At 37.6% G+C, this 69,633-nt stretch overlaps 7 protein-coding genes across 10 annotated transcripts in view; 3 read left to right on the plus strand and 4 right to left on the minus strand.

The window, feature by feature from the left end:
• The window catches only part of slc5a6b (solute carrier family 5 member 6), a 10,981-nt gene extending 5,664 nt beyond the window's left edge, over positions 1-5,317 (plus strand). The window contains exons 9-15 of the mRNA XM_042500890.1: positions 819-931; positions 1,249-1,319; positions 1,404-1,490; positions 2,302-2,474; positions 2,554-2,660; positions 3,748-3,869; positions 4,619-5,317. Of these exons, the coding sequence (XP_042356824.1) occupies positions 819-931; positions 1,249-1,319; positions 1,404-1,490; positions 2,302-2,474; positions 2,554-2,660; positions 3,748-3,869; positions 4,619-4,762 (817 nt within the window). The 3' untranslated portion in view covers positions 4,763-5,317. The remainder of the gene's footprint in view (positions 1-818; positions 932-1,248; positions 1,320-1,403; positions 1,491-2,301; positions 2,475-2,553; positions 2,661-3,747; positions 3,870-4,618) is intronic.
• Positions 5,318-8,051: 2,734 nt separating this feature from the next.
• On the plus strand, positions 8,052-19,642 carry adgrf3a (adhesion G protein-coupled receptor F3a). 2 transcript variants are annotated; one of them, XM_042501292.1, is made up of 18 exons: positions 8,052-8,124; positions 9,063-9,117; positions 9,350-9,362; positions 9,481-9,609; positions 9,711-9,863; positions 9,973-10,079; positions 10,231-10,289; positions 10,373-10,497; positions 11,108-11,326; positions 13,233-13,475; positions 13,575-13,727; positions 15,158-15,272; positions 15,556-15,634; positions 15,918-16,094; positions 17,108-18,436; positions 18,522-18,563; positions 19,290-19,325; positions 19,409-19,642. In XM_042501292.1, exons 2-18 carry the CDS (start codon positions 9,070-9,072, stop codon positions 19,463-19,465), a joined length of 3,084 nt encoding a protein of 1,027 aa, XP_042357226.1. In that variant the 5' UTR covers positions 8,052-8,124; positions 9,063-9,069; the 3' UTR covers positions 19,466-19,642. The 2 variants fall into 2 exon arrangements, with proteins under 2 accessions (XP_042357226.1, XP_042357225.1); XM_042501291.1 differs by lacking the exon at positions 8,052-8,124 and having other exon boundaries at positions 8,764-9,117; positions 19,409-19,641.
• A 137-nt stretch (positions 19,643-19,779) lies between these two features.
• LOC121953994 (ankyrin repeat domain-containing protein 66) lies at positions 19,780-23,181 on the minus strand. Its single transcript, XM_042501294.1, has 3 exons — positions 23,043-23,181; positions 20,319-20,547; positions 19,780-20,130 (listed from the first exon to the last, which is right to left on the minus strand). The coding sequence occupies exons 1-3, from the start codon at positions 23,179-23,181 to the stop codon at positions 19,995-19,997; spliced, it is 504 nt and encodes a 167-aa protein (XP_042357228.1). The 3' UTR covers positions 19,780-19,994.
• smc6 (structural maintenance of chromosomes 6) lies at positions 22,530-51,055 on the plus strand. Of its 2 annotated transcripts, XM_042501289.1 has the most exons (28): positions 22,530-22,565; positions 32,674-32,828; positions 32,928-33,039; positions 33,772-33,877; positions 33,989-34,125; positions 35,485-35,546; positions 35,858-35,938; positions 36,068-36,169; positions 37,065-37,184; positions 37,403-37,498; positions 37,676-37,822; positions 37,904-37,992; positions 39,504-39,674; positions 39,789-39,967; positions 40,829-41,030; positions 41,120-41,234; positions 41,334-41,494; positions 41,890-42,025; positions 42,223-42,303; positions 42,401-42,571; positions 42,797-42,934; positions 43,172-43,317; positions 44,081-44,206; positions 44,309-44,414; positions 45,518-45,670; positions 45,778-45,875; positions 46,519-46,613; positions 49,850-51,055. In XM_042501289.1, exons 1-27 carry the CDS (start codon positions 22,547-22,549, stop codon positions 46,604-46,606), a joined length of 3,297 nt encoding a protein of 1,098 aa, XP_042357223.1. In that variant the 5' UTR covers positions 22,530-22,546; the 3' UTR covers positions 46,607-46,613; positions 49,850-51,055. The 2 variants fall into 2 exon arrangements, with proteins under 2 accessions (XP_042357223.1, XP_042357224.1); XM_042501290.1 differs by lacking the exons at positions 22,530-22,565; positions 49,850-51,055 and adding an exon at positions 31,421-31,509 and having other exon boundaries at positions 46,519-48,939.
• Positions 24,479-30,743, minus strand: LOC121953990 (tudor domain-containing 6). Its single transcript, XM_042501288.1, has 4 exons — positions 30,713-30,743; positions 24,940-28,856; positions 24,781-24,839; positions 24,479-24,620 (listed from the first exon to the last, which is right to left on the minus strand). The coding sequence occupies exons 2-3, from the start codon at positions 28,829-28,831 to the stop codon at positions 24,808-24,810; spliced, it is 3,924 nt and encodes a 1,307-aa protein (XP_042357222.1). The 5' UTR covers positions 28,832-28,856; positions 30,713-30,743; the 3' UTR covers positions 24,479-24,620; positions 24,781-24,807.
• Positions 51,056-51,146: 91 nt separating the features above from the next.
• vsnl1b (visinin-like 1b) lies at positions 51,147-58,887 on the minus strand. Its single transcript, XM_042501293.1, has 4 exons — positions 58,560-58,887; positions 55,357-55,523; positions 54,186-54,401; positions 51,147-51,891 (listed from the first exon to the last, which is right to left on the minus strand). Exons 2-4 carry the CDS (start codon positions 55,516-55,518, stop codon positions 51,694-51,696), a joined length of 576 nt encoding a protein of 191 aa, XP_042357227.1. The 5' UTR covers positions 55,519-55,523; positions 58,560-58,887; the 3' UTR covers positions 51,147-51,693.
• Positions 58,888-63,173: 4,286 nt separating this feature from the next.
• LOC121953775 (sex comb on midleg-like protein 4) lies at positions 63,174-69,268 on the minus strand. Of its 2 annotated transcripts, none has more exons than XM_042500992.1 (8): positions 69,133-69,268; positions 68,129-68,365; positions 67,633-67,762; positions 65,463-65,663; positions 65,149-65,310; positions 64,110-64,334; positions 63,885-64,033; positions 63,174-63,794 (listed from the first exon to the last, which is right to left on the minus strand). In XM_042500992.1, the coding sequence occupies exons 1-8, from the start codon at positions 69,133-69,135 to the stop codon at positions 63,669-63,671; spliced, it is 1,233 nt and encodes a 410-aa protein (XP_042356926.1). In that variant the 5' UTR covers positions 69,136-69,268; the 3' UTR covers positions 63,174-63,668. The 2 variants fall into 2 exon arrangements, with proteins under 2 accessions (XP_042356926.1, XP_042356927.1); XM_042500993.1 differs by lacking the exon at positions 69,133-69,268 and adding an exon at positions 68,659-68,859.
• Positions 69,269-69,633: the final 365 nt, after the last annotated feature.

The raw sequence follows: 69,633 nt of genomic DNA on the forward strand, positions 1-69,633 counted from the left end.
CCACGTTGATAAATGCAGAACTTTGCATGGAAATGACCGTACCCGCAGTTTTCTGCTGTACATTTGTTTCATTAAAAGAGGGCCAACATTTGCTGTTTCAGAGCTGATAATCCTGCAACAGAATAAAGATCATTTTGGTATAAAACAGAAAACAAACAAACAAATGACAGAGTGAGTAGCTCATGTTTTGATAAGTAATATATTAAATATATTGGAAATATTATATTTCCAATATTATAATATTTATTATTATCCAATATTATATAATTTATTATAAATATGGGAATAATATATTGGAATATTTGATTTAGATGATGTTCCACTTTAGTACTACACGTGTACACCCAATGCACAATGCAGTGCACAATCAATCTGCAACTTTCTACAAACACTGAACGTCATAACTTTCATCATGGTGGGATTTACTGCAGGACTGTTGATATCATAATGTATGATTCGTTATAAATTAAATCCACATCAATTTTTTCACAGTCCTGGTTATCCTTAAACAGGAAAATGTGCAGTGCATCTGTAATCTGTAATCGCAGTTTGTGAGAAAGATTTTATTCAAAGCTGCCCGTTCCCTTCTTGCTCGTCTGGGTGTAATATAAACATTTTTAATGCAGCAATATTCAAATAAAATATTTTTCCTATCTTTGACATTGAATCTGAAACTGCAACAATGTGGTAGTTTGAATGAGTTCAGAAGGTGAAATAATTTACATTTGATAGTTAAACCTTTTTTGATTGTGTGCATGTATTTCAAAGATGACAGTTATGATATTAAAATTATATATTTTTTGCCTTTTCCTGCACAGCACCATCTCTTCTGCTTTTAACTCTTTGGCCACTGTGACAATGGAAGATCTCATCAAACCGCATTTCCCCGCCATGTCGGAGGCAAAAGCGACCCTGCTGTCCAAAGCTTTAGGTGAGCTCTTTGACGCTCATCACAACAGAACGACACACAGCTGCATAATAATGTTGGCTTTATATTATTTTTTTTCATTTTATTAGCACACTCAATTAGATAAAACAAGTAGATAATAACAAACAAAATATATTGAAATACACTGAAATCCAATAGGTAATTCTCTCACTAATGTGAAAATATAATAAAACAACAAGCAGTTATAATAAACATAAATGGAGCAGACACAATACATATCAATACAGCTGATGCATAAATTACAGCACAGGTGTTTTTTTCACGTTAGACTGAAGTTTATCTCATGTCGTCTCTGTCAGCTATGTCCTACGGGCTGCTGTGTCTGGTCATGGCCTTTCTCACTCACCTGATGGGTGATTCAGTTCTACAGGTGAGCTCGCAGGTGGTCGATTCCATTGATAACCAACAGTTCTCACTAAATTTGGACTGACTGTATTTTATCATTGAACTCCAGGTGGCTTTGAAAATCTTCGGGATGGTTGGCGGTCCTATTCTTGGTGTGTTTTGTCTCGGGATGTTTTTCCCGTGGGCAAACTCCACTGTAAGTCGAACCACATCAATGATATCTGTCGTGCAGTTAGTTAAGAAAAATTTTAGGAATAAATGCCGTATGTTTATTGTCTGAGTTTGTTTTGCGCTTTGCGTTGAGTCAAGATTTTCTGTCACAACAGACAAAGTTTTCTGAAACTGACTTTGGTGGAACTGTCACAGCAGGAAATGCAGCCCAGCTGGTGGTCGCGGTCCTTAATTTGGAAGACTCATAGCGCTTCATTGAATCATAACGTGTTTCACTTTGTAGATACAGGCTTTTTGTCATTGGGGGATGAAGTTTTCCTTCAACCGGGCAGCATCCTGTTTTATCCAGTTTGTATGTATGAACAAGGGGTTATGAATGCAAACATTTTGGGATCCCTCAGACTCATTTTGGACCTTGTGTGAGATTCTGAACTACACTTTACTTTATTTTTATTAATAAATGTAATCCAATAGAAATCATCCCTGTAACAAAGTAACCTTGTGATTAAGTCTGTCTGTTTTATCCTACATCATCTTTATTTTTTTCTTTTATTCAACCTTTATTTACACAAGTAATCTTACTGAGACACAAAGTCTCAAGAGAGACCTGTTTCGGACAACATACAATATAACAATTGACAGATTTATCAATACAGTGCATATGACATTTAGGTGAAAGTGGAAGCTGATTAAAACACTAAAAATTTTCAAAGATGCCACTTTTGCTCCTCTTTTATCTCCTGAAGTGACAATATAAACCTCCGGCAACTTTAGTGAGATAGCTAAGATCAGTTATCGTCTGTATGTGTGTAAAGATCTTGTTTTCCTGTCATCAGGGGGCGGTGACAGGTCTGGGAGCTGGTCTTGCTATGGCTTTCTGGGTCGGCATCGGAAGCATCGTCACTCGCAGCTCCGGCACGAGACCGCTGCCGCCCGAATGCAGAGCCGTCCTGCTGTCTGACAACACGACTGCTGCCATTCACACTGCACTCAGCAACGTCACTCTGAGGTACGCAGACAGACGGCACAATGTGTTTTTTGTTTTTACTGTCACCATTTAACAAGTTAATTATCTCTCTGTTCTTCAGCCGACCCTCTGGACTGAGGAGATTTTATTCTCTGTCCTACATGTGGTACAGCGCATTCAGCTGCGTCACAGTCATTGTCACAGGCCTCATCATCAGCTTCCTCACAGGTAACTTTATTCATATAGCACCTTTAAAAACAGAGTTTACAGAGTGCTTTGACAAATTAGGCAAAGCAGAAGCAAGAAAGGTTTTCTTGCAGAGGTGACATAACTGTAAGAGCTAAGCAATAACACCGAACTAAGGCCAGACAAAATTTAAAGTAGAATCAAACAAAAGAGAACCAACTGACAAAACAAAAATAACAATAAAAGCCCATACCAAGAAGAGTAAATACAATTTAAAGAATATCAGCATTAAACACAGAAATAGTAGTACAAATAAAAATAATTAAACACGATAAAGACAGGAAAAAAGAATACATTAAAAGGCAAGCAAAACTATGTTAATTAAAATAGAAGATGTAATTTTATTGATAATTTCAGCCACATCACATCTTCTGGGAAGAATCAGAGTGGTCCTTTAGCGTTCTGTAGCATCTCCCCCCCAAAAAACGGTTTCATTTTTACGATTATTATTTTATTTTACCCCTGTTTGTTTTCTTTGTTGTTTTTTGTTTGTTTACTGTATATATGTGTATGGGTCTAGATGTTTGAGTTGATTGTAATGCATTAAGTTATTTGTTAAAAAAGTCAGTAAATACAGTAAAAAAAGATAGAAGACATACCATAAAATGAAGTCCTATAAATGGGTTGTAAGGTTGATTTAAAAGACGTCACTTATTCTGCCAGAATTATCTCCTCGGGTCGTTCAAAGCCAAGGGGCCCTGATGGCGAAGGCACGATCACCTTTAGATTCAAGCCTCGACTTTTGGACGGCCAGAAGGATCCAAGGCTGCGAACTGCTCCTAAGGGGTCATCAATTCTGTTACGTAGCTTGAGGCTAGACCCAAACAAGCTTTGAAAGTGATCACTAAAATCTTGACATCAATTCTAAAGTGAGCAGGGAGGCAATGAAGGGAGGTCAGGATTTGGGGGATGTTATGTTAAAACCAGGTAGAAGCCGAGATGCTGCACTCAGAACTAGTTGGAGGCAGGAGAGCGATTTTTGATTAATACATTGCTTACATCTACACATGCTGTCTTTAAATTTACAATTAAATTTTAAAATGTTTAATTATGCTTGTTTTCTTTTTAGGCCCTATGAAAGAAGAGGATGTTACACCAGGAACAATCTATCCCTTGTTACGGAAACTGCTTTGTTTTCTACCTGAACGCCTCAAAAAAAAGCTCTGCTGTGTGACTCCACTGGGACACACGGTCAGTGTCGGTTAGGGCAGCAGAGATGGTGGAAAGTATGGAAACAGTGTCAACAATTGACAGTAAAAAATTGAAATATTTTGCTATTTTGTTCCTAGTATATTTCATTTACTTTTAGTAGTTACACATTTTAGTATATGCATCTATTAGCTATTGCAAGCAAGCAAACTTTTATGCATGCCTGGCGAATATACTAACATTGATAACAATGTTATTTTTATAACACGGGTTGTCGACTCATAAATCCAGAAACATGGCAGGCAAAAGTGAATGTTTGGTCAGTGTTAAGACTTTTTTTTTTTATTAATTCAGGTTTTAAATATCAAATTTTTAACACATGTAAAGTGGAGCATGGAATGGTATTAATGTTAACTGCTGTCCATGAAACAGATTGAATACAAAAATATATAAAAACATAATATATAAAAAATAAAAGTTTTTAAAAATGTAAATAAACTGAAAACAGCTATCAGCCTCTGGTTGAAGAAGCATTAAAATGCCATCCATATTCTTCGTAGCTTCCAAGGTTTTCCAACTTTACTACCTTTCAGCACGTGAACACAAAAAAGTTCGGATCGACTTCCCAACTTGGAAACTTCGACCTTCTGACGTCACATAAATGCAGCATAAGAGCCGCCTCTAATACAGCATCTTCATAGCCTGATGTTGTCATTACATGCTTCCTCCTGTGTTACAAAATCAGTCCTTCTGTATTTACCTTTTAATTCTCTTTTTAACTGTTCTCTTAGCTGTCAGCACAACGAAGGCCTCCACAACACAAAGAAAGTAACGGACTGGCCTTCCCACAAGAGGACGGACCGTCACTTGAAGAGACGGACAGATTTCTCCCTGAAGTTCACACACCTTTAGTGGAACATGAAACATCTGTGTAATATCACAGTTTCATGTCTGACTGGAAAACGGTGAAGTCTTTGCACAAAGCGCTCGGACAAAAAAGTTTTTTTGTTAATTTTGTTGCCTTTGCTTTAAGATGGACGTAATGTGAATTTGCACTGTAAAATGCTGCAGTGAGGTCAAAGCTAAACAAAGTTTAGTCAATGTGAATTTCATTTTCTCTAGAAAAGACTCGAAATATAATTTTGCAGACAAGTTTGATTAACATTCAGTATTTGTCAACTTCTGGTGCTTGATCATTCATTTACATTTGGTCAGTCCCTTCAGTTTGTATATGTGAAAAAATAATGCAACATACTGTTTAATGAGACTTATTTGAAGGCTTTTGAACTTAAGAGTAAAAACATTGTTTTATACCGGTTTTGATTCTATATTTGACGATTATTTAGTACTTCTGCAGCTGTATGAAAGGTTCTGGTGAGATGATGGTGCCTCACTTTTTAAGAATGTATGACTGACAATTGTCTATATTGCAGCTGTGACACTAAACAAATCGTTTTCTAAAAAAGATTAAAGATTTTGTATTTATCTTTTTTTGTATTGTTTTGTCCTTCTTATTTACATATTTTGGTAAATATCTAATCTAATCTAAGCACCCATTTAGGGAGCATTATCACTGACCCTGTGAAATACTTCACAAAGCCAGCTGACAAACTCGAGGTGTGGAATGACAAATTGGGTCATAAAGTTAAGCATAGAGGCTCTTTATTTCGTTTCAAACAAATGTGAGTTTTTATCAAAATTCTACAGAGCCCTAAAAGTCCAAAAAGGTAATATTTATAGCCTTCATGCTGGCGATAGCTGTGGCTGAAGGTTTTTGGGTTGTCTGCTTGTCGTTCTCATTCTTGTGAACACGTAGTTAATTTGAAGTTGGCACAAATGTCCGCTCTGAGTCATCAATGAACTGATTAGATTTTGGTGGTCAAAGGTCAAGGTCACTGTGACCTTGTCTTTCTCATTTTTGCGATTGCAATATATGAAGAAGGTCTTGAGGGATTTTATTTATTTTTTTCAAATTTGGCACAAACGTCCACTTGAACTCTGGTCAGAGGCAACTGTGACCTTATGTCATTCTCATTTGTGTGAGGGTAATAACTCAAGGTCAAAGGTCACAATTGCCACATCTGTCTCACTTGGACCCAAAGAAGAAGTGAATAGAATTTAGTAGTCAAAAGTCATTGTGACCTTTCCTCAGCCTCGTTTTCGTGATAACATTATCACAAAAAGGCTTTAAGTGAATTTCAAATTTGGCACAAACGTCCACCTGGACTAAGGAATGAACTGATGATGTTGATGATGATGTTTTTGACCATAACTCAAGAATTTATTGGCTAATTATGACAAAATTTCATTAAAATGTTTAGTATGATTAAATGAAGTGGTGACATTTTAAATCCAAAAGGTTAAAGGTCAAATCCATTGTGACATAATCTTGTTCGACATAAATTACTAATCTGGTCTGATATTGGATTGGTGGCATTAACCTTGGGTGTTCACCTTGAAACTTTGTTGATTGTATAGATAGTGCTGTCGGGGGGGGGAGGATAATTGCAACTTTACTGCCGTGCAGAGGCATACAAAAGCGAGGCGGTACTTCTGGTTTTATCTTGTGTACAAAAACAAACTTTTTGGCAATGTAGGGGCTCTGTGAACCTGAAAACTACCTGAGCATCTCATCAACATTTGATAAGATTTCCTCTAATATAGTGTGTATAATTTTGAACTTTTATCCCATATATAAAGTAAATAGAGCTTTCCTTTTGATACATTTCTATTCAGTGTATTTGAACAAATATGAGCTCAGAGTTTTGCACACAAATATCCAAATGGTATCAGAAAAAGGGAAAATCCTGGCTCACAAAGCTTCTCTTCTCTGTACTCTATACTTGCTTACATCAAAGGCCTGAACATAAGGGTTGTATAGTAATTCTAGCTGGCATGTAAATCATTAAGATAATATTACAGAATAAAATTGCATGCCATAGAGCATTTTTGCGTACTGTTTTGTTTGTCCCCCAACTCTGCTGCATGTGGTTTTGCATGTGTCATAAACTTCCGTATTGTTCCCCACTGCACCTGAACAAACGTGTATACACGCATACTGTAACACTCACAAAATATCAAAACTGTCTAAAATATAAACTTCAATCAATTTAAACTTTATTAATTCTGTGTTTGTTTGTTTTTTGTCTATTTCTTTGTATTATTTTGTATTGACATTTTACCTCTTGCATCTTGCATTATTTGTCCTCTGGTTTTAATTTTATTTTAACTTCACCCTAATTTCATCTTGCATGTGTTCAATAGGGCTGTTTCGTTTTCCTTTGTTGTATTGCCGTCTATGTATCCCATTTCTGCTTTACTTTGTTTGTCAAAGCACCTTGTAAATTCTGTTTTTAAAGTTGCTAAGTTTCTAACCGTAGTATAGTTAGTTTACAGCCTAATGTTAGCTTTTACTTCTGGCGATTGGTTTTTGCTTCAAAAATCCTGAAAGCTGAAAGTTGTGTTCATTTGTGAAGATTATCCTGCTGAAAAAAACATATCATTATCATTAATGTTTTTTTTTCCCACAGAGCTTATTTTCTGCAGTAATTCAAAATCCAATGGAAAAATCTCATGGGCTTTTTGTTGAGGGAACCGGGGCAAAGCTAACGTCTGCATCGGACAATCACCAAATGTCATCACTGCAGCACTCTCTGCTGGGTTTGGGGGGAAAAAAGACCAGCCCTCACAAGACAACTGTTTATCCTAAGGGGGAAAATGAATGTAAGTACCAAATGTCCATCAATATTTGTCAAGGTATTGACCCAAAACTACAAATGTGAACATCATGGTGGCACTAGAGGAAAAGTCAGGGTAATCACTAAAGTCAAAAGGATACATCCTCAGGGAACCATGAATATTTGCACACATTTCATCAAAATACCTCCAATATTCATTGAGATGTTTATATTAAAATCCACAAATGTTAACGTCCTGGAGGCAGCAGTTGGGATAGCATGTAACATGACACACTTGTCCAGGAAAATTGTGTCTGAATTATTTTTTTTTACCCAGCACCATATAGTCTCTGTAGACTTTGAAAGTCAAATTAGACCGACAGAATGGCCCTTTTTACTTTGCATGTCTATCTGCAGTAAACAGCTACTGACGAACACTGTAGACACTGGACACTGTAACTAACTGGAAACTGAATCATCTTTGTGCTTTTCACTTCCTGTTAAGCTGCTGAAAAAACACCTCTGTCAGTGTGCTGCTGTCATTTGGGAACACAGACGGGTTCCTCTGACATTGTGAGATGCTGCTGTAAGGGTTCACGGTTACACACTGAGGAAAACAGGTGAGCTTTTCCTGCTATATTGATTATCGATATACCTGTCACATGTGCCTGGAAAGCACATGAATTATGTGCCATAGCTGTGACACGGAAACATCTAATGGCATAAATCTCTGTCTCAGCAGGTTTAAAGTACTTTTCACTACTTTGTTTGCTAATTTTTGGGTCATTTCCTCTCTCGTTGCTAAATGCCTTCTTTCAATGTTTTTAGAAGACAGTTTACTCAGGTTTTTAAAGTGTCAACTGTTTTGTTTACAGACACACAAACCTGCACATATCAATAAGGGGTAGATTTGTCATTACTTAGTCTTAACGTAGAATAAGAGTACCTAAGGGAGCATTCCTACAACACTGGCTAACGTTACCTTCAAGTTACAATAATGTTTTAAAGAAAATATTTTAATCTGATGTTCAGAGAACAATTTAAGGATGTTCGTCATTCCAAGTAATGTTTCTGTTAAATGCCGACTCCGACATAACGTTTTAACTGCATCATTCTGAGGTTGTTTTGGTGATGTTCAGAGGTGACAGATCATAGATGGTCTTTTTATGAAACATTCCCACAATGTTTCCTGATAACAAAGGAAGAACATTGTCAAAGTAACATTCAGAGCGTGTTACTGAGAAACGTGATTACCGACCTGTTTTTATGACAATGTAATGTAATATGTTAATCAAAAAAAATGTTTTTTTAACATTTATTGATGTTCATAGAGAATGTTTCCCTTTACGAAGAATGTTCTGGAAACAAAAAGAAAACTTGCCGCTTAAAACGTTACTATAACATTGCATCAGTTATATTGTACCGCTCTCACAATGTTTTTAGAACCAAAAATTGCTAGCGGTGTATACAGTATATAGGCCTACGTTACATCATCAGTCAGTGAGCTCCCTGACTGTGGCCAATACAGATGTCTTGTTATGTTATGGATCATTTGCAGGAACAGGATGTGGGTCTTCATATTTCTTTATTTCGTGGGACTTAACATCTGTCAGGTGAGCCCTTATCATAACCCATCACATCTTAGAGGGACAGTTCAACCCTAAATCAAAAATACATGTGTTTCCTTTAACCTGTGGTGCTCTTTCTCAATCAAGACTGATACGTAGCACTACAAGTAAGAGATACAATATGTATTTTTGATTGTAGGGTTAATTGTCCCTTTAAAATACAAAATTCTAACACTGAATTGCATTAAATTGAATGTTTGTCTTCTGGATTTTGCAGGCTGTCAAAACAGGTAAAATGATTATGAGTTTCAAAATGAGCATAAAATTGATCTTAAAGACAAATTGTATGTGATATTTCAAAATGTACCTTATTTAAGTTGATGTCTGTTTGTTTTTTGCATGTTTCAGGAAATTCAACACAAATGTATTATGTCAAACTGACGATAGAGGAAAATGCAATCCAAAATGTAACCGAGATACTGAAACCTTTTGTGAGTGATACCAGCCTGAACGTTGACAGCCTTGAAATAACAACAGGTAAACATTTTTCTAATATTTCAATCACTGAGCACTGTGATTAATTTTAATTAGTAAAAAAAGATTGATCCCTGAGTTTAATTTTTTTTCTCTCTAATCAGTCTGTGAAAACGTCTCGGATGGCTCAAAGTGTCACTGCAAGTCTAACTTCACATGGAGTGATAAACTTTGTCAATCTGATCAGAAATGTTGTGGCAACGAAACATGCACCTTTGCCAGTAACTCAGCTCACATGTGTGTTTCAAGCAAGACAGGTATTTGGTGTTTTTATTTATTTATTTTAAACCTTTTACTTTTTGCATGTGCATATGTATGTGTACGTTTGTGTCATAAGCATACAAGAGTCTTTTTTTGAACCCACAGTTGCTATCAAAGGAATAATTCGTTTGCAAGACCTAAAGTATCATTCATGTCTGGGAGATAAAGACAGTGAGGAATTCAAGGACTGTAACGGAAAATTGTTACAGGAGGTAAAAACTAAAATTTCTGAAATATCAGCACATTACATTGTTAATTATCTGTATTAGATCAAGGATACTGTAATTCATTTAAGTTTTTTCATTCACAAATGGTAAACCAATGTGTTCAAAATTATATGAATGATTTTTTTTTTTCTTGCAGTTGAAAAAAGTGTACAGCACTTTGAAGGGATTTGACACCTTAAGAATTACTAAATACAAGTAAGTATTAAAAAGAAACCCCAAATCTGTCATTTTCCTGTTTTCAGTTTGTGACTGAAATCAGTATTATTTTTTTACTGAAGGGCTGGAAGCATCATCGCACATTTCGAATTCATCATTGCTGGCGAAGTCAAGCCACAAGATTTGATTGAAAAATCCGAACATCTGAATGCCAGTTTATCAGCAACTCTTAATTTGGAGACTAAAGGTAATTATATGTAACAGTGGGGTGGGGTGCACCCATTAGGATTCTTTGTATTCTTGGTTTTGGTTTTTCTTTAACATTTTCTATTTTCTATCACAGAAAAGCTTAATAAAACGATTATTGAAAAGAAAAGAAACCCAATAGGTTACAGATTACTAGTTACCCTGTCAATTTCAACTATTTTAATGACTGCAAAGTAATTTAAAGCATTACATTTGATCCCCGGTTCTCAGAGATAGATGTAAGGCACAGTGTCTACAAATAGAAAGTTAAAAATTATAGTAACTTACACAGGAGCTATTATCAAGTCAAGGACAGAGCTTAAGTAGCTTTTAGCCTATGCTGATTGGATGTGAAGGCATGTCAAAAAGGGCTCCCAGAGTTTATAGAATTTCTTCTCCGAGCCTCTAACTGCGAGTCGAATCTTTTCCAAGCTGAGGCACCTATAACATTTGAAAAGTAACTGTAACACTGCACACAATGCCAATATTGTTTCTGTTGACCGGATTGCATAATAAAGTTAAAGTTAAGGTACAGACTCACTGACAGACACACATCACACCTTCTGGATGAAGTTTGGATTCTGCACTGATTCAGCTCTTATGTTCCACAGGTGTTGTGGATTTAAAAATGCCGAAAAACCCTGTGTGTTACAACAAAAAGTCCACGCTGATATGCACATTAGAGGAGGACCTGAAAACTGCACCAGTGTGGAAGCTGAAGAATGTTGTTGGTGAAACATTTGAGATATTTAATGGCACAGAGTCAAAGGTGCAATCTACAACCCGTGACACCACTGTGACACTGGAGAACCTATCACAACGCTGGGCAGGTATGGTTGTTTCAGCTGCTGTACATTTTACATATTGGTCCCGACACACAGTGAGTGTGTAAATGAGTAATCGGAGGAGGAAAGTCAGTAAGTGAATCTGCTCAAGTACTGTATGTAACCCTTTGAAATCTGGAGCAATATTGTTTTTCTTGTGCTGTAAACAGCGACTTGCTTAGAAGTGTTCCACAAATTGCAAGAAATAAGAAGATTTATAAAATAATTTTTAAAATGTCTAGGGATAATTTAAAAAAAAACAAGGGAGAAACTACATTTTTAGTTATTATATATACATATTAAAGATAATGTTATGAAGTCATTTAAAATTTTAGGTACCCTTTCCGCATAACACCTTGTTTTTTAAATGGTCTTTTTTTCCTTTTCTTGTTTTTTGTTTCATACTAATTTCCAAGTACATTTTTTTTGCTAGTTTCTTGGTCATTTCTTTTTTAATTGCTCATTGCTTTCTTACAATGTTTTTGAAAAGAAATGATGCCAATTTGCTCCAGTCTCAGAGGGAAAAACTGTGGGGAAAATAGACCACATATTTTGACGAGAACAAAAGAACGTGTGGAATAAAGAAAATTATACATTTTACGTGTAACAGAGTATTTTAAGGTGTGGTATTATTAAACAAAGGTAGTAAGTAGTTGGTGAACATAGAGAAGGACTTTGCAGCTAAACAACCAGATATTTCCCTCATTCGTGAGGTGGATAGAAACACGATGCTAATGTTGCTCAGTATTTGATGGATGTGAAAAGTAATTTGCTACCAAGTTTTCCACATCAACCTAAAGATCCAGCGCAGAGTATTTAGGGGCATCTATTGGCAAAAATAGAGTATAATATTCATAATGGTTTTCATTAGATAACCACCTGAAATTAAAAATCATTGTTCTTTTGTTACATTAAAGTGAGCTGTTTAAATCCACTTACTGAGCAAAGACTGTAGATCTATATAAAGATGGACGAGGTGTCCCCACTTACCCTGCTATGTTTAAGTGAAGCCAAAATATCTGGCATGCAGCCGCAGCCATCTTGCACTAGTGATGTCATTCGGAGCCAGAGTCTGTGCAGGGGCGTTCCCACCAAAACACCTGTCCAACAAATCCCCTTTTTGAAGAATTGAATAACTCATTAAAATCAAACTTATCATGAAAACAAACACTTAAGTAAACATCAGGGTGATGGGAACTACCTTAAACGACAGAAACCATCTTTGGGAAAACTTATTTGGCATGTACTTTGAGGCCACCAGGAGGCGATCAAGAAGTTTAAGCTTCAGTTTTGGGGAGCTGTCCAAGTACCCAGGAAGTGCGCCAGGCTCTGATGCAAATTTTATATAGTGGCCAAAATTGGAATTACATCGTCCGGGTCGGTCATGTGATGCCCACAGGCCCAGAAAGAGTTTCCCCATTGACTTGCATTGGGAAAGAGACATTTGTAAATCAATAAATTATTTTTTCACTCGGCTGTGCTCAGCCGCAGTAAGTCTTCAGTGCACATGCCTTATGGGCTAGTATGTCTGGGTATTTTATACCTTTTTTTTTACTTCATGCAGCTCTCATAGGAATGAACAAGGCCCAGCCTCCATGGCTGTATCCAGATTCTTAATACATCCATGGAGCTATCATGTCGTCCATCTTTACATACAATCTATGATACAGAGCAGGTTCTCTTTCATGGAGTCCATCTTGTTGTTCTACAGTAGTCATAATGTTTAAAAAAAACTAAACACTGGCTCTAGATGGGGCCATATGCACTTTGCCTTTTTGCATCGACCCTCTGGTCATCCCACACTCCTGGCGCTCAGGAGAAGTTTCAACCACTAGATGGCACTGAATCTTCCACACTGGACCTTTAATGGGTGATAACACCTTCTAATAACTTGTCTTAATGTTTTTCTCAGGGAATTACACATGTGCCTATCATCAGATGTCAGATTTTTACACCATAACTCATCAAGCCAGCGCTGTATTGGACATATCCCTCCTGCCAAGCATTGAAATCACCACTGATCCACCATTTCCACGCTGCACTAAAAGTTCAGATTTACTGAATATAAGAGTCCAGTGTGAGATAGAGCGCAGCCATGAAAATTATATTGTGTCATGGAACAAAAAAAACGTCTTGGGAGAGATACAACCTGCTAGTGAGTACATTATCCTGTGTTCTGTTTGTTTTTCCTATTCATTTCAACGAATCCTTGTGCAAACTGAAAATGCATGATGTGTGAATGTGATCCTTGCAGGTCCTTCTGAGAAAAATGGAAAAACTGAAGTTCATGCAGTTTATACAATCCTCAAATGTAACGAACGAACGAAAATACCACAAGTAAATTGCACTTTTACAAACAGGTGCAATGAAAGCAGAACTGCATCAACTGATATCAATATCATATACGGTATGTTTAAGTATTTGATAAAAAATTGTCTTAAAACAGTGACTTGGTCTGATGTTACATCCATATTTTACAATGCATTATTTTACATTTTTACTAGGTTTCCCAGTTTCTTAATTTCATGCACTATTTATTACCTTCAAATAATCCCGCAATGTAATGAAAAATATAGTGTCCATAGGGTTGGGTATTGTTTGGGTTTATTCCAATACTGGTGCTTAAACTGTACTTTTAAAACAATACTGGTGCCTAAGCTAATACTTACAAAAAAAATAAAACTGTTAATGACAATAAACGACATCTTTTTTTAAATTGCAAATGCAGATTTAAACATGAAAGTATTTCAGCATACTGAACAGTTTAAAGTATACTTAAAACTATTGATTTGGATAAATTCAAAGCATTTAATAATTCATCTAATAAATAAAATTATAAAGAAAGAAAAATCACCAAAATTCTTAAAAGAAATAAAATCACAGAAATAATTGAAAAATCACCAAAGATTTCAAGAGGGGGAAAAAAAATCACCAAAATATTTCAACAGAAAAAAAAATGCACAAAGATTTTAGCAATCACAAAAAATCTTCAAGGAAAAAAACTGCTAATAACTGTAAACAAAAATAATAAATTCTAAAGAAAGCATGCCCTCTAAATGAATGGCCATTTTCTCTCTCTCTCTCTCTACTCAAACAGTCAAACAACAAAATGAGGCACCGAAATTTGTGTTATCATTTGATCTGGCAGGTATCAGTCATATAGGAACCGGTGCCATGTTGGCACAGACTTTGGGTACCCAACCCTACCTATATTATTTTTATCTGAAAATCCCACAACAATGCTTCGCTCTTGATAAACTACATTACCTACCTATATGTACTATACACACGCTATACCATGACAAAACAATGAAATATGTAAAATAGAGATAGAAGAGACTAGCATGATATTCAGTAGCCCTTTCCCCACTTCCACCCACTTTACTTTTGGCCACTTTCTTCAGTGCGCACCCATCTTTGAACTGTTTGCATTGATCTAAACTACACATGTATAGTTTGGTGACTGCATCCTGCACAGCCGTCATGCTAATGCATTGATAAAATCTGTAAATCCGTCTACAGACAGACAATAACATGAACACAATGTAAGATACTTAAAACCACTTCTGTGGTTTTTCCAGCTACACTAAGTGGCACCATATTTTGCCATGAAGTCTCACACACACACACACACACACACACACACACACACACACACACACACAGTAAAGATAACGCTGGAAGTTGTAACATTGTAGCAGCCGGCAAAAACAACAATATAGGCTGGTAGTAATACAGTATTATAGTGATATAAGAAATAGAACACAGTATAAAATAAGTAATACTGTTAGATATATGAATAATGAATCTAGCTTTAATTTTTCTTCTTCAAAACAGAAAATGATCGGTTCTGTGAGGCTGACGGTGATTGGAAAGAAACCAAAGCTGGATTCACTGCAGTGTTGAAATGCAAGGACTCGGCTGGAAAAGAACAAAGGCTCTGCAACAACGGGTAATGCTACAACTAATTATCATTTTTATTAGCAAATAATCTGCTGATCCCCCCCACACACACTTAATACATGAAGTGTTTTGTCTATATATTGTGAGAAAATTGTGAAAAATGCATATAAGAATTGCTTGTTCAGTACTGTATTTAATTTCCTATCACAGAAGAATGAGATAACTTATGATGTGAGGATCTGGAACCAATGAGTTTAAGATTTTTTAATTCATTTATTTTTTGCTTAAATGTGACTTATTCAATTACTTATACAACTGCTCAATCATTTCAGCTCTACAGTGGGGGATTGGAAACCCAAGATTTCACGGTGTGTGAACCAGAGATTGGACCAAGTGCTGCAGAAAGCACAGGTAAGCCTAACTTAGATAACTGATGGTTATAAAACAAGATCTCCAGTATGTGATAGGAATGTGAGTCATACCAAACTTAGAAGCTGAATATAAAAAATTATAAAATAGCCTACTGTGTGAAAGCTTTTATCTACTGTTATCTACTGTCTACTGAGTACTACATAATAATATAGAGAGGATTATCAATTACTTTTCATGCCTTTACAGCAGTTTTTGAAATAAAATATTTAGCGGCAGAAAACTTTTACATTTTGACGCCCATTAATCATTGCTGTTGTTACAGACTGCAGACACCGGACTTGGCTCACTAAATGAAAATGCTGCAAAAGTGTTTGTCCTCCTTGACAACGTCACAGCTGAACCACACAACATCAACAGTTTCTCAAATATTAATGCATCTGTTCAAGTACTCTCCAGTATGAGTCAAAAGCAAATAAGCATAAATGTTTCGACAAGGAATGTAAGTTTTACAGTGTTTGTTTACTGATTCCAATTATTCCTTTTCAACCGAAATAGAGGCAAAAAACTTTCAGTTTTCATTTAAAGCAGCAACCCTTATGATTTTCATGAATTCAAACTAACATGGAACTAAAATGTTTCAATATAAAACACTCACACCCTAAATGTGCATGCTATTGTTTGTATTGACACGATTTAAATCATAATGTTTTATAGAAAATGCATGTGTTTAGGAAGGATACAACTGGATCATACTGTACCAGTTGTGTGAGAGTTTTGATATAGTTTTGGGGTTGTTAAAAATGGTCTCCATTTACCTCAAATCACCTTTTTTCATGACCCGCAGGGTGTAATTGATAGACAAATGGTCATTTTGCAGCAAAATATTCCTTTAATAAAAATAGAAGAGTTATATAAAAATTCATCTCCCATAGAGATGTCATGAAAGGTTAAAGTTCTTTTTAATCTATGGGGATCAACTCGCTTATCGAGCCTCAGGTGGCAATTTAAGGAACTGCAGATGGCAACAACTTTGTTTAGCTTTTTTCCCCATCTTTTGAAGATGCTGGGTGATTCATTTGTTACTATGGTAACCACGGGTGTCTTCAGATTAACCAGGACTGAAATCTTAAGGGTTACAATTTAGGGCTGTCAATTATGACTACTTTGTGTCAATATCCAGTGAAAAATACACTATATGGACTTATGTATTGGGCTTTTATGACATCCCATTCTAAATTTATAGGTGTTAATATGAAGTTGGTCCCCCCTTTGCAGCTATAACAGCTTCCACTGCATGACTAGGTGGTTATTTTATACACCTGTGGCAATGGGACTGAATGAAACACCTGAATTCAGTGATTAAGAGGTGTGGCCCAATACTGTGTTCACATAGTGCAAGTCAAATAGATGTATTTTCCATCACCAGGAGGAAAAATTTTGCTTGACTTTGAGCTAACATGTTGTATTTGACCCAACTGCAATTAAAACAAGCTTCTTTGTTTGTTTTTTCAGGACTTTTTGCAGTCATCCAGCAATTTGTTGGATAGCTCTCTTAACGACTCATGGATATTAAAGACTGATGAAGACAATACTTCAGTGGCTGAGACATTCCTGAATTCTGTCGAGACCTTGATTGAAATGTCAAACTTAACAAATGCCCCTAAAAAGAAAAACATTGAGGTAGACTCATTCAACTGCAAACAGAGCTCAGAATGTAAAAACACAGTGTTTGATGTTAGCGTCAGTCTTGATAGTCCCGACCATGGCACTGTGAAAACAGCTGGGTTTAAAGAGCTAGGGAAGTATTTATCCAGAAATGATACGGCCTACGAGCCTAACAGCATTGTTGTGTCAACAACTGCTGAAAAACAATTGGATTCAGTTACGATTAATATCAACTTTAAGTTGCTCAAACCGAGGAATCGCGATGTCATCATAAAGTGTGTCGCCTGGAACAACAACACCCATGACTGGTCTGAAGATGGATGCAAATGGATGGGTCCTTCTAATGAGGGTCTTTGCATTTGCGAACATTTGTCCTCATTTGCCATCCTAATGTCGAGGTATCAGTTGACGATCCCCTGGATAGAGGAGGTGACCTACATTGGACTGTCTGTATCAATTGTTTCTCTCATTATCAGCCTCGGGGTAGAGCTGGCCGTCTGGAACGCTGTAGTTAAAACAGATAATTTATATCTACGCCATACTGCCCATGTAAACATCTCTCTTTGTTTGCTAGTTGCAGACTCCTTTTTTATAGCATCCTCTGGACCCAATATTTCGGAATTGTGGTGTAAGGTCTCTGTCCTGTTGAAGCATTTCTGTTACCTGTCCATGTTTTTTTGGATGTTTTGTCTGAGCAGCATGCTTCTTCACCAGTCAGTTTTTTTGTTCCATAAGTTGAGCAAGAAAGTCTACCTGAAGTTCTCCATAGCAATGGGCTATGTGTGTCCTTTGCTGATAGTTGTTGTCACGTTCCTTACCTATAAGGCTGGAGCAGATGGCGAGTATTTCTCTAAAGACACGTGTTGGCTGATTTATTCTGGATTTATGAAAGGGTCCATCCATACATTTGTTGTACCAGTTGCTGTGATTGTCCTCTTCAATGTATTCTCCATGGCGGTTGTAATCTTCAAGCTTTTGGACCATGCTGCTCATACAGAAAAATTGAATGAATATGACAGAAGAGCTGCTGTAACAGTCTTGAGATCGGTTATCCTTCTGACTCCGATCTTTGGGGTGACTTGGGCTTTTGGCTTCGCCGTGATGCTTCTTGACCTCACAGCTGGAATCCTGGTCTTCGTAGTCAATTATGTCTTTACCTTGCTGAACTCATTCCAGGTATTGTCGGTAAGATCTTTAAGTAAACCTTTGGCCCAGTAAAATTATTCCTTGTCTACTAACCACCTCATCATTTTCTTTGCAGGGTTTTTTCATTTTGTTAACCACATGCCTGGGGGACAAACTGGTAAGGTTGTTTTATTTCTTAAAAGAAAATGCTGACAAAATGATAATGCATCTTGTGTTTTTGGATCAATTATGCTATTTGGTACATTTGGTTTTTGGTACAGTGTTATTTCAGTGGTAGAAATAATTATAATATTTAAAAGCAAAAGAATGAAAGAGGGGAAGCATTTTACTTGAATCACCATTCTTCAGATAAATCAACCAAACATCTGTAGTCTTTCAAGCCTCCTACAGACTGTGTGATTTTAGCAATTATATAAGTTTAATGCAGCAACACAGAAAATGTGGGCACAGTCGTGGCTGAGGAAAAAAGGCCAACTTAGCATGCCAATTTTGCAGTGAGAGCTTGATGTATATATTAGCATCCACTAGCATTTAGCAGTGTCATTTCATGCTGCATTTCTACTGGTTGGTTTGTAGACGTAGGCTGTAACAGCAGCTATTTCGAACCTCTCTCACTGCGCAATGTAGGACCACCATTTTAGAACCACGACCAAAGATATCGCCACATTTCTTTCACATTGGTCATCGTTCGTCTGGGACAGCCCAGCTTTACACAGCCTGTTCAGGGCAGGCGTATTGTGCTGTTGTGCCACCACGCTGTCAGAAGTTAACTATTAAAAAAAGTTTTGTTTTTTTTTTAAGAAGTCAAATGTTTAATTACAGCAAAAACCAGAAACAAGGTAGTATAGCATCATTTACAAAAGTTTTAATCTAATTTTGACAGACCCGTGAAGCACTGCGGAATCGTCTGAGGAAAAAGGTAAATGTGCAACAACTGGGTTTACTCATGTAAATCAATACAGTGACTATTAATTTTACACATCCTTCTCTTCTGCTCTCCAGGCTCCAGCATCAACTACTGACAGCACCACAAAGCTAGATTCAATTAGGAAGAAGTGAAAATTGTCTCAAAATAAGTACACTCTTCAACAGAAAACACACTGCGTTTTAAACATAAAACTGTAGATAATAGCTTCTTAAGTTACATTTATATTGTTATGTTTTGATTAATTACCTATGATAGAAGTCCAATGCATAATGTTTGTTCGATAGATAAATATTTCCAACCTGTATTTTTGTTTGTCGCTTAAGATTTATTTAGACTATAATGTGAAATTAAATGACATAATAATGTGATATTTTATTTTAACAATACTGTATATTACACATTTTTCTTTGTTATGTTTTGATTAATTACCTATGATAGAAGTCCAATGCATAATGTTTGTTTGATAGATAAATATTTCCAACCTGTATTTTTGTTTGTCGCTTTAGATTTATTTAGACTATAATGTGAAAGTAAATGACATAATAATGTGATATGTGATTTTAACAATACTGCATATTACACATTTTTAATTTTTAATTAAAGCACTGAAACACTGTAAATTCTTGTTCACACTTTTGTTGTGCAAAGGTGAGTATAAGCCTACGTCTGAATGTTGCCAGAGATCCTGTTTTCTTCATTTTCTTTTCCATGTTCTGCCCACTCCTCGTCTGTGTCATCCAATGAAATCCCTTTCTGGGCTGCCATCTTGCGGTAGGCCTGGCACTCAATTTCTGCTCTACAACATATAAAAAACAGGTAATTACTTATTTAACTAAATCATTTAAGATTATTGGGCTGTCTATTTGAAAGAACAACTCTGTATGTAGAAGAAAAATCTAATTAAAGTGTGACAGTGTGAGAGGAGTTAAGAATGAAATAACAGTAGTGGTAGAAGAGTTGTAAAAGCTGGGCTCCATTTCATACTTTTTAAGGAATCGAACGCAATCCTTGTGTCCGTATATTTCGGCTATTCGCACTGGTTTGTCTCCACAGCAGTCCTCTTTGTCTATAGGGGCATGCAGGGAGTGCAGCAGCCGCAGCACGGCCAGTCGGCCTGACTCTGCAGCAGAGTGGGCAGGGGTCCATCCATGCTCTGTCCTCAGACACGGCCTGGCCCCATGCTCGATGAGGATCCTGACTGTTTCTGTATGTCCTGTGGAAAAAGGCCCCACAGTGTGATCTGACACCTGCATTTAAGAACCTGGTGATTTAAAAAAAAATCCTGCCTTTTAAAAACAAATTCTTATTTATTGGTGCAAAGGAAATTCATATACCAAGAAAATGGAAGCAACAGAAGAAAAAGAAAACCCCACATACATTCAGTAATGCAACAACAGCACACACAAGGTTTATCCATTACTTATTATAAGAAACCCCTGGTGAAACCTTTTTTAAATTAATCTCTTTTAAATAAGTTTCAATTAGCTGGTCATTTTTGAATTTTGGGGTTTTTGCTTCCATAATGTGTCTTCTTTCAGACTACTGGAAAGGAAATGCCCAAAATGCATATTTAGGGCTTTTTTTAAGTTCAGTTTTCTGTTCTGGAAATGTATGTAAGTACATATTTAATTGGATAATGCCTCTGTTGCGTATTTAAAACTAAAATATCAGAAAACTTGATTACGGTCATCTAACTTGAACTGAATGGATAGAATTATTTGATTGGACGTCTCGAAGCCAATCACAGTGTCCCACATCATCTAAAGTGGACTGTAGTAGAGTAATGCCCTTTTTTCACAAGCATGGGTTGGATCGGATGGCCGTGTGGGCAAGGACGAAGCACAAGGCAGGTTTCAGTCTACTAACTGTATTGTTAAAAATACATAATTTGTGTTTAAACTGTGTTTAAAGTAAAGATGAAATGTAAGATTACAGGTCCAAAAATCATAAAGATTTATAGCTCTTACACAAGATTTTTTTAAAAAAATATCTGTATCTAAATATTGGAATGGACGTTGAATCTGAGTGTCACCAGAAAACTTTATAGGGCTAATATTGTCCTGATTTGACTTTCTAACAATACAATAAGCTTATAACACTTCTTATTGATTATTTTCAAGGAATATTCATCTCAGAGTAACCCTGTGAAACTTGGGTTGACATCAGTTTTCTTGTGCTGTCTTCAGATGCCTTTTACAAAAAAAAATTTGATCCTTTTAACCTAAGTAAATTGGTTTGATTTCTTTCTAAATCATAGGAAAATAAAGGCAATGACCAACTTGGCAAGAAATGTCCCACAAATTGCAAGAAATTAGTTAAAGTTGACAAAGAAAACGATCTGTAAATTAGTTTTATAAAAGGGGGGGTGGGGTGGAAAATGATCAAAAACTAGGGGAAAATGTCCATCAAAACCGTATGTATTATCATTGTACTTGTATATGTATAACTATATTACAGACCAGTTTGCTCGGGTTGCAAGGGGTTAGATAAAAAGGGTCTGTTGAGACCATTTATTGTCATTTTCAAAATTACACATAATAAAGTACCTTAATCAAAAGAAAAACAAACATTACGACATATATATTTTTGTTTGGAATAGGCTGGGAGCCAGGTTGCAAATTCTCATTAAAACTGACAACCTTCAGCAATTTCATGTCATCTCCTGTCTTGATTGACTTCTTTATTCCAAACATGCAAAATACAACAAATACAGCAGACTTTATATGTGCTAAAAAGAGAGTAGAAAGAAGTAGCCAATAAACTTATTTAATACTGCCCATTTAATAAAAAATTAAACCATTATCAAAAGCTCCACCAAAGTAAGGCCAGACAAGGCTTGTCATAGGCTTTATGTACTGGTGTACACATATACACCTTATATCTAAATATGCATAATCCTGATCATAGTATATAGGCTACACAACTTTATGTACACTGGTATACATAGACCCTTATTTATCTTATACGAAAAATATATTAAATTATTACACACACATTTATATTCATTAAATTATGTGTGTGTGTGTGTGTGTGTGTGTGTGTGTAATAATGTAATGAATTTTGACGTAGAAACAAACTGCCACTTCAATAAATCTTACAGTAAATCTTAGATAAGTTCCCAAATGAGTAAACCTTTGGCCCAGTAAAATTATTTCTTGTCTACTAACCACCTCATCATTTTCTTTGCAGGGTTTTTTCATTTTGTTAACCACATGCCTGGGGGACAAACTGGTAAGGTTGTTTTATTTCTGAAAAGAAAATGCTGACATAAATGATAATGCATCTTGTATTTCTGGATCAATTATGCTATTTTTGGTACAGTGTTATTTCAGTGGTAGAAATAATTATAATATTTAAAAGCAAAAGAATGAAAGAGGGGAAGCATTTTACTTGAATCAGCCATTCTTCAGATAAATCAACCAAACATCTGTAGTCTTTGTGGCCCCTTTCAAGCCTCCTACAGACTGTGTGATTTTAGCAATTTTATAAGTTTAATGCAGCAACACAGAAAATGTGGGCACAGTCGTGGCTGAGGAAAAAAGGCCAACTTAGCATGCCAAAGAGTTAAATATAAAAACTGTCAACTTTCAGAGCATTTTGCACATCTACTCTCGCGACCGTTACAGGAAGCAATGGCGACAGCGAAACTGTTACCTGCAGGTGTACCAGGAGAAATGACTCGGTAAATTTCCCCTGAAACGTAACTACCTTTAGCTGCTGCCCAGTGAAGAGGTGTCTTGTAGCTCCAGTCGATGTCTCTTTGGTTGGGATTACATTCATTTCGCCTCAGAATCTCTTCAACTCGATCAAAATCCCCCGCTGCCGCCGCCTGGTGCAACTCCGTCATTTCGTTACTGTGGTTGCCTAGCAACAGTTGTGCAACACAAGAGAGCCCGGGCTCATAAACATTAAATGCTGCCACCTCCTGTATGTACTATGAAACTACGGTGTTTGTCTTACAGGTACATGACAGAGACACTCAACAGGTTCAACTTAATGAGCCTATACTTTTTAAAAGTCATTTAATAACGCGGTGGAGGAATTACGTTAGTATTTAAAGTTTGTGACTAAAGAAGTCTAGCTAAGCTAACGTTAGCAAAACAAACATGGCGGTAAAAAAAAAACCCTGCCTCATCGCTAGGTTGTCTACAGGTAATAGACACTTAAATTCAATACTTTTAAGGACCCTTTTAGTATAATTTTAACCAAATTCGAGACACTTTTTTGTTTCATTCAAACATTGGAGGTAAGTGTAAAGGTAAGTAAGTTAGTATATGTGGTTCTGTCAGTGGTGTAATGTAATGAATGTAATGCTAATGTAATGTCATTAATGTTTTTAATGTTCCTAACATTTCTTATGACTGAATAATACAATTCAGACTTAACATCGTGAAGTAATACAATATCTGGAGTACTGCAATGATAATGAATCTGTTTTGTCTTTCTAACAGCTCAAAATGAACTATGTCTTGTCTAACAAATGTTTTTGTGTGCAAGTAAGACTCTTTGTGCCTGTAATCAGTGATGAAGATTACTTGCTTAAACAGATAAATAGGTCATTGGGGAAGACAAATATTCGTGCATATCTAGAAGAATCTTCAACAGAATTTATGAATACCTTTATGTGTTGCCAACAAGTGTTTAGCAATGACAAGTCATACTCCCGCCCACCTTTAAAATGGTTAACCACAGCCTTAGAATATGATAGAATTAATGATTTATCTACAGATTTGGTAGCATTTATCCGTAATGGAAATATTGCAAAAATGTTTAATTGCCCAACTTTAAAAACCTCTTTGTAGAGTCTTTTTTATATGTAAGGTGAAGGGTGTTTAAGTTTGGTACCATTGTGAATGCAAAGATTTCTTGATGACAACACCAGAACAGCAGAATTTGAGCTCCAGTATCAAAAACGTCACCATATTCATTAAATTATATAGGCAGTGTGACTGTAAATCTTAATACAGTTATGCTAAATAGCAAGATGTCTGCTATTCCCTGGCCATTTGTAAAGATTTGCATAGCCAATGGAATGCAAAACAGCCTATTCAAATACGTGTATAATTTTTGAATAGGCTGTGTGTGTATGTGTCCATGTGTATAATTCACTAAAAATTAAGCCCCTTATTCATCCATGCAAGCACTGTAAGTTTATTCACAAATTAATACAAGATATATTTCATTCAGTTAGTAAAATTTCTCACAAGATAAACATCTATATTCAGTTTACAAAAGATTGTTCTTTCACAACCAGGTTTCCCCATGTGCATTCATCTTGGCCAAGAGCTGAAAAAAAAAATTAAATCACATGTTAAAATTTTAAAAGTGCGTAAATGTCTAAACATAAATAATTCACCAATCCTTTTTTCGTTAGTTTTATCAGAACCCTCTGGACATTTATTAAATGCTTGTAGAGGACAAACTGGATGAGAAAAACAAGTCTTACCTTTCACTCTGTGGCTGTTTGATTACTTTAAACCGAACACTCCTCATAATCCTGGTCCACTGAAGACATAAGATCAAACAGCAATGAATAAGCTAGTGAATATGACATTCATTAAAAAAGCATAAAACTTTAAAAAATTATTTCATCAAGTCTACTAACCTGATCCCAAACTTTCAGCCAAGGCATGGCCTGTGTCCAGTCCTTTCCAGTATTTCATCATGTGTGTATTCACAATCACTCTGTTGCACTCAACATCCACAGCATACTGAGGAACTGCAATCTCTGAATGGTAGTCCATGCTGAACACTGTCACTTTGAGTCGTTTACCAACCAAAAAATTGTAGAAGTCCTCATATATTTTGTCATCCCAGGAGCCTTTGGACACATCAAATCCATTCAGAGAGCACAAAAAGGCCTGAGGGGCCATCTCAAGCAGACTTTGAGGCAGTGATCTCACATTCTTAATGTCAATGTTAGACTCATTCCCATAGTCAATAAACATGACATCGAATGCATCTTCAACTTTGCGAATGACTTGTGCTCGATACCACTGGTTATCATCGATAAACAAAGCAAGGCATGGGCTGCCAGGACCAAGAGTCTCTGAGAACATCATGTCTTCTTGTGCCTGTCCTGCTTCTTGAGCAAGCTCTAATACTTTGCTTAGCTTCTCTTTGTTGGCGTACTGACACCAGAAGAAATGGGGTTCCACGATACAAGACGCGTATGCCTCTGTTGCGTTTTGGGAAAAGTTTGGCCACTTGTACCTACAAGTATTCATATTTCCTTTGAAAACATTGAGATGTGGCATGTTGGACTCAGTTTGACCATCTTGGATTAAAGTTTCTGTTGGAGGGTGTTTTATCGAAACATGCTCTTTGGCAACTGACCTCCAATATTTCTGCATTTCTGTATTCACAACCACTCCCTCGCACTCAATTTCCACTGCATACTGAGGAACTGCAGCCTCTGAATGGTCGTCCATGTTGAACATTGTCAGTTTTAATCGTTTATTGATCAGAAGACTGTAGAAGTCATTGTACACTTTGTCATCCCAGGAGCCTTTGGACACATCAAATCCATTCAGGCAGCACAGAAAGGCCTGAGGAGCCTTCTCCAGCAGACTCTGAGGCAGTGATCTCACATTCTTAACGTCAACCTCAGACTCGTTCCCATAGTCAATGAACATGACATTGAATGCATCTTGAACTCTGTGAATTACTTGCGCTCGATACCACTGGTTGTCATCGGAAAACAGAGCAAGGCATGGTCTGCCAGGACCAAGAGTCTCTGAGAAAATCATGTCCTCTTGTGCCTGTCCAGCTTCTTGGGCAAGCCTCGTCACTTCAATGAGCTCCTCTGTGTTGGCATACTGACACCAGAAGAAATGGGGTTCTACAATACAAGAGGCATATACCTCTGTTGTGTTTTGAGAGATGTTTGGCCACTTGAATATGTTCACATTTCCCTTTGGGCAAGAAGGAGGGGAAAGTTGTCTGATTTCTGAATCCCTGTGGCCATCTTCTATTTCTCTCTCCACAAGAAGGACATCTGGAGCTGGTTTTCCTCCTTCACCTACAGTCTTTTCTTGTTCAATCTCTCGTACAGAGGCATTAGTTATAGATTGTGAATTCATCTCGTCTCTTGCATATGTTCCATTGCCACTGTGGACTTTATTTGTTTCTGTCATCTTTGTTAATGATGATACATTCTTAAGCCCTTGTGTTGAATAGTCCTCATTTAGTGCAGTGGCATTTTCTGAGCTGTCTAAGAGCTGCTGGTCAGTCTGCTGAAAGAGACCAGTTGTCTCATGTCGCATCATCTTTGATATCCTCTCTCTGACCGTGACATTTACATTCAGAGGTCCCTCAAACAGTTCAACAATTAGTTTCCCATTTTCCTCTTTTGCTACAACTGAAATAGTGAACTTTAGGCCAATAGCACAATCTGCAAACCACTGATTGACTTCCTGGGGCACTTCTGCAGGGACTTCGAACAGTCCAAGTGGAACAGCAAGCACCGGAGTAGTTCTGGCCATAGTTGCTTCAGTGGGTAAGGGGTAAATGTCTGATTCCCTCACTGCTAAGGTGTTACCATAGTCAACGAAGTGAACTTTAAGTTCTGGAGACATTTCTACTATTTGAGCTCTGTACCACTGGTTATCAGTGTACCTAGCAAGGCAAATGCTATTAAGTCCAATTGGTTTATCTGTGCACTGTGGCTGGCTAATTAGTTGATTAACATTTTCCATTACTTTGTCAAATAACTGAGAATTCCTTTCCAGTTGGCAGTAGAATTGGTTGACATTCTCTGAATTGGTTATCCACACTTTTTCTTTTCCATTCACCTCAATATTGTGTGTGGAGTAATTGTATACATCTGATTGGACCTGTGGAGGACTTTGAAAGAGAGCTTCAGCCTGTGCATGTTTGTGGGTCAGAAGCTCGCATGCACTGTCAGATGATGTTTCAGTATCTACCCCGTGAAGCAGCAGACCTTCTTCATGTGATGCTACTTTTTCAATGCATTTCCTTTCTTCACAAGCATTTTGCGACTCATAGGAGAAACCTGTTGAAAGATGCCCATTGTTCTTCATAAGGGAGTCTGGATGTTCCGAACTCTCTTTGTCATCAACTCCAGAGGTGGGTTCATCTCTCCTGCCATTCACTTCTAGGTTCTTGCTGCAAGACAAACTTTCCTCTGCTAAATCATGAGTATTAACGATGACTTTGCTCTGTAAACATTCATCTCTGAGAAATGACGAGGGACTGGATTCATTCAGGGCATTTCTTGAATCTCGTTCAGTCTGGGGGGATGAAAAAAGCTCTGCCATCTCTATAAAACATGTGTTTATGCAAACAGCATCATCTGCATAGAGAATGACATGATAGACATCTTTAGGTATGTTGTGGTGGGTAAACTTTGCCATGACTGTGTGCTTCAGGGGCAGTGATTTCAAATAATCAGTCTGGTCTGTAGTCCACCCTGTGCCATTATCTTTTACACCTTCAAGTGTGCAAGGATACGTTACAACTGGCATTCTCAGAAATTTTTCATGGAGAGGTCTGATGTCTCTAATTGGGACAAATTCCGTTTTTCCTTCATCCACATGCAGAACTTCAGCAGCGCCATCGCTAGTCATGGCTTGCTTTAGTAAGGAGCGATGCCATCTGCCATCCATCCCTTTAGCAGCACATGCATCCCCGCAGGTCAAAGGTCGTGTCTCTCCTAAATCTGAGCTCCCTTCATAGTGTTTCTTCATCTGTTCTGATAAAACCTTCAGTGCCTTGGAAAAAATCTGGAGCTTGCAAAATATGTTACATGGGTTAGTTGCCTCTGTCACGTCAACAGTTACAAACGTATCAGTTAATAGTTCTGGGTAAAAGTACTGGTCATGCTTCTCAAGTTGCTTCTCATTCAGATTCTGTTCCTGCGTTATGTTGTCAGCCTCAAGACATTTCTGTACAAGACATTTAAAATCATCAACTGGAATCTTCTTTGCAACTCCAAGCTGGCACATATGCTTGGAAACAACTGGTATGTCAAGAACAATGGTCCTGTCTGGCATCAGCACATGTTGAACCAGTCCCTTAAACTTCTTGCCAGGAAGAGACACCAAAAACTTTGTAGCTTTTTCAGGCCAGTTTTTCTCAGGGGAGAGGATATTTGCAACTATGCATGATTCAGTTTCAGGAGGAAGGAGAAAACTGTCGTTCTGGCCCCATGCTAAAGCTTCACTTGTGGTGCTATGAGGCTGCCCCTGATCAATAAGAAAAACATTGCAAGCTTCACTTTGAATGGATACAATCCGAGCTCTGTGCCATGTGTCACTAATACAAACCAGACAGAGGTCCCCTGGTTTTCCCTCTGATCCATAAAACTTCCTTTTAGGAGTCTGAATTTCCTCTCTCATCTTCTTGTAAACATGCTTCCTCCTATCATCCAGGTTAACCCATAATTCCACAAGACCATAAGTGTAGTTTAGGTTCACCCTTGTGATGAGGAAAGGCACCTCCGATCCTGGCGTTGGAAGGCCGGGAATTGAACACATTATGAAGGTCAGAAGTCAAATACAGCTGCAAATAGAAAAAATAAATGTGTCAATATTGGAGAAAAACAGGCATTTTTAACGAACAATTCACTTGCAAAATGACCATTTATATATAAACTACCCAACATATTTCACCTTGAAATCATGAAGATTTTTTTTTTTGCATGCCTCCACTGAACTGTTTTCATGCTTTAAAGTCATTGGGGACCAGGTAAACTGATGTTTTGATATACTTTTGCTAGTAATAACTGACTTTCTTATTGATAGTAATAATGAGTGTGCAACAGTGTGCTATTGGCAAGACAGCATGGAGGTATTAAAAAACATTTGTTTGTTTTTTATTTAAACTTTAACAAATTGATGACCTCCCAGTTTGAGCTATCAAAAAATGGTGAAAAATGTTGATCAGTTATCCAAAACCTAAGATGACTTGCTCAAATGTCCACAACCCCCAAAACAATTTTGTCAAGGAGGATTAAAAAAGACTGAAAATATTCATATTTAAGGAGCTGGAATAAGAGAATTTATGACATCTTTTGTTGAAAAATGACCTACACAGATTAATAGACTGCCAAATTAGTTGGCAATTAATTTAATAGTTGGCAAATGAAAGATTAGAGACCTTTATTTTACTTAAATATTGTCACTTCAATTTATCCAGTATATTTTAGAAATGTCAGGAGTAGATTTGGTGGAGTTTATAGTTTACTTTTTTCAGTAAGACTTTTGGACACACTTATTTGTAAGGAATTTTAGCACTTTTTCCATTTTTAAATAAATATTTGTAAAAATCTTTTTTTTTTGTCAGTAACTTCCATTGTAAAAATTAGTTTCATTCATATTCACAAATATCATTGCAAGGTCTGGTAATCATGAAAAGTTTGTATTTTAATTGTAGAGCGCTGGTTCCAAACCTGTGGGTCGCCAGGGCTTCATGTGGGGTTAATAAGGCCTTCTTTTAAGGGGTGTTAGGAAAGCTGACAAATAGGCCTTCTTTGTGTGTGTGTGTATATATATATCTCCGTTAAGTAATACTTAACGGTATAGTGTGTGTGTGTATATATATATATATATATATTATATATGTATATATACACACATAAACGCACACACATACACACACAAAGGAGGCCTATTTGTCACCATTTCATTGATTTCTCTGATGAAAATTAAATTATATATAAGTTTCACCATGCAAGATATAAAAATAAAAAAATGAACACCAAATTAATTGTTATTAATTTTGGAGTCAACCAAATTAAACACATTCACAAAATCCATCCAATGAAAATCTACTCTGTCCACTGAGGCTGTGGTCTTTGGTCACAGGTCTGTAATCCCTCTGATGGCCAAAAGCTGTTTTATTTCTATGCTAATTCTTAATGTTGGGGTAAGGATACGAAGTTATGAAACTGGGACAATGGCTGTTAACAGATGTGTTTATTTATTTAAATCACAAAAATGAATAAAAAGAAATGTCTTTGGCCCTAAAAGACGCTCATCTTCCCTCTAGTCTTAATCAAAGGTTATCGGGCATTCCTGAAATAATGCAACTAATCAGGAAAACATCATTGTCCGTGTTTAGCATGCTTATTAATGATAATATAAGTTATTTTGCGCTTGAATTTACACAAATTCTCCTAAACGTAGGGCGGCAGGTTTCCGTGATTCCTTTCGAGCTTTTCATCATTCACTTCCAGCTCCTCATGCAAAATCACTGGCAATAAAAATAACAATAAAAAACATAACATCCCACGATCCACACACACTTTACGTGGCTTTTCAAAGTGTGTTATAGATAAATATCTTTATGTTAAGCATTCGGCTCTGACACTCACACCATATTGCGGACATTATTATATACAAGTCGATTTTCCTCACCGTTTTTGGTGCAGGCATCTCATCATCATTGGAATTTAGCAGTAGGTAGAAGAGGCGGGCACTCAAATGGGTTATAAAGGCCTCTTCTTCTTTTTTGGTTTCAGTGGCAGACTACAAACAAATGTTAAAGGTGTGTGCCGCCACCTACTGTAGCCAATTGTTTTAAAATAAAACAAATGATTATTAATATTATTATTATTCTACATTAAAAATTAGATATAGGTTTTTTAAATTTAACGCAAGATAAATATACAAAACAAGTCAGGGAACAGGTTACCAAAAACAAGGGATGGAATTAAGCAACAATGGTAAGAATAACGCTAATATATGAATTATAAGGCAAAACCCCGAACGGATTGTGTAACATTATGATTTAAAAACTTTATATTATGTCTTTTTCATTGTTTGTAAATAACATTGTGTCCTTTATGCATTATATGGGTAATGAATAATAATAATAATAATAATACGTCAAAAAATACATGCAAAATATTAAAAAAAACTCTGGGTGTGTTTAAAAACTCCAAATGCTGCACGATTAAAATCTACATCGTGATGATTTCATTAAAAAAACAAACAAACAAAAAACACGTCCGATTTTAATCCTAGACGCGCGCACAGGTAGCCCCGCAGAGCCAATCACGCAGCACGCTCTCGGTTCGGTGTATGGAAATGAAGCACACCCACAACTGTCAGCGCTACAGTTCAGTTTGCAACACTCTGACCAGGAAGTCTTAAAATAACACTGTGCTCGCTCCCCGTGTCATTTTTTGCAGGCTGCTCACAATCGCACAATGGTAGGAGAATAACAAGCTTGTCATATTTGTTCTGATCCAAAGAAAGCTAAAGTTTACCTGAAGTTTGAAGTGTTTGAAATTCACCTGTTGCTGTCTCGTGCCTGTGCTTTGTTGTGTGGTCTTGCCAAAACGTCGTCACAGACTACAGTGTTTTTTGAATGCTGCACAGTTGAGGGAAAACACAACACGTCCAGATAACATAAAATACAAGATATGTCGGAAATGAATTGACTGAGAATAGTTATTTAGAGCAATATCATATCTATTCCCACACGCAGAACCTTTTGAAATAGGTTTATCAGAGTCTAACATGTCTTTATCTCAGTTTGCTCAGTTAGAGAACATCTGGAAACACAATATCTGGAATAAATGTTTAACTGCAGAGCTGTGTTACAAAACTACACCTGTTGCTGTTCATACTGCTGGTTCAGACTGTTGCTTCCTGGCTTCAAGAGAAAAGGCACAGGTTTCTTTTTTTGTCACATGCTAACACTTTGAAACCAGTGTTTGCATTGTTCATAAGCTATTTAGTATCTTCAATATACCCTGCTGTGGGTCTGATGTCACATCTTTACGATCTAAACATAGTTTCAGAAGTGTCTCAAAGTTTCAGAAAAGGAGGAACTTGAATAACTTGCTTAGGGCAGTAATGGACATTATGAATGCCTGCCAACACCATATTTGTCCAAAAAATAAGTTAGAAAATGATGCTGTAGGCCATTTGATGTCTGCATCTTTCAATGTTCTTTGCCAAACATGAAAACCTCATTCATTCATTTGCATTTTCCTGACACACTGACAACCAGAGATGGAAAGTATTCAAATATTTTAACTCGATGGGTTCTAAGTAGCAAAAACTGTGTAAAGTGTAAAAATACTCGCAAATGCTGCAAAAATCATGCATTCAAAATCTTGCTCAAATGTTCTTCACATGGCATTCAGAACAGTAATGTAGCAGGAAACCACAATTGGCTGAGTGAAGATATGGTGGAGTAATGAAATGATGTCCTCAGCAGATAATGAAATCACCTCCCTCTGTGTGTGTTTTAATTTTAGTTTCTCCGGCCACATGTGCATATTAGTGCATGCAAGTCATTTTCTGTGTATCCCACAGCTAGCTTATAATATCTGACATTTATGTCTTCCTGTTAATTCTATTTCCAGAGAGTTGTTTCAAAATGAGTAAGAGGAAAGGCACAGAAATCAGTGATGCGACAGCTGTCAAGAGCCGCAGAGTGACAGCTGCAGGTATCGAGGATGCTCCAGATGATACCAATCATCACAGACCGTCTTACAGCAGCTACACTCCCTCCACCACAGTGAGCCATTTCCCCTCATAAAGTACCAATTCTTAGTCTTTTTCTTCTAACGGGCTCATAAATGGTTAAATATTTTCCTGTGTGTGTGTGTGTGTTCAGGGAGAAATCGGCCTCATCGAGAGCATCACTCTGAAGAATTTTATGTGTCACCATTTGCTTGGTCCGTTCCAGTTTGGGCCCAATGTGAATTTCATTGTTGGCAACAATGGAAGTAAGAACCGCATTTCTGAACTTTGCGTGATCTACTGTTGTCTTTGGCTTGTGTTTTTAACACATCCCAATCCAGTCAGAGTGACAGATCCACAGTGTTTACACCCTCTAAACAAAGTCAACGTGATAATAAACATATAAAACATATTAACATTAATGTAAAAGAAAACACAAAATTCAGGCTCCAGGTGACAATTCAAAATGTAAAAATATCATATAATATATTGCAGTAAGGCTCACGGGCACTGTGAATTTCTTTCAAAATGATTTCTCCTCTTACTCGCTTTTCTCGTGTAATGTTTTCCCTGTTGAATCAATATTTGTATTGCCATGATTCACTCTTCTTTCTCGCTCCGTCATGACACACAAAAAACTGTTTCAAGAATTTGTTACAGTTACTGATAGGCACATGCACATTTATGAATCATTTTTAGAGTTGATAAGCTTTTTTTGTCAGCAAACATAACCCTTTTTCACATTTGTGTCTGTTTTTTCATACTCTATATTTACTTTGTGTTGTATTTTTTTCTTATTGTGCAAATTAATATTTCTCAGACTTGGTGCAAACTTCTTTTAAAAACATTTTTGATTAATTGCGCTTTTAAAAAGTGACGGGGACAAAATTGGCAATTTCAAAAAGTGGAGAGGACATGGTCCCAGCTTCTTCGGTGATTGTTAAATGACACCCATGATTTAATTCCTCGTCTTCATTGTCTTCCAATTGAATTCTCAGGTGGAAAAAGTGCAATCCTGACTGCTCTGATGGTAGGCCTCGGGGGAAAGGCCACAGTCACAAACAGAGGAGTGTCTCTGAAGGATTTTGTGAAAACCAATGAGAAGTAAGTAAGACTACATAATGTTATACCTTATCCCTTCAATGTTGTTGGAAACACTGTAATTTTCCTTACTGTTGATCCTAGAATACCATTACAGTATAATCTGCTCTCCAGTGCTGCAGATATAACAATAAAGCTGAGAAACAGAGGACCAGATGCTTATAAAAGGGACGTCTATGGCGACTGCATCTCCATCGAGCACCGGATCTTCAGTGATGGATCTCGGACCTGCAGACTGAAAAGCAAATCAGGTAAGTTATATTTGATGTCCACATCCCTAAATATCCCTAAATGTCAGATAAACCAGGCACACTTGAGAGTGAGTGAAAGCTCTTTGATCAGACCTTCATCCCTCCGAGCTGTATACATTCTTTATGCTCCCTCAGGAAGTTTTCTGTATAAACTCGCTTGTGTACATTTGGCACTGTTTCACTGTTTTGTACCATCTGTCCAAATGTGAATATAATGTGAGATATACTTACATTCACACTTGAACCGAGTTTTTCTCAAGTGCTAAATGTCACCAAGTTATTTTTGTAAAAAAAAACAAAAAAACAACTTAAAACCTGCTAGCATGCCTCTTAGGAGAAGTTTTCCGCCTGAGAAATGTATTGAACTGTCCACAAGATTTCTTTTGTACAGATACTGGTTATAGCAAATGAATGTTTGAATGTTGCACAGCAGCTGTTGTGCTTCATAAAAACTGCTTCATACAGTTTTTGAAGAAGAATCAGTAGTGTAGTCATGAATGCGCTGGTGATTTGTGTTTATGATGTTTATTTTCCTCCATTTATCTGGCTCCGGATAAGCAAAATAAAATGGATGGATGAATGTTTATTGTTTTGTATTATAGTCTGTGTTTTAAATTGTGTCAAATTATGTTTGTGCAGTAATCTTTGTAGTTCAGGTTCAGGTTCAGGTTCCTTTATTTGTACCAGTAGGTAGATTTGGTTTGCAGTATAGGGTGAAAGACATCCATTCGACACGGTTTTCAGACACCACAGACGTTCACTTGGACTAAAGAATGAACTGATTATAATTTGGTGGTCAAAGGTCATGGTCACTGTGACGTCACAAAACACGTCACATTTGGTCTGATACTGAATTGGTGACACTAATCTTGGATGCCGTTCTGTGCTGATTGTTCGGGTATTATGTGCTGCGGGGCTGACGATGTGTGAGTCTTTGCAGAAACATGCATATTTGAGGGCTGCAGCTTGCAATGATTCATGAACATTCAACACTCTCATGAATGTATTTTTTGTGTAATTGTTTTGCCCATGCATAACAGCACTGGGGCAACAACATGACTGAATTTAACACACAACATTAGCTACAGTAGCTGTATGGGTAGTCAACTCATCTAATGAGTAAGTTAGCAAGTTAATGTTACAGTATGTTACCTGTGGCCTGTCTTTTGTTATTGGTTTGATTGAGGGCATCATAGCAGCAGAAATTACATATTGTGCATTAAAAAGACAAAATATTTTTTTGTTATTTTTCGATGAGTTAGTCGACCAAGTGATGCTGCTCCGCTCATGTTGAGCCATTAAGTGTCATGCAGGTAATATTCTCATCTCAAAATTATTTTACTTCTGTTTGTATTTCAGAGCAACTTATCTCAAGCAAGAAGGAGGAGCTGACTGCCATTTTGGACCACTTCAACATCCAGGTACAAAAACACTGTACTGCACAACTCTTTTCATTTTAAAACATATTTTTTATTGTAAATTTCTTTTTTTTATAAATTTTTGATTCTTGACTTTTACTGTGCTTGTTTTTTTGTTTCTCTGTTTCGCTGTTTTGCAACAAAATATTGACGCAATTTTTAAAAAACTTTTTAACTTCCAGTAAATGCACAAATTCTATTTTCAGACCTTTTAAATATAGATTTTTTTTTTTCGTTGTTGTGAACCTCTCCTCCTTGTTGTAACATAATTATACCCGAAGGCCTCAGCAGCACATTTGTTATGTGTGTTCCAGTTAGATAACCCGGTGTCCATTCTCAGCCAAGAAATGAGTAAACAGTTCCTGCATTCGAAAAGTGAATCGGACAAGTATAAGGTACATCACCGCCATGTTATTTCTGAGCTTTGAATTTTAAGATTACATCTGTATTGAGAGGTGCTGATATAATATTAATATTTCTTCATGCTTAAAATTATGTTTTCTGCCCCTTTTCTGCCTTTGTAGTTCTTCATGAAAGCAACTCTGCTGGAACAGATGAAGAGGGATTACATCCACATCAAACACACTAAAACAGTGACACGGCAGCAGGTTGAGAGACAGGAGGAGGTACTGTGTTTATGATCTAACACATCCAGCTTTTAAGCATCAGTTCAGTGATTTGTAGATAAAGTCTTGATGTTGTCAACCAGGACATTTTATCAAGATTTAAAAATGATAATATTTGCTTAATGAAAGGTATTTATTATGAGCTTAAAGGGATAGTTCAGATTTTTTAAGGTGGTGTTTTATAAGGTACTTATCCATCCAACTTTACCTATTTATTTATTGACTACTTATTTATACATTTTAGTTTGTTACTGTTTCACTAGATGGTATATAATTTTAGAATTTTCAAAATTTCCATCTCTTATTATGCTTTGTGTTGTTATCCCTTTCATTCTGTGTCTAATATTTAGAGTATTTTAATAATTTATAATACTACTACTTCTACTACTACTACTAATACTTCCAATAATAATAACATTAACATGACACAAATTCACAATGCACAAACTCAAGACTTCAAAACAAGAGTCCACAAACCAATGGGTGACGTCAGTTTATTTATAGCCATTTTATAGTCACAGGTGATACAATTAGTATGGACAAGATCCTCATACAACCCTAATACAAAAAGTCTGAACCAGTCTTTTTAAGTGTTAAGTTTTTAGTGTGGTATTGTTTGGATTCTGATAAACATATCAGTGCAAATATTTAAAAAGCATCTGAAAAAACTCTTGATTTCTTTGGTTTTCTCTCGGTTTTATATTTGGGGCTCTACACTCAGACCTGCTTGCTTTATAAAGTGTCTGGTTCTTCTTTCCATAAAGCATTTTGGAACTCCTGCTATAAATTGTGCTACACAGATATGCTTGCTGATATGCTGGATAGCAGAATATGTTCTGTATATTGTTCTTGATAAAGAAAATGTAATTAAGATCTCACACATGTTTGTGTTCAGTCTCTGAAGGACCTGAAACAAGAGTTCCTGCAGAAGAAGGAGAGGTATGAAAATCTGCCGTCCTTCAGTGAGATGAAGGAGGAATTGGAGAATCTAAAGAAAAAGATGGCATGGTGTTTGGTAAGAGTTCATCTCTGTATAAAAAAAACAACCCTAAATTAAAAATGAATTTCATCTGCTTTTTTTATAATGTATTATGAATTCATAAGAGTGTGTAGGAAGCATGAAAAGAAAGAAATGAAATAAAAGAAAAGTGGAAAAAATACTTTGCCACAAATTTTCTTTAGGCTCATGATTTTCAATGAGATGAATGTGATAATTTTTTTCATCACTTTCAGGTCAGAGAAAAGGAGCAGCTTGTACAGCAGTTAAAGGAGGATATTGAAAAGGAAGCAAATAATTTCAAACAACAGGACAACCTTCAGCACTGTCAGGTGAGTCACTATTATTCCTCTTCATGTCTGTTTATAAAGCGCTACCTCAAAGCTTCACCACCATACATACTGACGTTCTTTACTTCAGTTTTACAGTAGATTCTGAAATGCGCTTACTTAATTTAAAGGTGTTTGCCTTGTGAAGATACGTCACTCTTTTTCTGATCTTTCACACAGAATAAGGTCACACAAGTAGAGAGGAGGCTTCAGTGCGTCCAAAGCAGAGTTGAAAGCCTGAGACAGGAACAAGAGTCTCTATCAGAGGACAGTCACAAGTTGAAAGAGCAAATGAAGGTCATCAGCAAAGTTCACAAGGAACAGGAGGTACTTATATATAATATGAAAACCTAATATATCAGGTGTACATCATTTATATCAGTTAACGTGACAAATTTCTTCCTGTAGCTTGTTTATTTTCGGGCTCTGAACAAACTCAAACAGTCGGAGCAGGAGCAGAACCTTCTTCAGGAGAAAATTAACAAAGCAAAAATAAGGTAGGGGAGTAGAAACATTAAAGGAGAACACCAGCACTTTTCAACCTGGCACCTATTTTCCCATGATTTTTTTTTCCAAGTGACTCGTGGGAACAACAATTTTTGAAATTAGTTAAATATTGAGAAAGACTGCTGCAACTTGCAGTGCAAAAACAGGCTGCTATGTAACCACTTTATAAGACATCTCTTGTGAGATTTCAGAATGAGACTTCTCGACAGTGAGACTTGGACACAAAACAAACCAGAACAAACAAAAGCTACAAAAACATGTTTTGATTTCTCTGTAGGGTCCTTTCCTTTCCTCACCTTTCCAAGCTTCACTAGAGAGAAGTTCTGAAATCTCACAAAAGGGGACTTGTTACAGGAAGAAAACAGTGAAAACAAGTTGGAAAAATGACAACTGGTAGCAGTTTGTTGTGATGGAGCACAGAAAGTGTATCCTCAATATGTGAAAGATTTATCAATGTTATGGCTGAATAGAAAGGAAAGGAAAATGAAAGACTTTTTGGGGGTTTTTTTGGTACATTTCCCTTATTCTGGTCTGTCTTGTGTCTAAGTGTCACGTTCTCTCACACTAACAAGTCTCATACTAAAATCTCACAAGAGGAGACTCGTTGCAGAAGAAAACAGCGAAAACAAGGGCTAGAGTTGGAAAGACAAGTGCCGATAACAGTTTGTTGTGATGAGGCACAGAAGTGTATCTTCAATATGTGAGATATTTATCAGTGTTGTGGCTGAATATTTAGCTGTTTTCAACTTTTTCTGACTTTATCATATATTGACCTTGATAAACCTTAAGATAATAAAACATACTTTTTATACTCCAACACAATAAACTATTACCAGCACTCCCTTTTCCAACCCTCACCCATGTTTTCACCGATTCTTCCTGCAACTGGTCCCCTCTTGTGAGATTTCAGGATTTCTCATTAGTGAAGCTTAGAAATGTAAGGAAAAGAAACGATCCTACAGAGAAATCAAACATTTTTTTGTACCTTTTGTTTGGTCCGGTCTGTTTAGTGTCCAATTCACAAGTCCATTTGCTGCCCTCCCACTTTCCCTTTCACTTTATATGCTGTCCTGTCTAATAAAGGGAACAAAAAAAAGATTTTCAATGTCAGAATGAGACTTTTCCTTTTGAGTGGTTTGGACAGAAAAAAGCCAGAACAAACAAAAGGAAAGGTTTCAGTTCTCTGTAGGGTCCTATCATTAATGTTGTCAGATACTCATAATAACAGTCTGAGCCTGTCGGTTGCAAAACGAGCACTGTAAGTGGACGTATATTGACGGGATGCAATGGTTAACCTGGAAATCCTAGTTTACTGCTACCTGCAGCACTCTCGCTCAATATTGGACCAATTTTAAAAAATGTTTTTCCCACGAGTACTTAGATACAAAAACATATAAAAATAGGGTTCAGGTTACAAAGGAATTCCCCTTGAAAAACTCTAGATCTCTTTATCTACACACAAACAAATTTGAAATATTACTGTTTTTTCACTGTATTTTAGTGTAAGCCTGAACAATGATGGAGAGACAGAATATACAAAACAGCAGAAGAGGATTTCCAGTCTGAAAGAGCAGCTTGCAGAGCTCGAGACAGAGTGCTCCCAGCTGAATCAAGAGATCAAAAACAAACATCAGGCACTTCTCAAAGGGAAGGAAGAACGGGATAAGCTCAGGTACAAAAAATGATATTTGTTTTCACAAACGTGCTGTCAGGGAGGTTGAGTATGAGTCCAGTTTATCTGCAGTCCAGTGAAATGTCCTGAATGAGCTCTGTTTGTATTCCCTAGAATGGAGGAGAGAAACATCCAGGGTCTGTATGAGTCCAAACTGAGGAGGAAGAATCAGGTCCTCGCCAGCCGATCAAACAAGCTGAAGCGGTTTGGAGATCTTGTACCCGACCTGCTGGGTGCAATTACTGAGGCTTACGCCACAGGACGCTTTCTAAAGAGACCTGTTGGCCCAATAGGTGACTTTCTTTTTTGTGTTTTCATTTCAGCATTATAGAGAAGATTATACCCTCTTGAGACCCAGTAGGACAAATGTTTATTAGGTGTAAGAAACAAACCATAAAGATTTTTCTTTTCTCAAAATGTGTGTGTGTGTGTGTGTGTGTGTGTGTGTGTGTGTGTGTGTTTATGCGTGTGTGCAAAAGAAAAATAACTTCCATTTACCCTTCCTTGAATGAGTCAAATTGCTAAAATTTAAGAATCCTAGTTTACGGGCGCTGGATGTCAATAATGTCTTCCTGAGGCTCCTCTTCATCTGATATGCCCTCCTCTGAGCATTTACAACCCTGCTCTGTTCTCTGGCTCTAAATTTTTTCCTTTTTCCTGTAAGATGGTTGAAAATGAGATGAAGCAAGTCCCAATGTCCCCTACAAATGAAATGGGTTAAAATGTGTATTTTGAAAGGCTTTAAATTAATATACACGTCTGAAATCTTTGTGTAATATTGTTAAGACGCTTCAAAGAATAAGAAACACATCCATATAAAGAATAGAAACAATATATCTGTAAATTTGATCACTTATCTCCCAGAGAGGAAAAATATATTGTTTGCTGGATGTCAGGAACATAGTGCTTAAAAGAATAGTTTGACATTTTGGAAAATGCACATATTTGCTTTCCTGCTGAGAATTTACATGAAAAGATCAAAACCACTCTCATATCTGTACGTTCATCATCATCATTTGCTTTTTTCTATGCAAAAATAGAATTTGTCCTACTGTCCTACTGTCCTAATTTACTTTAAGCTTATGCAATTGCAGTGATACAGTGAAGCAGTTAAATGGTACATGCTTCAGTTGACAGTGTGTGTTTGCTCTCAGGGGCGTGCATCAGTTTGAAGGATCCCATGTTGGCTATAGCTGTGGAGTGCTGTCTGCGCAGCTTCATGAAGGCTTTTTGCTGTGACAACTACAAGGACGAGGCGGTCCTCCAGGAGCTGATGTGTCGCTATTATCCAAAGGCCAACCGGCCGCAGATCATCGTCAGCCCTTTCTTTGATAAAGTTTACAACATTCATGGACGGTCAGCAGCAGCATTTCATGTGTTGACTTTTATTTTTTTGACGCATTTTAAAGCTGCATTTTGAGGGGTTTTATTCTGCTGTTTTACAGGAAAGCACATCATCCTGAATACCCGTCTGTGCTGGACATAATCACCGCAACGAGCCCGGTCATCATCAACTGCCTGATTGATATGAGGGGCATAGAGTCAATTCTGATAATCAAAGTTAGTTTGCCTTTAAGTGCATGTTGATGCTGATTATTGCACATAGAGTTCGGTCAGAAGTGAAGTATTATCTGACGTGTGTTTTGTGTTTTATCACAGGAGAAAGAAAAAGCGCGGAGGGTCATGCAGCAAGGCCGACCTCCTAAAAACTGCCGCGAAGCCTTCACCGCTGAGGGAGATCAGGTGTTTCCAAACCGTTATTACACATCCGACTTCAGCATAGCCAAATATCTCGGTGGGGATCTTGAGACTGAAATAAGGTGACTATTTTCTGTCAGTTTGTGTGTAAAAATAAAAAAAATAAAAACAGATCAAATGAAGGGGAGGAAAAAAGTATATATATATTTAATGCTAATTTCTCAACAGGTAAGAGAAATACAAGAGAAAATTTAAGACAGTGTTGCAGCATGAGGCCCACTGTGTGATATAACTGACATTATTTCAAACTTCATTTCCCTTTCCCAATGCTTCATGAATGCCATTTTGTGCATTTACACTGAGTGAGATACTCTATATTTTCTTTTTATATTTATATTTTTTATATTTATATTGGGTTTATGTATTTTTAAAAGAGGTGTAATGTTACTCAAATGCGGTAAATGTATGATTGTGAGGAGCTGTGAACAGAGATAAAAATCGATGCTTTCTGTCACAGTATGTTGGAGTCAGACCTGGAGAATCTCCAGGCTCAGCTGTCCAGGTTTCAGCTCCACGTGACCTCTGTGACTGAGGACATTGTGAGCATGGAGAGCAAGCTGAACAGCACCATCATGACCCTGAAGAAGAGTCTGGTCAGTGAAGCATACTCGTGCAAGATGTGCACCAGAACCTGTTTCACTGAACAATAATGCCTTTTGCTTCACATTCTTCTATTCTGCTTTCTCTCAGCCTCTTGTTGTGCTCTTTGTGAGCGAAAATGTGTGTTTTATCTCAACTTTTCAAGGTTAAATTGAATGTTATTTCACTTTCTTCTCTGTTTCCAATGCAGGCCTCTGTGAATCAAGTCAAGGCAGCATTAACTGAGCTGGAGACTGCTGACGAGGAGCAAACTGATGACATCAGCTCCTTGGTGATTATTTTTGTTTTGTTTTTTTTTTTTACCCCTTTGAAAACAGACATAAATCCGGTCACTGATAAAATCTGATGTCTTTGAATGCATCTTACAGGAAGAAGTTGCACAAGAGAACCAACAGAAAATCGAGGCAGAAAAACAGACTGTTCATGAGGCAAAAACAGAACTCGACAAACATTGGAAATCAGCCGAGGACATAGAGTCTAAGTACTCTGCTGTTAGAGAACGGATTGATCAGCTTTCTGAAGACACAGAGCCCTTAAAGGTGCAGTACTTTGTTGTATCACTTTGTTTTGAGGCCAAAAATTGTTTCAGAAACCACAAGATGCTTCTGTTGCAGGTTGTTAATTCTGTCCTCTGAATTCCCATGTGGATTGTTTGAATGTTACAACCTATTATTGATTTTTAACACTTTTATTCTCCTTGCGGATATAAAGTTGTCCTCAAGAAGTAGTTGAAGTGAAATTAATTATTAATTGTTGACCCACAGGATGAGCAGATGAAGCTGGAGGCTGAGTGCGCGAAACATGAACGAACCCTAAAGATTTTAGAAAACAAACTGACGACTCGTGAAGAAAACATTCAAGCTATGAAAAGCGACCTCACCTTCAGAGAAGAAGAATTACAGGTAACAAGAGCTGCACTGTATTTGTTCTACAGATAACATTTGGCTGTTTTGTTTACGTCATGCATATATATTGGAGACTTTTCTAGCTACAGTATAGATCAATCTGTAAATTGAATTTTTTAGCTGTACTAAGGTACACAGATCAGTTAGCAGTAAACTTGACCAAAGAGTTGGTTTACTGCCTCTAGAGTAATTCTGAGTTTTCAGACTGTCATCAGACATCTCTTGTGATGTCAGGAATATGTGGCCAAAGCCACAGAGATCAGTCCGGAGCGGCAGCAGGTGACCAGCAGCACCAAGAGCATCGACACCGAAATCACTCGGCTGAAGAGGAAACTCAAGGTCTATGAGAGCAACCATGGCGAGCAGGAGCAGGTGATTAGGTGAGGAATCGCAATGTTACTTCACACACTGACTGATTTTAATTTAATATTTCTCAGGGACGGAGCTGCTCTGGAGCAGAGCTAATGTGGTTGACTGCGAATGAAATATCATGATTGATATGTCGAGGCATTTAATATGTGTACATTAGTGATAGAATGTATCAAAGTTTATATCCTCAGTTACTATACTTAAGTAAATATCTGTATACTTGTATTTTACTTGAGTATTTCTATTTTATGCAGTTTATTTTTGACATTATCAGTAAAATACTGCTTACACATTAATGCATTAGTAATAGTTGATTATATAATATGTAACTATTACACAGGGCATTTCTGCATTGTACAGAAGCCTTGGAGGGCAAGTGAGAAAAAAAAGATCAATTTTCTAAGTCTAATCTAAATAATTTAATCTCCTGTGATCGTGATTTAAGAACAGGTGACTTTTGCCTAACTGCCCAGGTCCCCATGGTCTCCTAATCCGCCCATGCTGATGTTACATCTTTGTTTAATGTACATTTTACATTTGTTTAATTTACATTTTAAATTCTTTTACCTTATTTTTTAGTTAGAAACAGAGTTAGAGGAGCATTTTAGCTTCTGTCTTCCACAGATTTCTGTCACCACTGACAGTTTTTTTAAACGCATCAGTCCGATCTGCCCGTTGGCCATCACTAAATCATCCTCTGCCCTCGTTTTACACATGCACACTGAAGGCTGGAATCAGGAAAATTGAGGCTATGTCATTTTCTGCCCTCATTAGGGAGTATGCTGAGGCCCTCTCCCTCTACAAGGAGAAAACCAACCAAGTGAGAGATCTGCGGAGATTCATCGATCGACTCGATAACATCATGTCAGACAGGCAGAACAGATACAAAATCATGCGTAGGTAAGTAACGCTCTACTGAGTTTGAGAACCAATACAGAAATACATGATTATAGTGTTTAAATGGTCCGGCTTCTCTCTGATTCTTTCTTCTTCTTCCTTAAGGTCCCTCTCTGTCAGATGTAAGTTATACTTCAATAACTTTCTGATAAAGATGAACTGCTGTGGCTCTATGATTTTTGATCACAACAATGAGACACTTTTAATCTCGGTAAGTCTATTTCACATTTTTTTTTGCTGATACTGTAAATTATTTAGGTTTGTGTAATAGCATTTTTTGTGTTTTGTTTAATAATGGAAATAGAATCAATTAGTATTTTCACTGCGAATCACATTAACACCAAATGACATCATGCTGCGAAGAAAAAGACGATGTTTGAAGGGATACTTTACCAGCTTTGTATCATAACAATGTGGGTATTGTGTGCAAATGAACTGTGGTAAACCTCTTTCCATCTAACTAGCGCCTAGATCTCCCCTTTTCCCTCTCAGCAAATCTCCGCCAGACGATGCATTTTGCGTCATTAGGCAGAGTTTTGCTGATTCTTGGGGCTGTTGCTCGCTCTACAGGCTGTTCTTATCATTTTGGTAAACTCAGACTCTAAACCACAATGATGTGACTGCACTGCCTATTTCTCTTCTAAATGTTTTCAGAACATATGTTAGTGCACTGTTTAGCTTTAATATTGAGAGTGTGTGAACAAGAAGTGGGTGCTGTACTGCTTCCTGCATAGTGAAAACAGAGGCAGAAAAAACAGATCAAACCGTAAAACCCAGTGTCACTGAGTCGCCTATTTCTTGCCTCAAATATTTTCAGAAACATCTTTTTGCTCACCATTTAACTGTGATACGAGATTGTTTGTTACAAGCTGGTCGCCATTGTGTCAAAGAGGATGATTTTGCATTAAATCATCTACCAGCAGGAGTGTGTATTGGTCAGGTGTGGTGCAGTGCATTCTGGTTATTGTAGGTTTTCCACCTCCTGAGAAAAAGCAAATAGCACAGTCCTTTTTCTTGTTATCTCTTGTCATGTGGCAGCAATTTTAAAATCATTTGTGTCTTTCCGCTGCACGAAGAGGCCAGTTTTATGAAATGACCATCTTTGCAGTGGGGAAATACTTCTTACATGACCCAAAGACACTTTGATTTTAAAATCAGATGGGGTATACTGGTGACCGTGTAAAAGCAACAAAAAACGTCTTGAGCAAAAACTGGAACCTTAGACACACACTACCTTTTTTTTTAATTTATCAAAACAACCAACAACACTCAAGTATGCAAGTAATGCCCAAATCTGTTGTGGCACACGTGAAGGTGAAGCCTCCGGGCAGGGAGGATGACGGTGTGAGTGACATGCGGTCGCTGTCGGGTGGTGAACGCTCCTTTTCCACTGTTTGCTTCATGCTCTCCTTGTGGGAGATCACCGAATCGCCCTTCAGATGCCTCGATGAGTTCGACGTCTACATGGTGAGCACACAAAGATATCAGAAACATACACACACAATTTTTTATAAAAATAAGAATGTAAGTGTGGCTTTCACTCACTTTGATTAACCTTTGTTTTTATTACGTAGGATATGCACAATCGCAGAATCTCTCTGGATCTCCTCCTGGAGCTGTCGGAGCGGCAGCACCTTCGACAGTTTATCTTTGTCACTCCCCTCAGCACCAGGTGGCACTCTTCTCAGTTTTTGTCTCTGTTTACATGTTGTCCTTCCATGACCTGAATCTTCACATTTCACATAATTGTCACTTTTACAGCTATTATGGATTTCTTTAAAATGTGCTTAATTGCCATGAATTGCAATTATTTATTTAGCATTTAACTAAAATCTGGAAAGGTATTAAACTGATTATTAATGTAGTCAGTTTATGATTCATTTTTCAGTTTTTAAATTGTGTATTTTAATGCATTTTTATGTGATTTGTGAAATTTTTTAAGCCTTAAAATTCTAACATTTGTAACTATGTTTTTCTATCATTATAAATATTTTTAAATTATTAAATTTATATAAAATATATCATTAAAAAAACATTATTAGACCTGTACTAATATATTTAATTTCATCAGTTAAATACAAATTAAATAAATAATTTAAATAATAATGTTTTAGTTATCATAGTGTCTTGCTGCAGCTGTCATATTCCTCTGCACCTTTTGGCATTTCCTGTTGTCCCTCTTTAAATTATTATTATTATTGTTGTTGTTGTTATTATCATTATTATTATTATTATTATTTTTACTACTGCTTTATTTACTGTGACATTAATGTTTGATAACTGCTCAAATCTTACTGTTGGTTTGTGTCTTTCAGCAATTTACCTAAAACCAGCCTCATCAAAATCCACCAACTTCAGGATCCGGAAAGAGTTCGTAGTGAAACAGTGGATGAAGATGTTTAAACTAAGAGTCAGTGAGAGAAGTATAAGGAACATTTATGTGCACATTTATGTGTTTATTTTTCAGTTTTGCTGTTTGTGTTTGCAAGTTACAAATGTCATTTCATTTTTTTTTTTTCTGCAATGATTCGGAGATTTGTTATGAAACATGATAATTGTGTTGTTACTGTATGTTGCGTGGACATGGAGGTATGTAACTGTATCCCATTAAGCATGTCATTTTTGTCCTTTGACTGCCAAGTCAATTTTATTTATTATTTGGCACCAAATTATAACAAAAGTTCTCATTTTATTGCCATTTTATTAGTAGCTTTGGTCCCTGTTTACTTCCTGTCAGTTACTGCTTTAAAAAAACATTTTAACAGGAAATACTCTGGGACCCATTTTGAATATTTATGTCGTCAGGTTTCAAACAGTCCATAATGCACACAGTGGTTCTCACATGAGCATGCAGTTGGCAATGACGCCGAGGAAAAACTTCCTCTTAGGAGGCAGAAACCTCAAACAGAGCCAGGAGGGGTGTGTTAAAGGAGCCTTTGGGGTGGCTAGCTAGACTCTTGATTTTTAAGCCCTTTTTCCACTGCATGATTCTGCTAAGCTCAACTAAACTCACTTTTTGTATGAGATACTTAACGTTTTTTTGTTTGCCAATGCAGATACAACGTAGTTGTTTTTTTTTTAATTTTAGCTGGAGTGTGGAGCTGTTATGTTCCCCCTCTGGCAGTAAGAGTAATTGTGCAAACACTATTGACTTAAGACGTCTGCCGCAAGTGAGCTCGCCACATCTTCCCCATCCAAATATATTTTTTACTGAAGTTATTCATCTGAACTCTGAGTTTCTTTTTATCTAGAGTGTCCACTCCAGAAACTTTTCTTAGATGTTTCTTAGCACAGAAAAGTTGCCACAGACATTCGATGCCACTTCTGTATACTTAAAAAAAAAACAGAGCTTTCCCTGGCAGTGATGGACTTAATAAGCATTGTGTGAACTCTTTTGGAAAGGGCTTGAATGTATCGGACATTCTTTTATATGTAAAAGTCCGGCACTCCAGCTTTAACTTTTTCCCACACTGTCTGGATTTCCTTTGGTTACCGTTTGCTGCCAGCTGTTGGTAGGCTTCTGCAAAGATCTTCTAGTTGCGTGTTGCTCCATCCAAGTAGCCAAACAGAGGAACATCTGCACTGTGTGAATCAACCACAGTGTGGTTTTGTGGGCTGCCATTTTTAAAAAATCTGGGTCAAGTAAATAAAAAAATTCTGGTTATTTACGGCAGCTTTGCTTTTAAAATATGTCAGGTTTGTGCAGGATGCCCAGGGTGTTCTCTGTGACCAATCAGTGGTCTGCAGGGTTTTAACTCCACTTTCTAGTATCAGCTTAGAAACTTACAGGTATTATCCATATTTAGCTAATGGAAAACCAAAAAAAAAAAACGTGTCCCTGAGGGTCAATCCGTGCTGTACACTGTGACCACACAAAGAGGCATTAGTAACACAAATGTTGTACGTTTAGGCAATCTCATAACAGATTCTTTTAAGATTGTATTTACTGTATTGTACCTGTTGGTCAAAGAGGATGTTACTGTGACTGGGAAGTCACTGGTCTGATTCACACCACAGCACTCTTAAGAAAGAGGACAGATTTTTCAGTTCTCAGTTTAAACAAGCAGTGGTGAATGATGCAGATGAAAACAATGTTTGTGTGTCAAAAGTTGTGCACTATACCACGTTTAAGATTGCCGTGTAATAATTTGTTTAGTTGAGATGTTGGCATTTAACTTATACGTTTTTACAAAATACTGTTGCTACTACGAGCATTATATGATGATCTATTTGTTATTTTATTTTTTTGTCCTTTGTTTTTGCCTTTTCTGTTTAGATTTTTGGGGCTTGTTGTAAATTATTGACTTGATTATCGTTTACTCGGTTTTCTGAAATTAATTTTTATATTATATTTTGAGTGTCGTAGTTGATACTATGACTTTACATGTAATGTGTTTTGAACAAATTAACGGTATATTTCAAAATGTTACACTGAAAATTATTGCTAATTTTGTTTAGTTTTACCTCAGAAGTCTGGTACCAGGGAGGAAGATTTTTTCTGTATGAACCAGGACTCTACTAAACCTGTCAGTGTTAGTATTTTTACAGTTTGCTCCTAAATTGATGATATTTTGGCTCCGTGACGTAAATTTGCTCACAGTTACTCTTGAGTCCTCTCCTCTTAGCAGTAGTTAATTGTATCTTCTGCAAAGAATCATCACCATTTTTGCATTTAATTTTTGATTATCTCAACACTTTTGTATTGGTCATACTTTTCATAAATACAGGGCTCTGCATTCAAGTAATCATTCCATTCATCCACATCAACACATACGTTCAACGCCTACTTAAAGGGACAGTTCACCCCAAAATCAAAGACACATATTTTTCCTCTTAGTAGTGCTCAAGTTAGATTGTTTAGGTGTGAGTTGCTGAGTTTTGGAGATGTCAGAGATGTCAGAGACATCGGAGATGTCGGAGATATCGGAGATATCGTTGGTTTGATCTTAACAAACTACAGCTAACATAAGTGTCACTGCGCAGAGGGAAGCGTACATCTACTCATACACGAGAGGCTAATGCTCGTGGCAATGTGAGATGCGAGCATTAAAGGCGTCCTCCTTGGCTGAGCCGAAACGTTAGCTAGCTCGGTGAGCTAGCAGTCGCATTCTCACAGAGAGTTAGATGAACAGATCTCATGTCTGCAGATTTAAGAAAGTGGTAGATCAGTTAGCTTCATTTGACATAAAGACTGGAATCGAGGAAACAACTAGCAAGGCTTCAATTAAAAATACAAGATATAATGTGTTAATGCATTTAGTCTGTTTTCAAGTTTTATGCTAATCTAAGTTTACCGGCTGCTGGCTTCAGTCTTATATTTACTAAACAGACACGTAAGTGGCATCAAAACTCTAATATTTATCTCAACAAGAAACAAACATTAATGGTGTTGTCCTCCATTGAGCCGTAATGTTAGCTGGCTCAGGTGAGTTAGCAGTAGATGCACAATTCCTTCTGTCATACTTTTGGCTGGTGTTGTTATTTTAAAAGAAAATAGTTCTGACATGAAACTGCTCACAACAGGTCTGTAGATTAACCAGGTCCTGATTTCTGGAAAGAGACATTGCTGTTGAGTTTTTCAAATGTATTCTTTTGAGCGCTTTGAGCACCACAAGCTGAGTGACATCTAGTTTCTTTATATTGTAGAGAAGACAGACGTCTCTAAAGCTGATCTTTCCAACACTCTGCAAATAACATAAGGTAAGATATAAGATATAAGGTAAGACGAAAAATATGTATTTTTGGTTTGGGGTGAACTGTCCCTTTGAAGTCAGCAGCAGCGTCTTCATTTTCCCATAAACTACACCTGCAGACCATGTCTTTTGAAAAAGCCTGGTGATGGTTTATTTGTTTTAATCACTACAGAATTAATTTGGGGTGCAACACATGCCACATGTATAAAAGAATACAGTCACTTGTATTATGATTTTTCCATATTTGATATAAACATTTACGAGACAAAGAATCCGACATAGTGACTGGACTGAAATGTGTAAATAATACAGACTTTAATAAAGTGAGGGTTGGTTTCAGTTATGTTCGAGACAGAACAGTGAAAAGCTTCTGCAATCTCCACTACTGTAAGTGAGTGGACTACAAGCAGACACTCAGTCCGTGCTTGCATAGCCTAGAAATGGGGAGGCAAAACTGTTGAAAGAGAATTTCTGCAATAACTTTAACTCCACATCGCCATCCAGTTTTGGCCTCGCATTGAAACGCTCTTTCAAAAGCTTCATCAAGCGCCTCTCTCGAGGGTCCTGCATCTTTAATGATTGTTGCAAACGGAATAGATTAGAAGATGAGACCTTTCGATAAAAAGTTTCTCCTTACAAAAAAGTTTTATAGGAATGCAGTGTGTCCAGTAAACATATAAGAGGCTTTTTTCCTCCCTTTTTTTTTGCTGCATTGGAAGTGGAGCCTATCTCATAAGGTCCCCGGCCTAGAGAGCGAGCTCCCAGCAATAAGTTTGAAAGCCAAGGCTGTACTCATTTTGCAGTGCTCTTCCTTTTTGTAAACATTTTGATATGTACTGAGTTCCTTAAATCAAATAAGCAGCCTGAAAGAGAAGCCAATTTTGGATCATTGTGGGGGAATAATGCATGAGTACCGCGCCTCAATGTAATGCTGTAATTTCGGCCTTGCCTCTAGATTAAGTGGCAGCAGTACGTTAAAATCATAAAGGAGAGCTGCTCCGTAAATCTGCTCATCCCAGAAGTCACTGAAGCAAAACATTTTGTGAAAGCTCTTTCCTCGGAGATTAGCCCGCAATCCAAATATCTTTCAAGTGTCACACATACACGTGTATCGAATGGAGGGAAGCATGCTCCCACATTACTGGAGGTGAACTAATGATCTGATGAGTCACATACTGTACATCCCATGCAACAATACTAAATGAATTTCCATAGGGTTTCTCTTTTATAACCACCTAAAGATGCAAAAGGTAAGAGATTATATTTTTTTTCTGACACGTAATATATGCATGCAAAGAACCTACTCTTCTTGGTTCCATCGTGTGAAAACATCTGAAACAGACAGGAGCCTCTCTATTCTCCAAGAGCTCAACAAGTCTGGGTAGTAGAGACAGTTACAATTATCATAGGAATTATTGTTTTGTTACTATTATGTAAAGCGTACAGTAGTTGCAGCAGTGAACACTGGGGATCCTAAATACTGCAGGAACATAATTTAATGCAGTGCTCCACTGATATACAAGCTAGGGTTGGATGAGAATGTATAGGATTACTGTGCACAAATCACATTGGCATGTTTTGAAATAGAAATGTATGATATCTTATAGCTATATTCAAAATTATTCAGCATTTGACATTCTCATGCATACAACCACAAGAAGCGAGTCCATTGAAAAATAGTCCAAGCATTGTTTTTTTCCTGTGGAAATGGCAGAGAACCTAATGAGACATTAAAACATGTGCTGCTGTCCAGAGTGTGTGGATTACAGACAGGGAGAGGAGCAAGCAAGGGTGGGCTCACTTCTGCATGTCACACTGCAGCAGGAGCACGATGGACGGGTCGCTCTTCGCCGCCTCTTTGAACTCCTCCAACGAGATCTGGTCGTCGTTGTTCTTATCCATTTTGCCGAAGATCTTGTCCACCCGCTGCTCTGGTGTCAAACCGTCCTCGTTCATCTTCATCATGATCACAGTGCCCACCATTTTGTAGATAGCCTGTGGGTGAGGCGCAGTGAGAAATTAGCATAGGTTCTTATGTAATCCTGCCGAGCCTACATGTGTTGATTTGTTCATAAAGATCTAAATCAGGAATTCCCAACCAGAGGTACTTGTACCATTAGGGTCGACTTTAACAGTTGCGATGGAAGAGTGCATGGAAAGCTCAACCAGCAAACAAATTTAACTAAAAAACTGAAATTAGGATTAATTTAAAGGTCCCATATTATGCTAATTTTCAGGTTCATACCTGTATTTTGGATATCTACTAAAAATGTTTACATGTTTTTATATTTGAAAAAACTATATTTTTCTCATACTGTCTGCTTTAATATTCCTGTATTTTGTTCTCGGTCTGAAACGCTCCTCCCTCCACCTCCCTCTTTAAGCCCGCCTCTTGAAAAAGCCCAGTCTACTCTGATTGGTCAGTGTTTCGAGGTATTTCACATCTGTGTTCTCTGGATCTTTGCACCGTCACTGCAGCCAGGAAATGACTGTAACCGCACTGTAGTGTCACTTTCTACCTTGACATAGTATAGTTGTGATATCACAACTTTATGGATGTCGTGATGGCTCATTCAAAGGCACAGTTTCTGAGCAGGGACTTTGTGCATTTCTCTGTAGATTCAGCGTTTTGATACTTTTACCATATTTACGTAATACCTGTCTTACATTATAAGACCTTTTGAAAAAGGCATTAAAATCAGACTTTTTTAAACCTGTTTTCATTAGGGCTGTCAAACCATTACATTTTTATTTACGATTAATCACTGAATTTCAATAGTTAATCCCTTTTAATTGCATGTTTAACAGTCTGTTATTCTGCAATTCAAAACAGTTTTGAAGTCTATATTAACAAGGTAAAGCAATTCTTATCATGTCTTGATTGGGAATCAAATGAATGTAAAGAAATTTTCTTTATGATCTTGACTTTGAGATTTATTACTTTAAAATCAGTGCTGCACTGCTACAACAGTGTGGTCTGAAACCATGACTTAGAGGTAACAAAGGAGTGCAATGTCCAATCAGTGTCAATGAGATCATTTGATTTGATTACTCGTTTACGTCCAATGATCCTCGGTTAATGCAACAGCATTTGCACTTTTCAGGAGGTCCAGTTTTGTTGCTCTTTCTGATTCATAAAGGTCCTGTATGCGTGAAACTATTGTTACCTGCATATGACTGGTCACAACATGCCAACCTCAGAGCGTCCCTTAGACCCAAGTCTTCCATGATGTTGACTGGTAAGCAGTCAGTTGCCACCCCTTTATTGAGATGTGATGTGGTTGCCTGCTGGCATCAGTCTGATTAGCTGCATTTGCATGTTTAGCTCCAAGGTAGTAGCTCAAAGTGGAGGGACTTTGGTGATATTTTTATTCCGTTTGACACAAGGTGCATATTACTTTTACTTGACAACTGAGCCCTTTGGGAGTTTTTTAGAGTAAAATGAGCGTTTAAAAAGCACAGTGATGTTTTTTTTGTTTTTTTTTTAGTCACTGTGGCAGCTTTACTATTAGATGCATTGAAGGGACAAAACAGCATGCAAATAACACAGTTTAAAAGATACCACATTATGTTTGGACCCTAATCACATCGCAGCGCCTTAAAGCTGACAGCCCTAATTTTAATGTATTCTACAAATTTGTGCTAAGAAAAAATAGGATTAGAAATTTGTGTGTAACTAATCATACATTTAAGCTACTGACCTCAATAAGTTGCAACACATCAGTCTCTGCAGTTGCATAAAGAGTCCATGAAAACTACTGTGAGGAAAAGTTAAAATAGTGAGCTGAAGGTAATGGATAAACAGTTTGCCACTCAAAGAGGTAGAAGAATGAATGTAAACAAGACCAAACCACTATCCAAAATTGTAATAGTAACAACTTTTAAATCATTGATAGTACTAATTTTCAACAAATCCATTCATATGAAAATATTTGGAACATGGCAGTTGGCGCCAATGAAGTGGTTAAGTTTGTTTAATAGGGAGGAGTATGTCAGATAGACAAGGGTGGGAACCACTGATGTAGATGCTCTGAAATAAAGCATATTCGTCACTACAGGAATAGTCGATACACTCCAGTATCAGTAAAACCTATCAGATTTACTATCCTGATTGTGTTTCCAGAAATGGCACAGTGTAATTCAATACAACTGCATTTCTGTCGTTATGAAACTGCCTCTGCACTCAAGGCCTTGCAGGTGTGCAGGAGACTGATAACAACAACAAAAAAACAACCCAACAGAGCCGGTCCCCTGATGAGCGAGGGCTTAATGACTCGATAATCCCTCACCTCGATTATCTCCAGCATCTCCACTCTGGTGATTTTGCCGTCACCATCCAGGTCATACATGTTGAAGGCCCAGTTGAGTTTCTGCTCAAAGCTGCCACGGGATGTGATGGACAGGGCGCAGATGAACTCTCGGAAATCGATGGTCCCGTCTCCGTTTTTATCAAAGGTTCTGAAGGCGTGTTGTGCAAATTTTGAAGCGTCCCCGTAAGGGAAGAACTGCAAATGTAGGGGGAAGATGTGCATTCAGTAATTCAGCCAGGGGTTTAACCCTTTAAAACCTGAGCAAATTGGCTGGATTTATTTCAAAAACATGGGAAGAAGTTAAAAGCAATACTACCTGATATTTAGCTAAAAGAATAGAAAATAAAGAGGTAAATTCAAAAGAAAAAGAGTTAAAAATTAATTCATTAATTAATAATTCAAATGAAATTTAAGAATAATCATTCATATCCTCCCCTGCACTGCAATTTTGATACTCTTATTTATTATGTTTTATTTAGCTGTTTTTTAACGATCTTATTTATTTTATTGATTTAAAATCTCATTTATTTATATCTTTTTGTACCTGGAGGGTTTTTTAAAAAAAAAAAAAAATTCATCTTAATGATGTGTATGTCCAATCGAAAGTAGTTTTAATTGCTTTGTTGTGTTTTTTTTTTCCTTTATTGGCTTTAATTTTAAGGAAAACAAACATGTTATAAAAGAAAAATAATAGCATTTTATTCTTCAAAAAAACAGCTTTAACAAAACCCCTTATTTGATCAGAAAAATAAATTAGAAAATAAAACAAAATAAAATATAAACAAGAAAATTAAGTTATAAAAAACGCTTTAAATCTACTACTAATAGAATAAGATTGTTGTTATCATTCATATTTTTTGTCATTTTTAGCTTGCAATAACATCTCATGCATTTTCTCTCTAAAAACTAATTTTCAGGTCATTTTCTTTTCACCTTTTCCTAATTAACCATATTTTGAAAAGAAGTCAAATCAATTTTCTCAGGTTTTAAAGGTTGAAATGCATGTGAAAGGCGTCTGAATGCAACACAAGAAAACTGAAGTTGTTCCAGGTTTCAGAAGGTTAGATAAAGCACCAGTTTGATGGCATGATTAAATGTTCAGACAGATGTGAAAGGAGCATAAAGGAGAGAAGCGGTGGTGCACACAGACCTTGACATAAAGCTGCTGGAACTCCTCCAGATTCAGCCTGCCGGTGGGGCAGTCTTTCAGGAAGCCTTTGTACCACTGCTTCAGCTCGTGCTCATTGAACTCTGTGTTCTTCACCAGATCCTCCATCACCTCGGGAGTCAGCTTGCTGTTCTGCTTTCCCATGGTTCCTGTGGTGCAAGAACACGTGAATAATGCATTTATTTATGCCTGAGCGATGGCGGTATGAAAATCTCCAGCACACAGCAGCATAGACCTTTTTTTTTTTATTCCTACTTCAAATATGAGTGTGTTTTTTGGGGGTAAAATATCTCCCTGGTGCTCTTGTTCTATTTCTGTCCCCCTCAGCCTGCTTGAGCCGGCCCCGTGGCCCGGGTAGCACTGACCTGGATCGTCACTGTCAGAGCAGATCCAGTTCATTAAATGTTCGATCGCCGCTATCAAGTTTCCACTGCAAACACTGTCCTATAACCTGACAATGACAACAAAGCCTGCGCTCGGTTGTAAAGAGAGGCACTGCTGCAGTAAATCCAGAGACCTGAGTGAGGATGGAGCGCACACACTGTAAAATCTGATCAGTTCATCTCACTTAAAATAATCTTGGAAACCCATGGAAGTTAAGTTACTATAACTATAAATCTTAATTCATGTTTAAATTTCACCAGAGTGTCAGGTTTATTTGAAATTCAACTGAATTTCCTTAATTTTGTCAAGTTGTTGCAACTTAAAAATTGACTTATTCTTTCTAAGTGACAGCAACTTCAGTAAACCAAGTTAGTCTGACTTAACTTGAACATGACAAAAAGTATTTTTCCAATGTAGTTTGGAGATCTGCGAGTTTTGTTTTGTGAACGTGTTTAAGAAAATAAGAACATGATTGACTAGTTTGCAACCAGCAGAATACAGATAAATAGCACAGTAAACTTGATTTACTGAAGTTGCTAAAACTTAGAAAGATTGATTTCATTAAACTTGACATTTCTAAGTTGCTACAACTTCGCAAAATTAAGTAAATATAACTCAATTTCAGGTAAACTTAACAATTAGATAAACATAAATGAAATAATATGTTTACAGCTTTGTAATTCTATTCCCATATAGCATCTCCAAGAGGTGTAATTGTTGACGCCAATGTCGCAAAGACAAGCGGGATCGTTATTTGTTTTCTTCAGTGCTTAGCATAAACAGACATGCGATCGACACTAAAAAAACATCAGTAAAAAAAAAGGCCCGAAGGCAGGCAGAACTGCATAGTGAGAGCGAGGCTAATAGCAAAAGTTTTAACGCCGTTTTTTTCCCATTCTTCTATAGAGCGCCCCAGGGATGATGTTTTCCTGAAGGCCAACCAAGAAGCTAACGTCGCTCTTGTTCCCTCATCAAAAAGCCAATGGGATTTTTTCATTGGATTTTGGATCATTGCAGAAAATATGCTCTAAGGTAAAAATACATTTATTTTACTCACATTTTTTGTTCAGCAACACCACTTTCATTCCTTAACCTCAGCTAGTGCTAGGCTAAAGTGAACTACAGTATGGTAGCATCACCGCACCTCCGAGGCTGTAAAACCGTGTTCGGCGTGGTGATGCTCTATATTCTCATATAGCCACTGCCCTTTTTTAAGACACATAAAACTTTCAAGTTTGGTATTTACTGACATATGTTATGTCATAGAACAAAATGTTTAATTCATTTCCAGGTTTTAGGACTCATTATTTGGGATCTCCATAACTATTACATTGGGCAATCAGCATTAAATTCATAATTAAATGATTAAACAAAAAAACTATGTTTGGAGGCTTTAAGATTAATAGTTCTATTTACTTACACTTTTCAAGGCAATTGGTTTCCTGTTTGTTTTTTAAAGTAAAATCTATTTGTCAGATTTTACAGTGCAGTGGGCCTGCTGTAATCTGGATCAGTGGGGAATATAGCTTATAAACGAGTGGTCTGTATACAATAGGCTATAGCGTTTAAGCCAGTTGTGGGCAATCCACAGACCAATCAGACTGGATTATCTACACTGGAAGGGCCTCGGTAATGACAACTTGAGCATCAGAGCAGCTCCACATCCATGAATTATTGAATCCTGATGTGGCAAATGACAAAGTGGCCAAGAATGCGTCAATTCTTGATACATAATTTAACAAATTACATTTGCATGTCGGGCGAATGTGGGAATCTCCACCACTTGAGGGCCAACATATGGTCTCTGCAGCAGCAGCAGTAGCATGACAGCAGGCTGGACAGCTCCTCCACCAGCAGCAGCAGCAGCAGCAGCAAACAGCACTGCATTGGCTCGGGCCTTCCACAACAAACAGCAGAAATGTGCGCTACAGCCAAAATCAGTGCAAACCACAGCCTTTAATGTGCACCCGCTGCATGTCATAAAACCAAACCAAACGAGCATGCTTTGTAATTCCAAGTGCTGGTGTTTGGTTTAATGTGTAAAACACTCTGCAGTGGATGACCTTGAGGAGAAACGGGTTTTTTTGCAGGAAGATCACAATTGTTTCACGGAGCGTTGAGCCGAGAAAACGGCTCGCCATCATGCAACTGCGGCGTTTTAAACATCCGCCTCATACCGCACAGGCCACCGGCATGAATGACTCGTTCTGCCCAAACAGGGGCCAACAGATGCTGTTTTATTTCACGCTTTGGGCAATGACATCTGAGTTAATGCTATTAAAGCTAACCGCCTCCTGTGCGAGCGAGAGAGAGACGCTGCTGCATTCCGATGGAAACGACGCAGTGAGAGTATTTTCAGATTAGATCCCACCATCCCCGCTCCTAATGACATCTTTCCATGCGCATTGGGGCCAAAAAACATGTCAAAATTTCATAACCAAAAGAGACCTATTTTTAAAAACGCGAGACAGCTCCCTCGGTGCCACCGCAGAGCCACATCGCATGCGTAAAAGCCAATTAATTGCGTAAATTTGGATGACATTTTCTTTAATTCGTCAAATGATCTATTTTATGTCTGTTTTCTTCTTGTTTCCAGGCAAAACGCAGTGGCTTTATTTTAAGGGATGCGCAGGTGCCCGTGTGCCAGCCCCTCTTCTTTCTGCTCGATCCCATTCATTCAAACACAAGGAAAATATAAAAAAAAAAAAATAACGCGTGACACACCAACACAAGCCGATTGCTGCATATATAATGTGAAAATCTAACACATGACATTACATCTGCAGGCAATCACTTCTTACCTTATTACAGCCTATATTTGGTGATTCTCTATCGGAATAAATCTGCTCAGGCTTCTGCAAAGTACAGAAAACTCCCTTCCGATGGAAACGGTTGCCCAAAGGGAATTATTTTCGACACTGCTCTCCTCCTTAAAAAAACACCCGCTAATGAAATTTCTGGATTTTCCCGACGTTATTCCAGATGAGGCGCAGCAGGGACCGATCCCACGCCAGTCTGTGGTTATGCGACTACAGGAGCGCGGCGTCACCCGTGTGCATCACAGCCTGATCATAAGTTCACTGTTGCTCTGCTGCTCGCTTTCGGTTCAGCTGGATCCTGTCACGTTATAACCGGATCCTTCATCGTGATGAGGATGGTCAGCCCTGAAATTTCATCAGCAGGAAATGAAAACTGGGGAGATTTTGGCCCCAGATAAGAAAAATAATAATAATTCACTGTAACTACTCAGGAAATAGATGCAGGACAGGGTGAAATGGTTCAGTCATATTGTCAATGAGCGTGGCTTTTTGGAAGAATAATACAATTTAATTAATACAATCAAGGCTGGTTAACAAAGCAAGGGTCACTAAAAGCCTCAGTGTAGGGCCACATGGGTCCAAGTCATCCACTACTGCAGCCCTCAGAGGATTTTAAACACCCACAGTGTGATTTATTTATTCTATTTAATTTATCTTGTTTTATTTATACAGTTAGCAGTACAATTACCTGGTTATATGGTTTATTTCCCAATGTGAAGTATAAAAGTTTTAAGATTTAGCCCATGTGTTGGGTGTAATTATGTACAAGGCTGCTCCGGCCCACTTGCCAGAATAATATCTTGGCATAATATGTTTCCAAAAAGCACAGATATGTTACATTTGTACATTTACACAACATGTTAATGTTTCTAAAATTAAGTTATATATGAGCGGACCAGACGGTTGCCAAGTGACCACTGCAAACCACTGTTTGAGACAAACAAAACCGGTTAATTTTAGCAAATTGTCACTGTGTCTTCCAGCAGCTTGTTTGTCACTAAACATGAATGTTTCTATCCTCCAGGGACAGTGCAACCAAAAGCTTTGTTTTTACTTCTAGACATGTCGCAAAAAAGAAAAAATACACCGTTTGGTTGTTTATTGGTCTCCAAAAGTGGTCTGCAGCTTGGTGGCTGTCTCACCTTGGTCATGTTTTGGCTTTAAACACCTAGTTTTGGTAGCACAGTCACGACTGAAATTGCTGCAATGTCTCGCTGAGAAACTCACAGTTTTGGTGGCATAATTGCATCTTGAAAAGCTGCAAAGTCCTGCTAAAACAGCAGTTTGGAGGCAGAATCATACCTGGAATTGCTGCAAATTCTCTCTAAAAAATCCTAATCTTTTTTGTTGTGTGTTGGTCTCAAATGGTGGTCTGCACCTTGGCATTCTTCCTGCATAGGCAAAGATCATGATTTGCTTTAAAATACTCAGTTTAGGGGCAACAGTCATGGCTAGAAATGCTGTGATGTCTTGATTAAAAAAACAACTTTGGTCTAAAGTGGTCTGCAGCTTGTCAGTCTAACTTGCTGGAAATGCTGCAAAGTCTCACAAAAAACAACCAAATTTGTTGTTTGTTGGTCTCAAACTGTGGTCTTCAATGGTCTGCAGCCTGGCAGTCTTCCAGCCTAGGTCTAAGATCATTGTTTTTGTTTTAAAATATATTTTGCTGCCACAATCATGGCTGGAAATGCTACAATGGCTTGTTAAAAAACTCCTAGTTTTTGGGCCCACATTTGTTGCTGGAAATGCAGTGATGTCTAGCAAAAAAAAAAATAGATTTGTGGGTTTTTGATTTCAAACAGCGGTCTGCAGCTTCACTTAGGTCTTAGATTATGTTTTGGTGTAAATACCCAATTATGGTGCCACAATCACAGCTGTAAATTCGGCAATGTCTTGATAATAAACAAAACAAAACAAGATTTGGTGCTACACTCATGGCTGAAAATGCTGCAATGTCTCACTAAAAAAAAAAACACCTAGTTGTGGTGCCATAGTTGTCGCTGGAAACGCTGCAAAGTCTTGCTACTCTAAAAGTAGTCTGCAGCCGTCTTGCCAAGGTATCACGCCATCCACCATCCCCTTACCTCCCACTGATGTATCTGTGGTTTGCAGAAACACATTGCTAACACGTTCTTCTGGCGACCTGGGTGTGAAATGAATCTTTTCCTGATATATGGCGACCCCTGAGAGGCCCGATACGGACCCCTGGAGGACACCAGTTGGGGAGCCACAGATATAGGTCACCTTTGTCACATCATTTGTGTTAAAGCACAGATGAGGCTCCCAGCCAAAATAATTCTCAGACGTGCAGACCCACATCTAAATCTGTATTCATTTAAATTTGGGTATAAATATGAGTTACTGTCCATCACAACTGCATCCTGTCAGAATGAAGACACTAAAATGGGGAAAATGAAAAGTCTGTCTAACACATAAATCTCTGATTACTTGATTTCATAATTTAATGCTCACATACAGTACAGGATACACATAAGATTTCCTTTACATCTCACAAACACAAAAGCAAACAGTTAAATACATAGATAACTTTAGCACCAGCATAGAGTACTGATCCACTCAGCGTTCTCTAAAACTCTTATTCATAGTGATTTTCAAAATAAAACACCTTAGCTTGATCTCACTAGGCATGGCTTACATGTAATATCTTTACAGCAGCATTCACTTACAAAGGTTAATTGATTAAAAAAGGATGCATACTGTACACCAAAAGTGGTATACAAAAGCAATACTATATTATATACCCATTTACATGGCCGTTTCTCAGTGTAACATTTAAGTGTTTAGTGTGTTTTAACAGCTTCTGTATCAACACTGATGCTTGGTAAAAACATTTGAATCAAAAAAACGTTATTATGAGTATACATGAAGAGCCTCTGGAGATAATTGGCATGTAACAATCTTGCATATCGAAACATAAATATATCACGTTCACAATGCTCTCATTTTTCTTTATATATACTAAGAAAAGAGCTCCTGTCCTTCTATGTCGGCTATGTTTTGTTTAGGTTATATTGTTTTTAATATTAAAATTATGATAAAAAAGAATGACAAATCCAATGGGAACATTACTTTTTAGTTACACAGTAATGTGAAAAAATAGTATCAAAATGATTTTCTAAATCTTTCAATCAAAAAAGCAATATTTAATGCACCGTTTCTCTAACATTTATAGATATGTTTCCAGCTCGGTAAACAATGGTGAGATTTGACAAAGTGACACTTTTTGAGGGTATAAAGTGTTTTCTGTTATACATTTCTTGTCAGAAGATGAATATATATAATGAAATCTGCATGCAGCAGACAGATGTGCCGCTCATGGAGGTTTGTGAGACAAACACCTTTTCTTAGACTGACCTCCTCTCAGTGGTTACAGTATGTTAACGGACGTATGAAGGATGCATTCAACAATCGTAGGGGTTTTAGTTCAAAATATGATCTGTGCCAAAAGTACAGTAAGTAAGAGAAGAGAGGGGTGAATTTGTGATTATTAATACATGACATCATGGAAATCTTCAGCAAAACGCACCAAGAGGGACCAACTGTGGACCTCACATCTGAGGACCAAAAGTCTGAGAGCCAATGGGAAGAGATTAGGGTTAAATGTAGGAGGTCCGTCACTTTTTTTAGCCATCTTTTCCCCCTTTATATGATTGATTGTTTCTCTGCTCAAGACTAGGGATGTGCATTAATTGCTGAGTCGATTAATTGTGCCACAGTCGCTAGTCGGTACTAGAATTACTAGTCATTTAAACATATCACTGAAATTATTATTTTTGTTATTTTTGATTACGTTTATTCAATGAAAATGCCGCTGTAATAATCAGGCACATTTCCTAATGGTGTATTTTAAAAACTAATATTGCTTTCAGTACATGTTTTCTCTTCACTTTTATTTAGTGAATTGTCATATTTTGCCAGATAATGCGCAATGTTCATAATCAACTTATTTCAGCTGCATTTTAAAGCACATTTGGTAAACGCAAAATGTGATTAACAATTTAAAATACCTCTTAAATGCAATATGTCTCTTGACATACTAAAGATGAAATTGTGATCAATTTTTAATTGCTTTTAGACTTGTCGACTAGTATAAACTTCCGTTAAAGGAAATTAGTCATGAACATCCCTTCTTAGAGTGACTGTATGAATATTAGTGGTTAGAATGAAATCATGTGAAAGCTAAAGTAGTGTTGTAATGATGCATCTAGTGATTAATCTGCAGCTTCCCTCAGTTTTACAGAGCTTTGTAGTGAGCTTCCGGTTCATTGTTTAGCTTTCGAGTCCTTAAATTTACTGTTTTGGTTCACTCTCACTGCTCTCATGGTGATTCTGTCCGCAGCAGGCAGCTGTTTCCAGAGAAAAGCTCTAAAACAAACACTGTACAGCACGTCCTCAGCACCAAACAGCAGACAGACACAGCCAGCAGCTGGTGAACATAATGGAGCATTTCAAAGAGGCAGATTTTTCACTCAGAAGTTAACAAAGACAAAAACAGAGCTAAAAGAAAATTAATATTGGACTCACATTCATCAAGTGACAAGAAACACGACTTTAAATTAAGTCAATGTTGCCAAATTTACCTTAAGAGGTGATAATATGCCAATGTGGCCCAAAACTTCAAAAATCATCTTAAAGGGTCTTAGATGTGGAAGTAATTTATACAATAACATTTATGTTAACCCTATAAACCAGCAGCTAAGTTAGACCCTACTCTGCTCTGACTTTTTTATTCCATGCTGTTGTTTAAATTGCTTGTGTTGTCACAAACATCTTCATAAAAGACAGAAAACGAAGTTACATCTATTCAGTAATACTTAAAGGTTTCACTGTTTTCGTGGCTTTCTGGGATTTTTAGTTCACTTATAGCTTATCTTACACATAAATAACAGTGTTAACCTGTTTTCTGAGCAAAAAATTAATTCTTTGCTTTTCAACTTTTACGACAGAAAAGGAAGTGATGCGCCTCATTGCTGCAGACCATACTCTCTTCCCATTGGCTCACAGACTGTAAAGTCCCTTCTCAAATGTATTGTTGGATTCAAGGAGGGAAAATAATATTGTAGAAGGTTTTCAGAACTTAGTCTGCTTTAGTTTGTCGATGTGGTAGCAAAGCTTCAAGGCCGGGCCCAGCTTCAGTCCGAGGTACTTCATGATCATGTCGCTTTTTAGGAGTAACAAAGCGTTTCCATCGATCTCCTGACAGAAGCAGAAAGAAGAAGTCGGTGTGATCAGTAAGGAAAAGGCATCCAGATGAGGTGATTCCAACATCATTGGACACTAACTTACATGTTTCCTAAAGACGTCTGCATGGGGGCCGAGAGCCTGGGGGTCGGCGTCCCTGATGAACCAGACTACATCCTCCACAGACCAGGTGGCTGGGTCTTTATTGGGTGGAGCCTTGGACTCCTGAGACTCTGGAGCTGCATTATAACCTCCTGAAAGAAGAAAGGAAAGCTTTACTCAAACCTCAGAGAAAAAAAACATCAAAACAATCTTTACTTTGTTTCTCACCTGTCCTGTTGCTCTCTGGGAACGTGTTTGGACTGGTAGACGACTGCCTGCACATGCTCATGGAGGCCGAGCCGTTGGAGAACTGCTGTGATGAGCGAAACCCGTAGGAGGTCTTTGGCGAGTATGATGAGCTTATAGAGCTGAACGCAGAATCGCCAGGATCCACGGAGTAGCGTTTGCCGTCCGACTGGTCTAAATGGTAGTCCTCAGCCATAGATGTTTCGGCTAAAGACGAGATTAGAGTCACTTCTCATACTTTACTTACTACCACACTGTGAAAATACTCTGTTACAAGTAAAGAAAATCCTGCTTTTAAGGTGTACAGTATGAAAAGTAAGGATTAGTGCCTAATGCAGAAAAATATTTAAGATAATTTAGAATAAAGAACACAAACAAAAAACTCTAAATTATTAAAAAATAAATAAATAAAAAAAGAAAAAACTTAAAATTATTTAGAAAACACCCAAAATTTCAAAATAGGATAAAAACACCAAAAAATGCCTAAAGAGAAAACAAAAAATGCCCAAAAAACTCAAGATCTTTTTTTTTTTTTTTTTTTGAGAAAAAAAGAACACCTAGACCTAAAAAATTACATAACTGGGAAAAAAACACTCCCAAACTCAAAATAATTTCAGAAAAAATTAAAAAAAATCAACATCCAAATAACCAAAATTATATGATTTTGTCTCTAGAAAGAAACACCCAAAACTTCAAAATTTAAAGAAAAATAGTTGGCAATTCATTTTCTGTCAGTTCATGGATTAATCAACCAATCTTTGCAGTTGTACTTGTATAAACTTTTTGGTCACTTAATTTATAACAAAACATCATATTTTATAAACCCTTCTTATGTTTTTTTTATGCAAAAATCTTAATTAGTATAGTAACTAAAGCTTTCAGATAAATGTAGTGGCGAATTCATACTTAAGTACGATACTTGAGTAAATGTACTTAGTTACATTCCACCACTGGTCACATTTAGCTCCAAGAATGTCTTTATCTGATCACAGCAGCTTTTGTTTAACAGATTTTGAAGTACCATCTGACTGGTAGGAGCCACCACTGTGCTGGGTAATGGGCTGATCGCTGAAGAGGTTTTCACAGTGCAAACTGCGGCAGAGCTTCTTCAGGAAACGGAGCACATAGTCGATGCTGTTCACCACGGGGAGGCTGAGGAGGTGCTGCTTCCCATCAAACGTGGCTGGAGGAGCAAAACAGTGGAACAACATCAGATACACTAACAAGGTCATTATTAAACCATTCCTAATGTTTTCTGCACAGTGCCACCTCAGGTAAAGTGGTGAAAAAAGAACAAAGAGAAAGCAACACCTGAGGGAGGTCTTTGTACAACACCTGATATTTTTTCTCCCCCGTAGCCTTGTGTGAGGAGAGTGAACACTGTTTTCTGCTGGAAGGCGCTGTCGATGCAGCCCTGGACGGCCTGCTGCAGAACCACAGAAGGTCTGTCGGGTCCGAAGTGATCGGGGAGCTGCTGGATCTTCTTCCTGTCCAGGTTAGGGCCCGTATTGGCCTGTTTATTGATGTAGATACACACTGATGCAGGGAAAACACAGGTGGAGACAGTTTGGGGTGGAAAAAGGGACAGAGAAGGGACACCTAAATTATCTGAACCCTTTGAAACCGAGATTGACAAAAGTTTTCTTGTGCTGTGTTCAGACACCTTTCACAAGCTATTTAACCCTTTGATCCCTGAACAAACTGGTTTGATTTCTTTCAAAAACATGGTGATGAAGGCAATGACCAACCTGGTAAAAAATTGCAAGTTGTTAGTAAAAAGTAACAGGAAAATTACCTGAAAATTAGTCTGAAGAAAGGGAGAGGAATGTATATATATATATGTATTATTATTTAAAAAAAAATAAACTAGGAACTAAGGGAAAAATGTCTAGAAAACTATATTTTTCAATTATATATGTAAAATGATGTTCTAAAAAAATATAAAAATGGATTTTATAATTATCAGCACTTTCAGTCATTATCTTTTTCTTTTTTCTTTCCAGGTAATTTTCTTGTAACTTTTTTACCAATTTCTTGCAAATTTTTGGGCATTTCTTGTTAAGTTGCTCATTGCCACGTGTTTTTGGAGGAAAGCAAACCAATGTGCTCATGTTTCAAAGGGTTAAAGATCTTTAAGCGTCTTTTAAGCAAATTGTGACTCGAGTGTAAAGACAAGAAGGTCATTAAAGGTCCAGTGTGTGGGATTTAGCTGGCCACTCGTGTTGTCAGACGTTCCAAGACGGCATGTTCATATATGCATGTTACATGCATTGTGTCTTTTCAAAATACACTTAGTTTTTCACAGAAAATGTACCATTTCTGCTCGTCAGATGCGTCTTCATCAAAATAAACTTATGAATATCTCCTTGTGCAACAAAAGCATGTAGCTGGGTCATCATAGTTTGGCTCAACATTTGTACAGAAACTGAACAGTGAGCTCCCAGGTTAAGTCTTGGGTTTGTTGGACCAATTTACCTCCTTTCCTTACGCCCTGTAGGGACTTTCCAGTTCCTTATAATATGTCGTTACCGGCATTTTAAAATTCACGCAGTCCAGCAGTGTTACAAGCTAACCAGAGAGCACCTCTGCTATTAACTCAACACGTCAGTCTTCATTCATTTTTTGAAAAAAATTTAACCTCAGTTCGATGTAGGAATCCAACGTCTTCCTGATGACAAATTGTGTTAGTAGCCCAGGGAAATTTCAGTAAGATATGAACTAGAAATGGTAAACTACTGTTAAGATTAAGTTTAATAAAATACTGTTATAAAGGTAAAGTAAAGTATAAAGTTAAATAAAGTACCGTTATAGCACATTAAAATAAAGTATTGTTATGATAATATAAATCAAAGCGGAACCCATGGTGCTTTAATTTTGAAGCACCGGACTCGTCTCAGGCCGTAAGCATTGATGTTTTTGCTGCTTTTTGTTTGTGTGTGTTTGCGAGAGGCAGGTAGTCCTACGAGAGAGAGGGAAAACCGAAATGCCGAAGCAAGTCTCCTGCCAGTCACTGAAAAATGAGATAATTTTTACTGTTCGCAATAAAGGTATTTTAAACATCCCACGTGGAACAAGCTGTTATACACTGAGCATATTCATATTTTCATCCACCCCTATTTCTGAGTCTGACTTTTCGTACCCAAACCACGTCCTAACGACAGAAGTGGCTCTTCTTTCATGTGCGAGCTCCTCCTCCTTTTTTAGTAGGTCGGTCGGTGCCAGCGTCTCGAGCTGAATCCCGATGTTCAGTATCGTTTTCCAGCTCCTCCATGTTTGTTTATTTTGGTGCCGTGCATTGTGTAGACGCCTCCTCGGCCGCGCGGAAGGACGCAAAGCATTATAAGATGACATAAATTAAATAAACGATATAGCGGCATATGAAACAACAGATTTTTTATATATTTTGTCATACTGAACAGCCCTACTCACCAGTAGATGGCACTAAATCCTACACACTGGACCTTTAATTCTTCTTACATTGGGTTTGGAGTGTTTTTTGTCTTACCTGTGAGCACCTGGGGCGTGGCAGAGTGGGGGATGGTGGCGGCATCCTGAGGAATGGAGCTCATGTCGGGCTCAGGGGTGCTGCTGGGTGGAGAAATAGCCAGCGGCGTCATCACCATCCTTGGTTTGAGCTGCAGAGGAAGAAGTTTTCATGTGTTTTTTTTTCCACACATAATTTATTAACTAAGTCCTGTAGATAGGGAGACGGCGGAAGAATCATGCTACCACATTTGTATAAAACTGCAGTTTTTATGCTCCAAATGATGCTTGTACTTATGCATGAAAACAGACATGTTTACAATTATGAGGTGAAAAAAATTTCCAGAAACATTTGAACAAAGCCTCACACACGTTAAGTCTCTCTCTGTTACACTGGGGTCCCACAAAATCTGAAGGGCATGGAGCCGGTGTGTCTGCCTTTCTATGTACACATGCATTTTTAAACACACTGCATCCACACAGCTCATCCCCCTCACTTTCCCCCTCATGTGGCTGACCTTGAAGCCCGGCTTTCTCCCTCTCTTCTTTGGCACTTTGAGTGGAGGGAGCGACTCGGGGTAACGGTTTGGAAAATCCATCTTGGCGACATTGCGGAGCGGGGGTCTCCCTCTCTTCCTGCCCGGTATCTTCCCCGACTGGCTGGGGATGAAGGAGGGAGCCACTGCAGCTGATTGCATTTCACTGTTGTTGCCGTCTGATTTCTGTGCCGTTGCTGCAGGTACACTCATTTGGAGCTGCAGACAAAGGGAAACAAGCACTGAGCTCGAGCTCGCAAAGAAGCACTTTACTTGCGCGTTAATCCCCCTTGGCAGCTACATATCAGAGAGCATCATTTCAGAGCAAGGAGGCAGAAAGGTGAACAACATCCAAATACTGCAGCTGAGCAATGCGGTGAGAGGAGAGCACCAAAAATAAGCAACACACAAGGCAGCCATGCATGAGCTGTGGAGGAAACAGCACCTCCATCCTGCGCTGATAACACACTAATAAACCTACGAGATGCACAGAGGAGGGGGGTGTCTATTACCTGCTGTCTTCTATTGTGAAAACCCCAAGAGCCAAGCCCCTTTTGTCTTAAATCCCAGGAGCCTAAAGGTGACTTTAAAGCTAAATCCCTAACAATGAAGGGAAAGCCATCTTGCTCTTGCTGTGTGTGGCTTTTTCCTCGTCCCCTTTTTTGGTTAACACACTGCTGCTGCTGCTGCTGCTCGGCACACAGGCTGCAGACATCTCATTAGACTAATGCATTCAGCAGTGGCAGAGGGAGGGGGAAATTGACTTCACCATGGATACCCGGCTATGAATTACCATTACGATGACAGCTTCTACCCTAATCTTTAAAAAAAAAAGGTATTAGCAGCAACAAAAACAAAAAATGTGGCACGTCTTGCATGCAGCAGGAATAAACAATTCCTCCAAAATGTCTCTTATTTTTAAATAATAATAAAAAAAGATACAGTATGCCAAATAGGACACAGTATGTAAACAAGCATGCACTCACCATCCAAAACAGATGTGGAGTGTCCCTACGCTCCTCGCTGTGTTTCCTATATTTTGTCCTGAGCACGGATCTCAAAGCAGCAGCTTCCACTGTAATACTGTAAATATATGTGTGTGTATGTGTGTGTGTGTGTGTGTGTGTGCGTACAACAGACAGACAGACACAGGGAGAGAGAGTGACAGTGTGTGTGTGCATTAAAGAGAGACAGAGCGAGAGAGAGGGTGAGAGAGGGAGAAGGGCTCCTCTGTTGTCATGGCAACAAGCCTGTAAGCCCCTGTAACACCCTGTCGGTCGTCTGCCATGTTTTTTTGTCTGCTCAGAGCTGTGGAGGTATAATTAGACCGAGGACAGAGTTTCTGCTGTTTTTAATTTTAATGAGGAGATTCATCTGAAAGTGTGGATGTTATTTTCTTTTATTTCTGCAGCAGGATTCCAGCTGCCAAATATCATGTTGTATTTTATAATGTATAGTTTTAAAGGAATTATAGATATTTAGAGATT

Source organism: Plectropomus leopardus, chromosome 14 (genome assembly GCF_008729295.1).
Source record: "Plectropomus leopardus isolate mb chromosome 14, YSFRI_Pleo_2.0, whole genome shotgun sequence".
In the NCBI taxonomy this organism is placed as follows: domain Eukaryota; kingdom Metazoa; phylum Chordata; class Actinopteri; order Perciformes; family Serranidae; genus Plectropomus; species Plectropomus leopardus.

Bases quoted from the DNA above. Each gene is read 5' to 3' on its own strand.
- adgrf3a (XM_042501291.1), top strand. From the start codon at position 9,043: ATGTTATGGATCATTTGCAGGAACAGGATGTGGGTCTTCATATTTCTT. The intron at 10,498-11,107 runs GTAATTATATGT...TATGTTCCACAG, and splicing joins TCTTAATTTGGAGACTAAAG to GTGTTGTGGATTTAAAAATG. The intron at 11,327-13,232 runs GTATGGTTGTTT...TGTTTTTCTCAG, and splicing joins CCTATCACAACGCTGGGCAG to GGAATTACACATGTGCCTAT.
- smc6 (XM_042501289.1), top strand. The intron at 33,040-33,771 runs GTAAGAACCGCA...TTGAATTCTCAG, and splicing joins CATTGTTGGCAACAATGGAA to GTGGAAAAAGTGCAATCCTG. The intron at 33,878-33,988 runs GTAAGTAAGACT...TCTGCTCTCCAG, and splicing joins TTTGTGAAAACCAATGAGAA to TGCTGCAGATATAACAATAA.
- LOC121953994 (XM_042501294.1), bottom strand. From the start codon at position 23,181: ATGACGGAGTTGCACCAGGCGGCGGCAGCGGGGGATTTTGATCGAGTT. The intron at 20,548-23,042 runs GTAGTTACGTTT...CTTTTTCCACAG, and splicing joins TCACTGGGCAGCAGCTAAAG to GACATACAGAAACAGTCAGG. The intron at 20,131-20,318 runs GTATGAAATGGA...TATATGTTGTAG, and splicing joins TGCGTTCGATTCCTTAAAAA to AGCAGAAATTGAGTGCCAGG.
- LOC121953990 (XM_042501288.1), bottom strand. From the start codon at position 28,831: ATGTGTTCAATTCCCGGCCTTCCAACGCCAGGATCGGAGGTGCCTTTC. The intron at 24,840-24,939 runs GTTAGTAGACTT...TTATGTCTTCAG, and splicing joins GGCTGAAAGTTTGGGATCAG to TGGACCAGGATTATGAGGAG.
- vsnl1b (XM_042501293.1), bottom strand. From the start codon at position 55,518: ATGGGAAAGCAGAACAGCAAGCTGACTCCCGAGGTGATGGAGGATCTG. The intron at 54,402-55,356 runs GTCTGTGTGCAC...CTACATTTGCAG, and splicing joins TCCAGCAGCTTTATGTCAAG to TTCTTCCCTTACGGGGACGC. The intron at 51,892-54,185 runs GTGAGGGATTAT...CCTCACCCACAG, and splicing joins AGATGCTGGAGATAATCGAG to GCTATCTACAAAATGGTGGG.
- LOC121953775 (XM_042500992.1), bottom strand. The intron at 64,335-65,148 runs GTACTTCAAAAT...TCTCGTCTTTAG, and splicing joins TGGCTCCTACCAGTCAGATG to CCGAAACATCTATGGCTGAG. The intron at 64,034-64,109 runs GTGAGAAACAAA...TTCTTCTTTCAG, and splicing joins CCCAGAGAGCAACAGGACAG to GAGGTTATAATGCAGCTCCA.